This window comes from Zingiber officinale, chromosome 2A (genome assembly GCF_018446385.1).
Source record: "Zingiber officinale cultivar Zhangliang chromosome 2A, Zo_v1.1, whole genome shotgun sequence".
Taxonomy (NCBI): Eukaryota; Viridiplantae; Streptophyta; class Magnoliopsida; order Zingiberales; family Zingiberaceae; genus Zingiber; species Zingiber officinale.
In genome coordinates, this window is record NC_055988.1 from 128,611,514 (window position 1) to 128,683,602 (window position 72,089).

Sequence of the window (72,089 nt, forward strand, 5' to 3'; positions counted from 1 at the left end):
GGACTTTTCCAGTGCCAAGTCTCCATACTTGGACTTTTCACGAATCAGGTCAACCAGGTCAACCTTGACCTAAGGTTGCACCTACAATCTCCCAAACACCTATTCTTGTCAAACATCAAGAATACAACTCTCTTCTCGTCAAACATCGACATGCAACTCAACTAGGTCAACCTTGACCTAAGGTTGCACCGACAATCTTCCCAAGTCAAACATCAAAATACAACTCGAGTCAAGTCACCTCGAGTCGGGTCAACCAGGTCAACCTTGACCTAAGGTTGCACCAACAGGCTTGAGCTAACTCGGACGGGGTCTGGAGAGGTCGCCTCCTGCGCCATCCGTTCGGCTAACGCTTTTTGCTGATGCTCCACTATCTTTGCCGCTCGCGCCTGGATGAGCGCGTCGATTTCTTCGGGAGAGAGCGCCACGGTGTGTGAACGCCCAACTTCCTCCATCTTCTCGGCTTGTATTCAGGTGTGTTCTCACAGACGATGCCAAATTGATCTTGTCCGAGTGTCGAGTCGACGGTCGCTGGGGACGTGGCGCTCGCTGCTATCTTCAGATGACCTCCCAGATGACGTGGACCTCCGGTGAACCTGCAACAAAGCCAAGCCGGGAAGGGGTTCCCGGCGACGACCCTCCGATGCTCAAGTCAGGCACCGGCGGAATAAAGTGGAAGCAGAGTAACGAGACTGTAGCTACAGTGGAGAATCGTGCATACCTCCGTTGAAGTCTAAGGATCCTCATATAGGATCCGGGGGTCGTGTGCACGCTCCTCAAAGCATACCTCAAAATGGACATGTCAGAAAAGTGTGTCTGACATCATACCGCAACCATCCGAGCATATCTCTGACATGACAGTGGAAACTTTCACCGTACGATCTTTTGTCCGGTCTGGTCGCCGACCATGCTATCTGTCGGCGACGCATGTCTCGAGAAGGATATCGCCAGCTGTCCATTTTGTCCTCTTCTTTCTCGTCTGTTATTAGGCCTAGCGAGTGAGCTACTCGGTCGCATACTCGGACGGGCATGCAGCCTTAGTTGTTAGATAGCTCGGCCGAGCGGACATGCCGCTTAGTGAATCGACTCTTTCATACAAGAACCCCTGAGCATTGGAAACCCGCCCTGCAATCGAGCTGTCTTCGCGTCGGCCGGGGCGCTATCACGGCCGATCGACGAGGTGATTTCCCCCGCTCGGCAAGAACATTGGGCTGCCCCTCTTGACTCTGACTTCCACGTGTTATTGACCACTATACGGTCGGACCCTCTTCTTCATCACCGGATCAACCATTAATGGTCCTCTTACTACGTTACTCATTCAGATATGTTGTTTGGTAGGTCAACTACCTGAAATATGGGCTTATGATTCATGGAGTACCCCTGAAACTTTAGATTTTGGTATTCAGGAGCTTGAACATCCCATGATAACAGAAAATGAATGAAATTCCCTTACCACGCAGAAGTTCTGAAATAGGAACAGATTGGGCGGAATCTGGGTATCACAATTCAAAATTTTTAAATTTCATCTTTTGGTGGTCTCTTGTTACCGAGTAGGAAAATATAGAGATCCTTAGTCCTAATACGGAGTTAGCTAAAACTCAATCTTATTTGTCTTCCCTGCCAACATCATATTGATTTTTGTTGGTGAAAATATTGATTGAAACTCATTAACAAAAGGTTTGCTTTGAAAATTCTGATGGTTCTAAACAATAACAGAACCATGTTAAGAAAAGCATGATGTCGATACAATTTGGCCTTTCCCATCTATTTTCTCTTGTTTCTGTGTAGATGATATGTATATAAATGTTGAGGATGACATTTTTCATCTATCTATTTTCTTCTTGTTGTTTGATGTTATGCATTTTCTTATAGTAGTGCTGATTTGGGATATGTGTGGAACATATAGATTCTATTTTTTTTTGTCGCTTAGAGCAAATGCAATGTCACAATTTGTAAGATGATTTACACGTGGATGATGTCACGCTATCTGATTGAAGTGCAATAGTTTTGATAACTTAATTTAAGATAGATTCCTTTTGATGTTTTTTGGTGGAGAAGAATTGTTATTAAAGGTTGTATATGTTTTGGGGAATGAAGAAAGTTGTATGTTAATATTTTGGAATGAAATATGAATATTATGTATTGATTTGCTAATGTAATAAATTAGTTTTGTGAAGTGAAATGTGAATTGATTTGATATTACATTTGGTTTTGGAAATCCTGGTATATGATAGGATCATTTTTAAATTAGTTCAAATTCAATATTAGGAGCTTGTTTTTAATCGTTCATAAAACTAGTGCTAAATTTATAGGATTGGTTTCAATCGCTTTTAAAACCAAGCTTCTTAATCGGTTAACAACCGCTTTCATAGATAGACAATCATCAAAAGTGGTTCATCACCGCTTTAAAAGACCAACTTTCTGCAAAGGTTACTGATAATGAACGTCTGCAACTCACTCAAATCAATTTAATAATTTATATTCAACCGAACCCCTTAATCTACACTAAGGTAGTATCATAGAGAACGGAGTCATCTCTCACGTGGAACTTATGACAGGACGTTTATTTTCAGACAAAATCAAACCAAAGAGTTTTTGTTTTGGGGTTTATTTTCTAACCCTAATACAATAAATGAAAGTCCTATTTTACCATCAATAATGAACCCATAATGCAATGTCACTCTATACTACAGATAACATCATCAACAGAAATGATAAACAAGCATGAATTGAAACTAAAATCTTATGTAACTATCAAAGACAAATCTGCACTGCATTGTCACCCTATGACACAAGCACATCTATCCATAGACATAACATAAAAAACATAACAAATAGCACAAACATGCATAAGGGAAAAATAATAGTAAAACAAGTGCAATTGAACTAAACGAACTTAACAATGATTAAACAAAATCTAACTATACATAATTGATTAACCTACTCCACATTATCGCTCTATGATACAAGTTTAGCAATCATGCATAAATTAAACCAAACAAAGTTAACAAAACCTAACAAAGTGCAAGACTCAGTCTAACATGGATAAGAACATAACATTTAAATCAAACAAGAAAGTAAATTAAAATAACCAAACCCAATGTTCCACGATCAACTCCAATCAACTACTCTTGAAGGGCCCGGAGATGGAACCACCACTGACTACTCCGGGCCTACCTGCGAGCATCCGGTCATCCTGACCTACTCCGGGCCCACCCTCAACTTCGTTCAAGGTCACCCCACATGGTATCTGGTTCATACCATGGCTCTGATACCATTGTTATCATGGAGGTTACAAACCCCATTTCCATTTAATGTGGCTGACCACATTAATTGTAAAGGAGTTACAATTGTGACCGGGCACTCAAAATGAAAGGGAATGAATTTTTCATTCAATGGTATTCATTCTATCTTCTTCCTCCTAGAGCTCTTGCTTCTCTCCCTCTCATCCTACCTTGGCCGAACCTTACCAAGGTGCTAGCACACCTTTGTGTTAGGCTTCTCCACCTAGTTTGTTCGTGTGGATATTTCTAGAAGATTGTCTACTTTGACAATCTTGAGATCCGGCACCTTGGACGAGTGGGATTCGCGAAGGGCACACATCTAAGGGTAAAGGCTCTTCTCCTAATGTAGATCTAGGCTTTAGTAAACTTGTACTCGTATTTTTGTTTTATTTTACTTCGCACGGATCCGGTGACTTCAGGTTTCGGGGTTTCTGCGACGCGAAAAAACGATTTTCGCGGTCCGAAAAACCCAACAGCGGTGGACAGCACACAGATGTTGGTGGCGCTTGCTTCGACAACGACAGCGAACCACGGCAAGCTTGGCTAGATCGGATGTAGTCGGAGGCAGAGACAACACTGTGGAAACTTGTCTCCGACATATGAAGGTGGGCTGCTGGAGCTGATTCAGTTGCTTCCTGCCTTTGCAACCACTCTAGCAGGGGCACTTGAAGCTCGATGGTGGACTGTGAATGGTGGACTGCCGCCGGAGAAAAGGAGATGAAACTCACCGCCGCCGCCAGAAGAACCCTCTGCCCATCCGAACCACGGGAAGCTGAGAATCTCGGGAGGACGCCGGAAGGTGGAGGACACACCGGAGAACCACTCCGATGGGGTGAAGATGATCGGACCTTGTTGCCGCCGCCACTTCTTCAATCCCGAGCCCTTGCAACCACTCCGGCAGAATCAACAAGAAAGCCACGAGAGAAGGGGAAACGCCGGAAAACCTCTCCGGCGAGTTGAGCTTGATCGGAGATATCGTCTCCGTCGCTCGCAGCCGCACGAATCGCTACCGTCCGTCGTCGCTTGGAGAAGATCGGGAGAGAAGAGGGACGGGGGCGTCGGGAGAGAGCAAGTGATGCGAACAGCAATGAAGGAGAAAACCCGAGCACCCTTTTGCTTTAATCGGAAATCACCCCTTTAAACAACCAAGTCAACCGGTTCCAATTGAACCAAATGTTACACTATTAAGCACGCCCATTGAACCGGATATCTGAACCGAACTGGTCCGGTTCATTTGCAATAGAGTAAGGGTTCCTCTTTGGGCTTTTGAATTGGGCTTCTAAAATTTAGCTTAAAATTGATTCCTCTTATTTTGATATTCTTTAAACATCCAACAATTGAATCGGACCATAAATTGGACCGCTTTGAATTGAATCAGTGTTCTTCTCCTCGATTCATTATTGTCTCCCTCAATTTCTATCAAATACAATATAATCAAATAATATCCATAAAATATTTATGAATAGAAATGAAGATTAATAAAGATTCAAACTCATGAAACACATTAATAGAACATATTTGGATATATAAGAGGAGGAAAATATCAATAAATAATACTAAAATAACATGTCCAAAGGTTGGTTATCAGTTACCGACTACTTCTATAAAACACATTCATGAGCATTCCATCATCGTTTCTACAAGTCATCTTTCTAAATAGGTTCCAAACTACTTCTATAACTTGTCTTTCTAAATCAGTTATTAACTGCTACTAAAGGTATGCATCAGAAGTAGTTGATGGTTTAAACCACTGATTAATTTTATCGCTTTGATTGCCATTAGCACCGCCAACACTGCAATGGTTGGAAAACGGGCGCAATAAATTTAGCAAGGATTAATAAACATAGCTATAGGTCTTTTAAAACAGCCTCTAAAACCTTTTTTTTATAGTGTTAGTTTTGATTACTGTAATAGTACGATAGTGGAATTGGAGTAACTCTATTTGTAGGGTTTTACGTCAATTAGTCTATACATCCCATCAATTGACCAATACTCCTATTTTAATCTTATAAAAGTTGAATTATCATCTTATCCGATATCCAATTTATCTCAACATATCAAGACTTCCTTTGCCTACAGACATTCAATCAACCTTGACCTGTCGAGACTTTTCGTTCCTAGCATTTAGTCAACTTTGACCTACTGGGACTTCCTCGTTGTCTAGCATTTGGTCAACCTTGGTCTGCTAGGACTTCAAGTCTCATGTCAACTCCCTGTTAGACTTTCGACCACCAAGTGTCCATTCAACCGTGATCCACTTGAACTTCCTTGTTGCCTAGCATCTGGTCAACCTTGACCTGTTGGAACTTCACGTCTCATGTCAACTCCCTGTTGGACTTTCAACCGCTAAGTGTTCGTTCAACCGTGACCCAATTGGACTTTCTTCTTGTGTCAACTCTATATTGAACTTCCTACCGCCAAGCATTCGGTCACTCATAACTCATTTGGACTTCTCACTTGTCAACTCCCTATTGGACTTTCGATCACTAAATGTTCGATCAACCGTGATCTACTTGGACTTTTTGTCTCATGTCAACTCCATGTTGGACTTCCGATCATCAAGTGTTCGATCAACCGTGGCCCACTTGGCAACGATATATTCAGCCGAGCCATGCTTTCACGATGTCTTTGCTCGTGCAAGGACGCTCCCTATCCGAGATAGGTTGGACTATCTATCTTGATTTTGATGATAGATAATGCACTTTCTGCCGACAAGGGGAGAAGACACTAGATCATGTGATGTTTTAGATGTGAGCAAATCAATTAGCTCTACGAGGAGGGTTAGAGTATGGTTACAGATGCGATCCGAGATGCCCACTTACTGACGAATGCTGCGGATTTTCAAGCCCCTGTACCAAGGCACATCCATCTTGATGAGGGTCTGTCACCTTGCAATGTTAGCCATGGTTCCCCATGTTTGGATGGCAAGGAACTGCAACATATCTGAGGGAGTACGCCTTGATGCAGAGTTGGTCTTCAGAAGATACAAATCCATGTCTACCGGTCTCTAGACATCTACTAAGATCTAACATTCTAGGTATGAGTGACATTTTAGGGGGAAAAAACTTGGAAATATCCTTATACCTGATACCTCATTGGGCATGAGTTGATTCTTTTGCACATTGCGTAGGTTTCCTTTTGAAAGCATGTATTTTGATATGCATACATTTTGATAGTTGTATGGTTTGAGATTAGCAAGCATACATTTTGATACGGACAAGAGTTGTGAACACATCATACCAAATAGAGACCGAGAGCATTAATTTAGATATCGTCATAGGTTTGGCCTCAATAGCCTCATGTCAAATTTAAGAGCATGCATCTTGCATCGATATGGGGTTTGTATCTAACAGAGTTCCAGCAGAGATTTATAGCACCTCGGGCACCTACTTAGACATGATATCCCATCAGTAGACATGAGTAGTTGATTTAGGCCATAGTATCTAAGTCCACATCAGATACTATCATCCATTCAAACCATTGCCTTGGGGTTCTGTCGAGCTCTATCGTCTAAGTGGTTAGTGAAGAAAGCCTTCAGCCTTCTCAGGAGTTTACTGTTGAATTTTAAATGTTGAGAAAAATTAGCCAGATTTTTAGACCCTAAAAACTATTTTTTAAATTTTTATTTTTTAAAAAATAAACTTATATATTTATTATGTTTAAAATAATAATATTTTGTACATGAAGATTTTTACCCTATTGCGATTAATTATGTGCTCTTAAAAACGTTCAAGAATTTTCGAAACCTTAAAATAATTTTTAAATTATTTTTCCAAATCATTGGATTAATTAAATAAAAATTTCTTTCTTGAAAAATTAATTTCGTTAAAAAGGTAGATTACTGGTAATTCCGTTTCACATCGTTACAAAAAGTTTTAAGATTTTTCTATTTTTTTTTATTTTATCCCTATTTTTATGTGATAAAAAAGGAAGAGTAATTATTTAATTTATGGAAGTAATTACTAAACTATTAAAAATTAATATTACTTGCATTTCTTTCATAAGTAATATTTAATATTCATGTTATAACTATTTTTTTAATTTTCTTTATTTACCCTAATCTTAACTTGAGTTGATGCACATCAAAAAGAGAGAGATTGTAAATATCCCGGACTGATTTTGATGTGATCAATAAAGTTAAGTTGAGTTCTGTTTATTTTTGATACCTTGTGTTTAAGTGTGCAGGAATTTAGAAACACAAGAAGTCAAGCAGAAGGATGACACCAGAATTTAGTCGACGGGATTGGTGCATCCGAGGTATGAGAAGCAACGGAAGAGTAAACTGGTAGAGCGAGAATGACGTACACGACAATTTGAGGGACGAGAAGCTTTTCGAGGAGAAGATCGGAGTTGGATTCGAGTGAATTCAACTCCGGACGATCGGAAACATCACCCACAAATGCAAAAGTTCAGAAAAGGTCAACTCAGAGGTTGATCTTGGAATGAAGAGTTCTCCCTTGAAGACCCGAGACGCCTCGGTTGGTCTAGATTGCCTCGACCGCAGAAAGGTGCGGAGGTGCCTCCACCGACTAGAGGCGGCGCAGTTGAAAAGGCAAGGAGACGCCTCAAGGAATGGAGGTGCCTCCGCGCAAAACTCAACCACAACAACGACTAATTACAGAAGGTGCCTTAGTGGAACGGAGGCACCTCTATGCGTCCAGAGTCGTTAAACAGATCAACATTGATCGGATAGATTTTGCGAAGTTGGAGGCACCTTTGTCAACGCCTCGAATGCCATGTCAGCCAACAGTAAAAAAATGTTCTTAGCACTATAAAAATTGGGGATGTCCTTTAGCTTAAACACAACACTTGTCTATGATTTTCAAATCTATTTTTTCTACTTTATGAGCTATAAACCATTGTATGAGGCTTCTCCGCCTTTGACTTTATCGAAGAAGAAGATTCTTACTAGTGTTTACTTTTATCTTGGATTAGCAATCTCTCTGATTGTAAACCAAATAAATCGGTAGTCTTGTATTTCTCTTTTATGTATTTATTTTATCTTAATTTACAATTGTCTGTTAACTAAAAGCCAAAGTTCGAGAAAGGTACAACTTATTTTCAGGACAATTGACCCCCTCTTGTCGGCCTACACAAGACCAACACAAACTATCAGGTGTCGATTGTCGAGTCCGACTGTAGAGTCTTGAGTGTCGAATCTGTTGGACCCCGTGGTAGTTTTGATGTGATCAACCAAGTTGGTTAGGTCCTGCTGTGTTTGATCCCTGTGTCTGAGTGTGCAGGAGCTTAGGAACACAGGAAGTCGAGCGGAAGACGCAGCTAGCGAGAAGGACGGCACGGGAAGGGAGCCGACGGGCTCGGTGCGTCCGAAGGACGAGAGAGCTGCGGAAGAGTACTCCGGTGGGCGTGAAGAGCGTGCGCGGCGTTCGAGGGACGTTAAGCCGGGACGGAAGGCTGCTCGAGGAGAAGGCCGGGAATTGGGTTCGGGTGAGCCCTATTCCGGTTGGTCGCAATCACCCAAAAGAACGGAGCTTCGGAAGCTAAAGAGGAGAAGAAAAGAAGACAAAAGAGGCTGAAATTACTGTAGCAGAAATTATTGTAACAGTAACCTTGAAGGTGCCTTAAACACATTGAAGGCGCCTTGAACACATTGAAGGCGCCTTGAATGATTGTTTAAGGCGCCTTGAGCAGTCTAGTTTGACCGTTTGCGCTGCGGATAAAGTTTTATCCGCAGATCGAGTTGGAGGCGCCTTAAACCTTGTTGGAGGCGCCTTGGACCCTCGAGATAGACTTTCCAGGAGCTATAAAAAGGCCCCTGAAGCTAGGAATTCAACAACAACTCAAGCAATCATTGTGTAGTCATTCCTAGCAATAGTTCTAAGCTTCCAAAGTGTAAAAGGCTTCTCCGCCTTCAGCAAAGGAGATTTTTCTACTGAGCTTTTTCTTACTGCCCTAGATTAACAACCTCCTTGGTTGTAATCAGGTTAAATCCTGTTTTCTACTTAATTTCTATTTCCTTGCTTAGTTTAATTTTATTTCTGCCTTTACTTATTTACTATTGCATTAATTGAGTTGAAATCCGAGGAGGGTATTTTTATTTTGTGTTTTCAGCAATTCACCCCCCTCTTGCCGGCTTCCGCTGCACCAACAAGTGGTATCAGAGTCTGATCGCCTCAGAAGGACTAACCGCCAACTGAAGCACTACGATCAAGACGATGGCCGGAGCGAACATCCATCCCCCGAAGTTCGACGGAGACTTCGCCACATGGAAGCGCAAAATGGAGGTATTTTTTAAAACAGACTTTGATATTTTAATTACTATGAAATATGGTTTTGCAGCTCCTAAAGACAAAGAAGAAAACACGTGGAGCAAAAAGGAGCAAGCAGATTTCGTCGCCAACGGAAAGGCTGAGTTCCACCTACTCAGCGTTCTGCCGCCGCAGGAGGTAAACCGGATCGGAAGCTACAACTCCGCGAAAGATCTCTGGGAAAAATTCCCGGAACTTCACGAAGGTACCTCCGAAGCGAAGCTAGCAAAGCGCGACATCCTCCGGAACCAGTTGACGAACCTCCGGATGAACCAAGGTGAGAAGGTAGCGCAACTCCAAGCGAGAATCAAGGAGCTGATAATGCAACTAACGAACCTTGGAGAAGAGGTAACCAACCGGGACTCTATCCGGTACGCGCTCAATGCCTTCCCGAGAACTCCAGAGTGGGCCTCCTTAGTAGATGCATACTACATCTCTAAAGACCTCGAGGTAAGTACGTTAGAACAGTTATTTTTGACTTTTGAACTTCACGAATCTCGAGTTTCAGAGCCAAATGGAGTAGAGAAGACCGGTCAGAACATAGCTCTAAAGGCAAAAGTAATCGGTTCTGACTCCGAAGCCTCGGGCGATGAATCCGAAGCAGCACTACTGGTAAAACGGTTCAATAAGTTTTTTAATTCTAATAAATTTAGACCGCAGAAAAAGAGGCATCAACAAAGAAAAAGGACGGTTCGCTGCTACAACTGCAACGAAGAAGGGCACATCAAGGATGACTGCCCGAAATTAAAGAGAAAGGAGAAAGAAAGGGAAAAATCAAAAAGCAAGAAACCAGAATCCTCCAAGCACAAGAACCTGAAGGCTACTTGGTCAGATTCATCATCCTCCGAGTCAGACATCGAAGAATTCTCGAGACTAGCACTGATGGCCAACCATCAGCTAGAAGAAACGTCTAGCTCAGAAATGAGCATAGATGAAGGGGGAGGAACATCAGAAGGAGAAAGCAATGATGAAGGGGGAGCATCGCAAGATGAGGTAAGTAAGGTACGTGCCCTAAACTCTAAACAGTCTTTTGAGTTTATTAAAGCTTTGTCTAAAGAATTAGATCAATTAGAAAAAGAAAATAAAAATTTGAAATCTGAAAATAAAAATCTAAAATTAGAAATTGAGAAATTAAGAAATAGTACATGTTTAAATAGATTTCCAAATTCAAAAATTAAAGTTTATGGAAAATTGAATTGGTATATAAGAAAGCATCAAGGTCAACTTAGAAAAATACTAAGAAACTATGTACCCCCTAGATTGTTGAATAATCCTGTAGGAAGGAACCTCTATTGGGTTCCAAAATCCGTGCTTAATTAATTTTTCAAAAAATTAAAAGCTTAAAGTGAGAAAATTAAACATTGAAATTCTTTATGGAAGCTTTGTCTAAGGAAGTGGTTGTTGCTCCAATAACCAAGAAGGCCTAGTGCCTCGCCACGACCTGGAAGCTGAAATATTGAAATGAAAGGTTTAATTAACTTTCTGAAAAAGCATTTTAAAATTAGAATTAAATAATGCTTTGAAAGTTTAATCAAATATTTTTGAAAATGTTGTTTATAAATTCATTTTTAGAAATATTTTTTTCTTGAAAAATTCTAAAGACTTAATTTGCTTTTTGACTTGAATTTTTTTTAAAATCCTTAGAATTTTTTTTAGTTAGAAATTTTCTTCTGGAAAATTCTATACATTTCACTTAACTTAGGTTATTTTTTTAACCCCATTTTTGCTGTGATCAAAGGGGGAGAGAAAAATACAAGTTTAGGGGGAGTTAGAAAATTTTGAAATTTCTGTTATTATAAAAAGTATTGCAATTTTACTAAATGCAAAAAATTATGCTTAACTTGTTAGTTTAGTAATTTTTTCTTTAAAATTACTTTTTATGTCTATTTTAACCCTAACTCGAACTTGGGTTGATGCACATCAAAAAGGGGGAGATTGTTGGACCCCGTGGTAGTTTTGATGTGATCAACCAAGTTGGTTAGGTCCTGCTGTGTTTGATCCCTGTGTCTGAGTGTGCAGGAGCTTAGGAACACAGGAAGTCGAGCGGAAGACGCGAGAAGGACGGCACGGAAGGGAGCCGACGGGCTCGGTGCGTCCAAGGAACGAGGTGCTGAGGATCGGTGGGCGTGAAGAGCGCGCGGCGTTCGAGGGACGTTGTCGGGACGGAAGGCTGGAGAAGGCCGGGAATTGGGTTGGGTGAGCCCTATTCGGTTGGTCGTAATCACCCAAAAGAACAGAGCTTCTAAGCTAAAGAGGAGAAGAAAGAAGACAAAGAGGTGAAATTATCAGAAAGGGTAAATTATCAGAAGGCGCCTTAAACACATCAAGGCGCCTTGAACACATCAAGGCGCCTTGAATGATTGTTTAAGGCGCCTTGAGCAGTCCAGTTTGACCGTTTGCGCTGCGGATAAAGTTTTATCCGCAGATCGAGTTGGAGGCGCCTTAAACCTTGTTGGAGGCGCCTTGGACCCTCGAGATAGACTTTCCAGAAGCTATAAAAAGGCCCCTGGAGCTAGGAATTCAACAACAACTCAAGCAATCATTGTGTAGCCATTCCTAGCAATAATTCTAAGCTTCCAAAGTGTAAAAGGCTTCTCCGCCTTCAGCAAAGGAGATTTTTCTACTGAGCTTTTTCTTACTGCCCTGGATTAACAACCTCCTTGGTTGTAACCAGGTTAAATCCTGTTTTCTACTTAATTTCTATTTCCTTGCTTAGTTTAATTTTATTTCTGCCTTTACTTATTTACTATTGCATTAATTGAGTTGAAATCCGAGGAGGGTATTTTTATTTTGTGTTTTCAGCAATTCACCCCCCTCTTGCCAGCCTCCGCTGCACCAACAGAATCCAAGTGCCGAATGTAGACTGTCGAGTGTAGAGTCCGACTGCCGAGTCTGACTGTAGAGTGCAGAGTCTGAGTGTCAAGGCCTGCGATAGACGCAATTTCCTTGAAACAAATTTGCCCCACCTTCGGCTATGCTTTAAGATTTTTTTGGATCATCTGTTTCCCAGGATACAATGGTTAACTGTGATACACACAAAGTACTAATGGTTATGGTGAACTGAGAGGCACTCGACTGCTATCACAAGTACACCGCCGAGCAAGAGATGCATGATAGAGGAGAGCGAGGGAGAATGTGGGTAGAGAGCTTCAACTTTTCTTTTCATGTGTGTTCTATTCTTTTATCTGTAATCATAGTCTCCTTATATAGAGGCTCAAAACAATGATATTATTTAATGATCATTATTCATCGAGTTTTGAAATGTTAATGTTTCACTCTGACTGTTTACAGCTTTATGTGGCAAAACATTGGTCTATTCATTTGAAAAAAAAATTGTCTCGATCAGTCCGACATTAGCAATACATTGGTCCATTTGTTTGGGAAAATTTTTACCTCAACCAATTTGTCATTCGGCGCACATAAATTGTGTTCGCATACGAGTAAACTTGGTTTAGTGCAATCTGGATCCTGAATTTACACTCATCCATGCACACCCACGAGTGAAAGAGTGACTTTCCCTATTTATTTATTCACATCATCAATATAGATAAATCAATATAAATCAATCAATATATATTAAAACTTTCAATATAAAATCAAATCTCATTTACAATAACACTTCCTCATTATTTCCATTCACTTTCCAATATAAAATCAAAGTCTCATTCACAATAAATAATTCCTCGTTGGTTGCCATTCACTTTCTAACCGAACAAAGTCCCAATAAGTTTACATCAAATTTGGTTGCTTCGTATTATTGCTCGACTGGTTCTTTTTATACACTACCGACTACAGTGCAAACTAAAGCACAATAATTAATATTACAATTTGCCGCAATCGAAGCTCCCCGCAATGAACAGCCGTTCAACCATGAAACCAGCCAAAACTCTCTCTCTCACCAGACGCAGAAACCAGTTGCGGCTTTCTTGAACAAATCCCAACACAAATGAACCAACAACAAGTCAACGATGGCTCTCCATTTCCGAGCCTTCTCGTACTCCTTCAGCCCTGCCTCAACCTTGCGACTTTCCCCTTCCCCATCTCCTCCTCCGCAGAGAGCCTCCCCCGAACACCTGGCCAGCACGACTCCATCTTCCAACGCCGAACAGCCTCCTTGCCCGAGGTCGGGAGTCATGGGGTGGAACGCATCGCCTACCACGCAGGTGTTTCCCTTGCAGATGTTTCCGCTCAGCAAGTCTAATGGCGATCTGTATCTTAATGGGGCGGATGCCACACTGCTCAGCTCGCTCTTTTCTATGATTTCGACGACTTGTTCTGGTATTTCAGCGGCTTTCACCTTGCCGAGCACGAACTCTTTCACCATCAAGGCGTCTTGGATCGTCTCTTTCTTTCCGTCGGAAGACCAAGTGAAGAACCAGTAGAGGCTCTTCTCGTCGCAGGGTAGTACCCCTGCTCTGAATCCCTCTCCGTTACACTGCTTAAACTCCGGCTTCATGCCATGGCCGTCGGGGAGGACGGTGAATCCACGGGCGGCGTACCGGCCGGAGAAAGTCGGCTGCTTTAGGCCCAGCCTTTTGGAGACGACCGAGTTGATGCCGTCGCAGCCGATGACCACCTTTGCCTTGAGCGTGGATCCATCAGCCAAGTGGAGGAGCTTCGACTCGCCGGAATCTTCCATTGCGACGACCTTGGATGAGTACCTTATGGTGCCGTGGGGAAGCTCCCCGGCGAGAGCTTCGACGAGGAGGTTCCTCCTCACGCAGCGCACTTCGTGTTCCTTGGCTGGTAGTTTCGTGACGAGCGAAGCAGAGGAAGCAGAAGAAACGACCACTCTGCAAAGATTTATTTAACAGGTTAAGTAGGAGTTTTTATCGGAGATCATAGTTTGGTGGGCATAAGAGTTACGCTTGCAGGCGGAGGTGGTGGTGGCGGAGGGAGTCACCTACGCCGAGGGCATCGAGAGCTCGCCAGGCGTTGTTCCATACGGTGAGGGCGAAGCCGGCGGCACGCAGAGTGTCGGAGGACTCGAGGACGAGGCTGCTGAGCCCCTTCCGGTGAAGCCCAACGGCGACAGCGAGGCCAGCGAGGCCAGCGCCGACGATGACAATCTCCTCGGTATGGTCCATAGGCTCGCCGGAGATTGAGTAGGGTGGTTCGGGGGATGTTTCGAATTTTCCGTGTTCAGGAGATGTTTCGAGGGAGTTTTATAGAGAGTGGGAGTGAGACTGAGGAGGTCAGTGGTGACGGCGTGGCTCAAGGGAGCCGCCAAGCACGGCCAAATTGGAGACTCCGATTTGGAGCTTTGATCGACGGTGAGATTGCTTAACTCCGCGTTACCGGTCAAATTAGTGGCCCCACGGCGGCTCGAGGTTGAAGTATACCATTAGATTTTGGAACCAAATCCATGATATTGAACTAAATCTTATCTCATCTTTTCACGCAAATTAGCAACCACAAAATTGAAGAATCTTCTAAGCAACAAGGCTAGATCAAGCTAGATGAAATCAAAGATAGTTTAAATTTAAATTTTTTGATATATATAAGTAAATTGTATTTTAAATTTACTCTAATGTAATAAACGGTGGCTTTACTAAGGGGGTATTTGGTTGATCAATTTAGGAATGAGAGAATGGAATGATAGTAAAAGATAGTGTTTGGATTGTGAATTTAGGAATGACAATTTGGGAATAATTTTTAAATTTATGGGAATCAACTAAACTTATATAGCTAGTGAGTTTCATTTCTATTCTCATTCTTATTCCATTTTACTATCAAATCCATATACATAGTCATTCTCATCATTTAACCAAACACCCCTTAATATTTTGATAAAAAATTACAATAATACCGTTATATTTTAAAAATTTTAATGCATTATAATTAATAAAATATCTTTTAAAATTCCTCCATTAATCTTCCATCAAATATCCAAATTACAAGTAATTATTTTTTGCAGACATCTCTTTGTTTTATCAACGGGTCGGATAAAATGTGTTCTCACTCCCTGACCAAACCTCTTTCTGTTCTTCAACTCCCTAATCTGCTTCAATTTACCAAATTGCTCTATTTCTTCATTTTACACTCCTCTAACTCATTTTATACTCCTTTGACTTCCAGTGAATTTCCTCCCCGACTTCCACCCTAAATTGTAGGCGACCATCCAAAATAATTCCTTCGACGTTGAAGGCAAAAATCATAGAGGCGACAAAGCCCGACTTTCACATTCAAGTGCATAACTTAAAGCTTTGAGTGCATAACCCAACTTTCACCTTCAACCCAAGGATCATCGTCGGGTTTGAAGAAGTAAGAATGTGGTAATCGAAACAATCAGAGGATTGCTAACGTGAAGCAGTGGTTTGCGTTGTATTTCGAAGGCAGAAAGAGACATATTCAAGTAGAAGGTAAGTTATGTTTTTATGTCCTAAATTTTGATTGATTTATACTCTTATTTATAGAATAAAATTAAGATTATTATTTTGTGTATGTTTCTATAAAATGGTGTGAAAATCAAAGCTTTAGTTCATGGGTATTGTCAATTTTGTTAGGTTGAATAAAATTAAGTTTCAATGTTCAAATTATAATTTTATAAATGAGTTTGTATTGTATCTTCTTCAATTTAAGGAATGAATGAAATATATGAGTTTTTTATAGTGATTATCAATAAACTGAATAATGTACCTCATTTAAGAACTTTATTGCCCCAAAAAATTTTGTGTTTGTACTTTATGGTATGAATGGGTAAATTGTTCTAATTTTTTATGGTGTCAATTCTACTAGCTCGAATAAAATTAATTTTGATGTTTAAATTGTAATTTTATGAATATGCTATGTTTTATCTTCTTCAATTAAAGAATTGAAAGAGAATGATTATCAATACATGAGATCATTCATTAAGTCCCTATTGTTTTAATCATGTCCCAATTACATCCCTAAAGAATTTTAGGGGTTAAATGTGTCCCTTATATTATTAAATGTGTCTAAATATATCCTTCTCGGTAACTCCATTGTTTATAATTAATGGAATGAGCATGTGTTTTTTTCCCCCTATACAAGCAAACTGGAAAACACGTCGTGATCATCAAAATCGAGTAGAAGAAGAAGGAAGAGGAGTAAATAAGTTTAGATACGGTGAGCCATTTTATTTCAATTTCAATTTTTTATTATTTATTGTATTTTGAAAATAAGATGGGAAATTTTTGTTGTAATTATAGGGCAAGACATATGTCATGTTTGTTGGATGGAAGCCTGACATTTATAACACTCGGGAAGAAACACAAATACAAGTTAACAAATTTAGCGGAGTTGTATATAAGTCCTATAAAACTAGTGAGGAAGCAGTAATAGCATTTATTCCATACAAAGAGAAACAAGCTGCCACCTTTATCCGTGCTGAGAAGAAACCTTCAAGCTCAACATTTGCATCAAGCTTAATTGCCGCTTCGAGTTCTATTAAACCCGACTATTATAAGATGCTAGCTAAACTTATGGATGCACAGTTAGAGTTAGCAAATGAACATCATACCCATTGTTTAAAGGTTGCAGGGATGTTAGATGAGATACAACAACAATTGAAATCTCTCGATGTTAGAGATGATACTAAGTAGTTTTTTTTTTTTTTTGTAATGAAGGTTGATAGATGTATCGAGATAAACATATGTGCTTATGTTATGTATTCCAAGCTTCTACTACTTATGTTATGAATGATCTTCAAGCATTTACCAGATCTTCATTGGTTGTTTAGGGATATAATTGGGACATGATTGAAACATTAAGAATATTTTAATAAATTACCCCTCAATAAAATGAATAATAAACTCAATTTAAGCGCTTTGATATCTAATTTTTCATGGGTTGTATTTTATGACATGAATTATAAATAAAATAGTTTTGGCTAAATTGTTCCTGTTTTTTAGTGTTGTCAATAGTGTTAGGTTAATTAAAATTGGATTCTAGATTTCTAGTTGCAATTTTATAAATATGTTTGTGTTTTATCTTCTTCAATTGAATAATTAAAAGGTAGTGATTATCAATAAACTGAATAATGTACTCAATTTAAGTGATATGATACCCAAATTTGTATGTTTTGCACCTAATGGTATGACTGATAAATTAATTTATTTTTTTCTAAATTGTTAATTTGTTTTTATATAGAAATGGGAAAGAAACCTCTAAAAATAAAGAAGGTTATGGGGAGCAAGAGCAAGAGAAGCAAGCAATCTTATTCTCGTTGTTCACCGACATATTTCAGATAAGTATTGGATGAAGTGTTATAGAATTTGGGTAATAGACAAAAAGAGAGGATTAAAAGCACTCCACTTGTTCCATGGCTCAAGATGCCTAAAATACCCATTAGTAGGACCAGAATAGATTTAGTATTTAAGAGAATCTAGCAGTTGCCTTCTCGTTCTTTCTTATTTGGTGACAACATTGTAGTTCCACTACAAGAAAAATGTCATTCAACAACATTCAAACGACAACGGTTTTATACCAAACCGTTGTCTTTTTACCTTTTAACAACGGTTTTAACAAAAACTGTTGTCGTTTAGTAATTTTTTTGGCCTATGACAACGGTTTTTAAAAACCGTTGTCTATTTATGTTTTTTTGGGGATACAACAACGGTTTTTAAAGGGTACGACAACAGTTTTTGAAAATTATTGTCTATGTACACTATTTTTTGGGATTACAACAACAGTTTTTAAAAACCGTTGTCTATTAAGTGTTGTTGAATACCATTATTTTTTCCCTTCACCGTTTTTCCCTTTCACCATTTTTTGCCGCCGCGTTTTTTCTTTCCCTCTCCTCGAAATGTTTTTACCGCCGCATTCCCCCTCCTTTACGATCTCTTCATCTACTTCACATTTTTCTTTCTCCTTTCCTCTCCAAGCCCTAAACCCACCGCCCCTTCTCCTTTCCTCTCCAAGCCCTAAACCTGTCACCCCTTCTCCTTTCCTCTCCAAGCCCTAAACCCGTCGCCCCTTCTCCATTCCTTTCCAAGCTGCGCTGCCCAATAATCACTACTTCTACAAATCCTCCTCCCAGTCGTCACTGACCGCGAGGGCGACGCTTCCCTGCAGGGCAAAGCTGGATTACTCGCGCAGCCCAATAATCAGCTTGTCATCGCCCATAGATTTGATTCCTTCGTCGAAGACATTTCCGACTAGCGTTCCGCGGAGTCGATTCCCAGTTCTCTCGCATATCCATGTTTTTCGAGTACTGAGCCCTACGATGCATCCCAACCAAGGAAGCTGGTGCCCGAAGTAAGGAGAATTGATGGTATTTAGGAGAGCTTGAGTTTGATGCTAGGTTTCCTTGCTTTTTGGGTTTGATCCCGACCAACGGGCCATGCGCTGGTATTCTTTGCTGTACTAGGGGTGAACTTCTTTACGCCTTCATCTGATTCTTGTATTTATTATTATTTTTTCGTTTGTGCGGGATCGAAATGCAGTTCGATGGTGGGAATGCACTCCAGATTGGAAAAAGTTTTCCTTTTTTTTTTAATTTCTGATTCGAAGGAGGTGTTGTAAGGGAAAGGCGGAGAGGTTGTTTTTACAAAGTCGAAGCTGATTTACTGCATCAATCCATGGATGAAGGAGGCTCCTTAGATGGACTATGTTGGACCTTTTGAGGGATATGTGGTTGGCTTTGGGACAACCGATGAGCTACGTACTGAGGTGTGATAAGTCGACACCAATGGTTGCATTGATGATATTGCAACCCTGGTGCTACTTTATGTTATCTGATACTTCACTTATCCATCTTGCTTTTGTCTTGAGATTACTTAGTTTTCTCCTCTTGTGTTTTCTACTATTGTAGGATAATTACTTGCCTTTGGAAGTAAGAGATCCTTTCAGACAGGACAGTAATGTCTACTTAACCCGATCAAAAGTTTTCCATGCTAAACTTAAGGTTGATGTTACTTCGATTTGTTTGCAGAATACTTGCAACATTTCTTGGGTGTCACAAATAAATGATATCTGAATTTCTGAAATAGGAATCACTGTTCTTTCAGTTCCCCTATTTTTATGTTCTGAATGTCTTCAGCCTGATGCTTTAGTTTGGTATTTGATCTGATAGCCCAATAATCACTGTTCTTTAAGTTCCCCTATTTTTATGTTCTGAATGTCTTCAGCCTGATGCTTTATTGGATTACTCGCGCAGCCCAATAACTGCTTTATGCATCAGAATATGTTATTTTTGCCTTTTGCGCATGTAGCTATAACATATTTTTATCTTTAATTTGGTCATTTACTTTTCTCATTAAAGTTTGTTGTATGGATTAAAGCTTCAAGATATAGAGGTTTTGTCCAACTTAAACATAACGTCATACATTTTACTAACACATTAAAATGAGTCCAACTCAAGTACAACTACATCAACAACTTCCCCTTAAGTTTCTGAAAAACGATTGTACCATAACTAGAGATGATACTTTAGGAAGGTTCAAGCTATCTAAGTACTCACTAGAATCCATGACCTTGCTTGCCTTTCATGTAGTCATGTTGGCTTCTAGGAGATGATACCATAACTAGAGATCTCAGCATCCAAGTCGTTACAAAGAAAATAACCTACAATCCAATGGAATGTGTTGGGACCTTAGATGGCTAGAGGGGGGTGAATAGCCTCTTTGAAAAGCACTAAACACAAATTTCTTCAAGAACTTTGTTAGCACAGCGGAATTAGAAAACTAAAACAAGAAAGCACAGCACACTAACTCAGAGATTTACGAGGTTCGGGGATAACTTGCCCCTACTCCTCGGCGTGTCCGTAAGGTGGACGAATCCTCTTGATCTTTCGGTAGATCACACCCCGGAAGCTATCCGGCTAAAGGATTCTCCTTCTCGGTGGAGTAACCTCTCCACAAAGTCTTTAACAGCAGTAAGAAATTAAGCACAAGACTTACAGTAGTGGCTCAAGTGAAATGATCAAAGGAAGCTCACAGCCACAATCAGCGAAGAACAAACACACTGCTTCAATCTTCCAGAGAGTTTTTCTCCACAGTGTTTTTCACAGCAAGAGCACAAAAAGCATTATCACGAGAGCCTCTCCTCTCCACCTTCATATGCCTCTCTGCTCTGTAACGGATCTCTGCCAAACCTGCAGCAAATCCCTGCAAATCCCTGCAACCGTCCACGACGTCGCCAATCACGCTTCTTCCTTGTCTGATTGTCTCAGCTCCCACCAATGGCATCCTCGTTTCCACTGGTACCTCTGAGCTTGAACCTATCAGCACAAGTCAAGCTGATTTTGACCAAACGGCTGCCAGCAGATCGCAAACGAGACGTTGCTACCAAAACTGGTTTGTCCGCAGCGAGACACAGCAAAGGCTTTTTCGTCGCCTTCTACTAATGATCCTTAATTTGAATTCACCCAACATCAAGTAATCTGTAACCTGTAACTTCGAGAAAGCTTACAGCAGATGGTTAGACACGAAATAGGTAAAAGCAATTGCGAATCAGAAACAATAAGAGAAAGCGCATGCAAACAAGCATATTGTGGATCGGTCAGACCGATCCACGCTTATTTATCTGATCGATCCGGTGACCGATCAGGTGCTTGTCCGATCGGTCCCAAGACCGATCCACCCCTTCACGCGAATATCGGCTCCCGATCGGTCTGCGGACCGATCGAACTCAGCTGGATCGGTCCGTAGGACCGATCAATATCCACTCGGCGCATCAGGATCATCCGATCGGTCCCGGACCGATCAAATGATCCACAGTGAGAATCCCGATCGGTCCCCGGACCGATCAAGAGTACCCTGATCAGGCTTTTTCCCGATCGGTCCCCGGACCGATCAAGATACACTCGAGTTATCGAGTGTTGCCTCGATCGGTCGCAGATCGATCAGTAATCGGATCGATCACCGTACATCAGCACCGGATCGGTCTGCAGACCGATCCAAAGCTGTGAGTCTCGAGTCAAGCTTCCAAGCTTGCTGCCCTCACCCCTGACGGTCCAGAGAGCGTGCTACCGAACCCTCTCCGACCATACATGCCAAGCTTCCACACTTGGACTTCCCAATTGCCTGGTTTCACTCACCAGGACTTTCCAATTGCCTGGCTTCACTCACCAGGACTTTCCAACTGCCTAACATCCCAGTTAGGACTTTCCCACTGCCTGGCTTCACTCACCAGGACTTTCCCGTGCCAAGCTCCTTGCTTGGACTTTTCCCAATCAGGTCAATCAGGTTAACCAAGTCAACCTTGATTAGTAATTAATCTGAGTTAATTTAATATCTGATTCAAACTTAAATCAGTGTCAACATCAAAACAACATCCAGGTCAGACTGTATCAACAATCTCCCCCTTTTTGTTGTTTGACAACACAATTTAAGTTTAGATCAGAAAAACTCTCATATCCATAATTTCAGGGAAATCGGGATCCTCCCCCTAAGACGGATACACTACCAAGTCAATGACGGGAATCAAGATCCTTCCCTTTATCCTCTCCCCTAAAATCAAGCTTTCATACATTTCTAAACTTAGGTATCCTCTCCCCCTTTGTCAAACACCGAAAAGGTGCAAATGAGGTGACAAAAACTCAAAAGGCTCCCCCTTAAACCATACTGCCTTCTCTTAACCGACCCAGAGTTCCCTCTTAGGTCTCAATATGACAGTAAGAAAGACAAAAGATACAATCAAATCATGGCATAGGAACAGCATAAAAAATACAGAAAATGAAGCATAATAAGAAGCAAGCAAATATAAAACCGAGGAGCATAAATATATGAGTAGCATCAGAAGTACAAATATCCAGGTCAGACTAACACATAGCATCCAAAATACATACAGACTAGGTGACACACAGACTACATCAATCAACGTCCTCAACATGAGGAGCATCATCATCATCGGCAGGAAGGGTGAAATCCTGAGACGGCACGCTGGAGGATGGATAGCCTGGGTAAGACTGCGGAGGCGGGTATCGTGCCATCCATCCGAGTAGCAACTGCTGCGTCACCACCTGATGACTGCGCATATCATCGAAGCGCTGGTCAATATGCCCGCGCAGGTCATCGTAGCGCTGGTCAATCCGTAAACGTAGTCCATCAAACTCAGCAGTCACCATCTCCTCGTGTCGATCAAAGCGACTCTCCAGCTCAGCGATCTGCCAGCGCAGATCTGGATCCTCCTCGCCATATGCAGCAGCAGCAGGAGGACGAGCAACCTGTCGTGGAAGTGGTAGCTCACCCAGTGCCCTCCCATCCTTCCACCTAACCGTCCCATCCTGACTTAGGATTCCGGACTTGGAAAACGCACGTTTCCCAAGTCGACAATCCTGCCTGACCATCTTCACTATCCTCCCCCTAGAGACGTCAATACCCATGGACTCGAGCCAATCAGTAATTATATGCCCAAAAGGCATATAGATGTTGTCGCCACTCGGTTCGCTATGGGATATGATAGACATATAGACACTCGACATAATATCAAAATCTAGACGTCGACGTAACCCATAAAGCATCAGACAGTGATATGGTCGAATTTCTGCCAACGGTTTAGAGGTGATAGGTAGAAGACATTGTGTGACAACTTTGAAAAGGATGTAGTCAGGAGCAGAGAGTCTAAGGGCTGCAAATGTAGGAAAGTCGTCATCTAACTCATCTAAACCATCCAGTCTCGGATGACCAAAGAAGTACTCATAGATTGAGTCAGAAGAGACATTAAGAGGATGAGGTATGGGTTCAGGCAAAACAGGATAAATGGAGAACACCGTCCCCGAACACAAACGACAACCTAAATACTCAAAGAAGGCAATTATGTTGAGATCAACGTTTTGCTTAGCCACTCTTGTTCTATAACTACCATCAGGAGTCGGATGAAGGTTGTTATAGAATTCAGATACTAGATCAAAGTTGATGTCCCTTTCTAGAAAAACCAAAGAATCGAGCTTGTAGTAGGCAATGGTTTCTAAAATAGAGGGACAAGATTCCTGCATGAACTTCTTATCAACGGATCGACAAGGGAGTAATTTGAAAGTCCTCTCCTTAAATGATTTTTCAAATTGTTGGTTGGGGAATCTCCCCGAACTAGCCGGTTGAGGTCGGGAGGTAGCAGGAGCTTTGGACTTGGATTTGGATTTCTCGGTTGGTTCCTTAGAGGTACCCTCACCACTAGTGGGTTTCTTCCTAACCATTTGGACAATGGGAAACAAAGAGAGAGCACCGGCCATGGGCAAACCACCAAACACAAACCACAGTCACCGTAAGAGCCATGATAACGTGAACTGCCAAAGACAATAACAGTAGAGATTAGAGATCGAGAGATTACCTCGGTGCCATTTTGACCTTCGGCTTTTAGAAGACGATGGGTCGAGAATACGAGAGGAAGAAAGGGGTGTCGGGGCGTCGGTCGGCTAGGGTTGTGAGAAAGAAGAAGATCGGGAAGAGAGGAGATCAGGAGGATTTAATGAGGGGGTAGCGCACAGTGTAATCTGATCGGACGGCTGTCCGATCAGGATCGATTTTAACGCACACAAAAAGGGTCTGATCGGTCCCCGTGACCGATCAGGAAACCCTCTGATCGGTGCTCGGATCGATCAGGGGCCTTCCTGCGAACCATAGAGAGCTGATCGGTCCCTGGACCGATCATTTGTGATTGTCGCGTGCCAGAACCTCCTGATCGGTCCCTGGACCGATCAGTGAGCCAACAGAGAGCACGAAGATATCTGGAGGACCCCTGATCGGACGGTGGACCGATCAGAGAGTCTTCTGATCGGTCGTGAGACCGATCAGTGTCTGATAATTCAGATTTCTGATATCTGAATTCGAGCAACTGACTTCGCAGTCGTTTCTCTCGAGAATTCTGAAAATTCAGAACTTCTCAAATTCAGAACACAGAACTTAAACATCTACGAACAAGAACATTTCCTAATTGCAAGCTCTGAAAGTCCTAACATTCTAGGTTTTTTTTTTTATTAAGTTACAAGTTAGTTTCAGACATTTCAGAGTTTCAAAACCTGAAATATCCAACCCTGTCATGTTTAGTTTCAAATTTGTCAAAATATATCCTAAATTACTATTCTTACATTATCAACTCATCTTATCATTAAAGATACCAATCCAAAGTATCAATCAACACATCAATCATGATTAGATAATTTCTAGACAAAAGTCCAACCAAGATTCCTTGGTTGGAATATATGAGTAAGATCTAGGAGTCAAATACACATGAATTATGTAATGACCTTCCCCATACTCAATTTATGTCTCTTCAACCTACTTATTCAAGGGATGCATAGTATATTTTGAATAAATTGGTTGTTCCTAGCATCTCACCCCATTTCTAGCAAACAAAAACAATTTGTTAAACCTTATCGTTTGTGTGAGATGTCCCCAAATTGCCCAAATCAGTTTCCCAATTACTCTTGTCATTTTAATAGTCCTTATTGATCATGGTGAGGTTCTAATGACCTAAGGAGCCAAACACATCCCCAACTCCCTCCTTAAATGACTAAATTCATTTTCCGGAAGGGGTTTGGTGAAAATGTCGGCTAGGTTTGACTTTGACTCCACATATGTGAGCACAATGTCTCCCCTAGCTACGTGATCTCTTATGAAGTGATGACGCACTTCAATGTGTTTGGTCCTCGAATGATGGACTGGATTTTTAGTTAGGTTGATTGTGCTAATGTTGTCGCATAGCACTTGTACACCCTTATAAGAGAGTCCATAATCCTCTAGGGTGTGTATCATCCACAACAACTGTGATACACTCTCTTCCATGGAAATATATTCAGCCTCGGTCGTGGAGAGAGCAACACAATGTTGCTTCCGACTTGACCAACTAACTAAACATGAACCTAAAAATTGGCAACCCCCACTCGTACTTTTCCGATCCAATTTGCACCCAGCATAATCGGAGTCGGTATAACCTATCAAGTCAAATGATTCAGTACGAGGGTACCAAAGACCTACTCTAATTGTGCCTTTAAGGTATCTCAGAATTCTCTTAACTGCAATTAAGTGAGATTCCTTGGCACAGACTTGATACCTAGCGCATATCCGCAAAAAGTATGTCCGGTCGACTAGCTGTGAGATATAGAAGACTACCGATCATGCTTCTATATTGCGTTAGATCAACTGATTTTTCACTCTCATCATTGTCAAGACGAGTGCTCGTCGCCATAGGAGTGGATACTTCCTTAGAATCACTCATTTTGAATTTCTTAAGCATCTCTTGAGTGTATTTTGCTTGATGGACATAAATGTCATCTCTAGTTTGTTTGATTTCTAGTCCAAAGAAGAATGTCAATTCTCCCACAAGACTCATTTCAAACTCACTTTCCATGTGAGTGATAAATTCATTTAAATAGCCTTTGTTATTTGAGCCACAAATTATGTCATCGACATATACTTGGGCTACAAAAATATTTTCACCATCTCTACGAAGAAATAGTGTTGGGTCTATTTGACCCCTTACAAAACCCTTTTCTAATAGATAAGTCGACAACCTTTCGTACCAAGCTCGAGGTGCTTGTTTTAGCCCATAAAGAGCTTTCTTGAGCTTGAACACGTGGTTTGGAGCTTCGGTATTCACAAACCCCGGTGGTTGTTCAACGTAGACTTCTTCTTTAATGAAACCATTTAAGAAGGCCGATTTGACGTCCATTTGATAGAGCTTGAAACCTCTATGTGCAGCAAAAGCTAGCATTGAACGAATGGACTCCAATCGTGCCACAGGAGCATAGGTCTCATCATAATCGAGGCCTTCAACTTGACTATAGCCCTTGGCTACTAGTCTTGCCTTGTTTCTTACTACCTCTCCCTTTTGGTTTAACTTATTTTGAAGACCCATTTAGTTCCAATAATGGTGGTCTTCTTAGGTCTAGGAACCAAGTCCCACACTTGGCTTCTTTCAAATTGACCTAATTTGTCTTGCATAGCTATGATCCAATCAGGATCGTGCAATGCCTCATCAACTAATTTCGGTTCAATCTCTGAAATCAATGCGACTTCATTAGACTCATTTCTGAAGAATGACCTAGTCCTAACCCCTTGTTGAATGTCTCCCACAATTTGGTCTTGGGGATGACTCGAGGCTATCCTAGATTGTCTTGGTGTTGATGGTGCCTCATGAATGGTCTCACTAGGCACAGGCAAGGACTCAATATCTGGCAAAGGATCAGATTGAGTTCTTTGTTGCCTTTGTTCATCAACATCAGAGTCAACTTCGACTCGTTCTTCATTTTGATCATTCAAACTTAGATTTCTAAGTTCAAATTGAATTTCTCCTATAGCCCTTGATTGATCATTTGAGTTAGGGATTTCTTCAAAAGCTACATCAGAGGACTCTTCAATCAATTTAGTCCTATTGTTGTAGACTCGATAGGCTTTGCTGGTGAGCGAGTACCCAACCTGAAGCTATCGAACTAAGCATATCGAACCTGAAGCTTTCGAGCATCCAATGAGCATTGTTCGAATTAGATGAGAGCTAGGACGTTAAACATGATCTAGCAACTGCACAGGACGTTAGAATTCAACGTTACAGGACGTTACAGAAATCAATTAGTATTCAACGTTAAACATGATCTAGCAACTGCACAGGACTTAAACAATCCTCGCTCTCATTGTTTAACAAGACTTAAACATCTAGCAACTGCACAGGACGTTACAGATGAGAAACGTAGCAGAAGAGCAGATTAGATGGCGTTTAGGTGAAGATCATATTAATTTCTGGTTTGATACATGGTTAGATGCATGTCCTTTGTTAAATCCCTCAGTCTCATCGTTAAATCTTGGGCTTTTATGTTCTTTACTAGTTCTATCTATGTGATTTCCATGATCTAATTAGCGGTATCCTCTATGATGTTGTCGGAAGTTTGGATTGCTCTTTTCTACTCTCTATTCCGTATAAAAACTAAATAAACCATCTCTATGCTTTTGCATGATTGTCGGAGAATTTTATTCGAATATGAATTGGGGAAAATGCTAATATAGTTAGGAATTTTGATTCCTGCTAGAAGTTAGGTCGTTTACTGAGTCTATTTGAGTATCAAGAGAGTAGATCCTTATGATAATTGTGGGTTGATCAATTTGCTTGCTCTGTGAATTTAAATTAGTAAAGCTTGTTTGTTTAATTCTCTGTGTGCTGCTTTGTTGCTTCAGCCCTTGTTTGTATTTGTGATTTTGTATGCTCCGGAAATAAGTTGGAACTTGATTTTTCATGTCTAATTTAGCTAGATTCTATAATGCTTTTTTGATGCTCGATGATAGAACCAGAATCTGGTTGTTGCTCTAAGCCATTGCTTGCTCTGTGAATTTAGCTAGATTCTATATGCTTCAAATTGGATAGAATTTTTTTTGGTATATGTAAAGTTGATAGGTTTGGTTTACCATACTTAAGAGTTACTTGTAAAGTCATATAGCTGGTCTTTTAAGACATACTACTCTGAGTTTTTGTAAAACTGTAATAAGGTCAGGTGTGAAATTTCCAAGAGATCCATTTTTTATGCCATTTACTCCTGGGAAATGAATTAACTTGCAATCATATGCTGCAGTTTCTGTGAAAGGAGAAGAAAAGAGAAGCTAGGAGGGAGGAGAAACTAGAAAAGGCTGTAGTTTAGAAGACACTCAGGCTGTTTAGAAGATGCACAAGTAGAGAAGACGTGCTCCAACAAAACATGATATTTTGGACTATTATGTGTGATATATATAAACTTTTGGCTGTGCAAACTTTTGTGATGTTTGAATGTTGATGTTTGGTACTTTTGTGATGTTTGAATGTTGGAATATCTGCATTGTAAATATTGATTATGTAGGTTTTTTATCAATGAAATTTGCACTGGATGTTTTTTATAAACCATTGAGTAGGAAAAGATTAATAAGTTTTTTATTTATTGTCAAAATGTTGTATATTGTACCCAAAGATATCAGTTTAAATATGTCAAACTGTTGTCAATGGCGTTAAAAGACAATAGTGACAAACTGATGTTATTTAACATCGTTGCCTAAAAAGACAACGGTTTTTAACCGTTGTCAAACCAATGTCATTGGCTAAAAAGACAACGCTTTTTAGCCGTTGTCGTAGACAGTTCAAAACTGTTGTTGAAGAGCCTAGGCATACGCTCAAAGACAACGGTGAAAAACTGTTGTCTTTGTAGGAAAAGACAGCAGTTTTTCACCGTTGTTAAAATGTTGTCTTTGCCTTCGTAGACAACGGTTAAAAACTGTTGTCGTTTGCCACTCCTTTTAACAACACAGCCTTTAACAATAGTTAAAAATGACCTACGACAACGGTGAAAAACCGTTGTTGTATGTCTTTTTTCTTGTAGTGTTCCATTCACATCGACTGAGTATAACATCGTCCTTGATTTTTTTCGATGTCGGCCAACTGTTTGATTTGGATATGACCATGGAGTCCAAATTTGTTGCTTGGCTATTTAGAGGAAAAGTTGGCAATGTAAATATGACTATAATTCATGATACTATAGGTTTATTAGCTAGATCAAAGAAGGTTCTAAAGTAGATGATTTTGTTAGGATGTTTATTTGTCTTCTATTTAACTGTGTTATTTTTTCTGTTGGTAATTATTCTACTCCTCGTTTTATTATGTCCTACATTGATAACCTAACGAGGTTCTTTGATTACTCATGGGGTGATGCAGCATATAGTTTTTTGTGCCACCTAATTATCTTACATAGCGGTAATAGAGAAGGAAAGGTTGGGAGCAAAATGTATATAGATGGTTGTACTGTTGGCTTGATGGAGAGTTTTAAATTTTTGAAGTACGATTTTGATATATTTCATATTATTATATTAATCTCTTTATGTATTCAAGCATGACTATATGAAAGAATTCTTTCGTTTGGACATGTACATTTTTTATGTTGTTTCCCCTAGTTGTTTTGCTGGGAACGGAGTAAGATTTCAATCAAACATGATATTGCTGAGAGATTATTTATAGCCATTGATGTTACTAGGGTAAGTTACTATATCTTTAGTATAGTATTTTATAAATATGATTGTAGAAGTGACATTTTATTTATAATTATGAAAAGGTGTTAGATATAGTATCATTTCTGGAGGAGGAGATACTATTAAGTGGCAAGCAAAGAAGTTCTTCAGTAAATATAGAAATAATAAAATTATTATATTAAATAATGATGATAAGATATTTTTTTCCATATTACTTTGAGTTTTCATAAGTCACATTGTGTGAGATGTTCTGGACTTGATAATACGATGAAGATGATTGAACTAAGTGGTGCAGATAAGAGTAATGATAAGGAGGCAGAAAAAGTTAGTGAAGATTTAGATGGTAAGAAAGATTTTGAAGAGAATAAGAATGTTTAGGTTAAAGTCAGTGGTGAGAATGAAGATGCTGGGTTGCTTGGCTATGTGAATGTGGAAGTGAACACTTAGTCAACTGCTAACTTTGACGATGAGCTTGATTTGATAGTAAAAAATGTTCTTTCTTAATTGGATAGAGAAAATATATGATTGGTAGGATCTGATTCGAGGAATGCTTCAACTGATGAGAGGCACAATGGTGATGGATTGGAAGAGCACGTTTCTGGTAGTGACATTGTTGCTTCAAAAGCAAAGAAGATTAGCATTTTTTAATCTTCTATTCTGGATACTGTGAGGACTAGTGCTAATCATGTGCCAAAAAGAAAAGTGTCGATGTTTGTGACTCCGCTTAGCTCAACACCAAAACATAAGAGGAAGGGGAGAAAAGGTAGATAGAGCATAAATCACCGATTTGTTATTTTGAAGTCTAATAGTTTTATATTGTTGCTAACCATGTAGCCACATAGGTAAATTCTATGGTAGATGTTGAAGAGGACGGTAAGAGTCCTACCAAGACTAAAATGAATGTATATAAAGGGAGAGCCGATTTGTGGGCATGAAGAAGTATTTGAAGAAGAGAGAAAGTTGTTGGCAGACTTTATAATGAAAATTTATAACACTTCTTTCTCAAAATTTATAATGAAAATTATTTTTCTCTTTCTATAGTGTTGTCATTTTGCAAGATGTGTTCCTGAGCTTAACTAGACCTATATTCCATTCTTTTTGTTTGGTGAGCCTGTTCAAAGTCAAATCATAAATATTTTTATGAGAATTATAAAAAACACAATCTGACTTATGGATTTAAGGTTTATTGTATGGACACAACTATGCAAGTTCGTAGCCAATTTCAATTTCGATAGTTGATATTTGATTTTACTTCTTATTAGATTAAGATATATGATTATATTTTGTTTTGAATGTGTAGCAAGAAGTGTTTTAGTACTTGGAGCTATACGGTAAACAAGCAAATATACAACATGGATTACTGAGCTTTTCTTGTGAGGTTGACATCCATGACTAGGGGTAGATTGTAAGAACTAAATGAAGATATATTTAGAAGATGTAAATATATCATTTTCCAAATTAATGACAGATGACATTAGTATTTGTTGGTTTTTAAAACATCTGAAGGCAATTTCAGAGTGTGGAATTCAAATCATAGTTCATTTGCAATTGGGACAACTAAAGTTTACATGAGTTTAATGATATTCTACTCCAATAAGTTTAAGATTGCAGTATAAAACCATTCCCATTTTTGTAGGCACATTTTTTAGTTGATTGCATACTTCATCTTTCAGGATTAGACATAGGTAGTCATGAGGTATTGAGAGAACAGTGTTGACATCAAGGTGCAACTTTGGATTGTGGCATCTATGCATATATGTGGGTGGAGTGTCTATCTCGTGACATAGATGATATCTGGATGTTTGCAAATGATATGAAGATGATCACTTATCGGGCCCATGTTACATCAACTATATTATCAAATAATAATGGATTGTTGAAAAATACATTTGACTAATTTATCTCGTCTTTTGCTTCTTATGATAAAACATATATAGTATGATGTGAGTTTGAATTTTGCCTTTGTATGAAGTTTTATACTGTTGGTCTTTTATGGTAAAACAGATATAGTACTGATGTCAACAAATGTAGTATTGATGACAGATATATAATTTAGTGATCAAGACATTGCTGTAGAAATTTTTATTAATTTTTTATTCTGTTGGTATAATTAGGTACAAAATATCAAAAATCAAGTATATATGTAGTTTAATTCGATATAATTGTACAAAATTTAAATATGTGTATAGTTTAATTTGGGTATATATGTAGTTTAATAGGTCTCGATGCCTCAAAAAATAGAGTATAATTGTCTCCAATTAAGGTATACATGTACGTGATATCAATATGATTTGTAAATTATAGGGTACATTTGGACACAAGTTACTCTTTAATAGAGTGTTATGGTCCTACTTGCGCGGTAAAGCACCTTTTGAAAATTATAGGATAAATAGTATAATTTACCCATAATCATATGCGATATCAGTATGATTTGTAAATTATGGGGTACATAGTATTAATTAAGTCCTACTTGTGTGGTTAGACATGCTTTCAAAATCCAAGCTTTAGTTATTTTTTTATTTTTGAATTAGGGTTAGAAATGATTTAAAAGTAGAGTTAGACTTATATCCAAGTCTAAATTTATTGTGCACAGCTCTTTAGGATACAAGTATCATGTTTAGATACTTGGATTTTTGAGATAAACTTTTCCAACTATTCTTTTAACTCTTTAACTTGACTTTTCAAGAAAGAATTTTCTTCCTCAAGATTTGCAGCTTGAGTTGAATTTCTGACTTGAACTTGATCAATTAAGGAGGTCAAGCTCACTTATTCCTTATAGATGTTATTTTCCTTAAGGAGGAGTTTAGCGTGTTCCTCAGTTTTTGTTAATTTTTTATTTATGTTGGAAATTATTTTTAAAAAATTTACACTGTAATTAAATTTTATCCCAATTAGTTCATCTAAAGCGAATGTGGATCCATTGCTCGACTCGTATTCGGACTCATCTTCTTGATCTGATTCGCCTTCGGTTGGCATCAGCGCAAGGTAACTTGCTTGCTTTGGTTCTTCTACTTCCGATCCGTCTGAGGAAGACTCGTCTCAAGTCACCTTGAGTGCCTTCTTTTGCTTTGTCTTCCTCATCTTATACATTCGTGTTTGAAGTGCCCTTGCTTGAGCATGTGATGTTCCTTTGAATTGTTGGATGTGGACTTGGACATCTTCTTCATGTCTCGTTTGGAGAAGTTTCTCTTGTGTCTAGTGAACATTTTCTTTACCATATTCACTAGCTGCTCTTCTACACCTGATTCCGAGTCGGACTCAGTTCCTACCTCGGGTTTATCTCCCTTCGAAGTACCTGCAAAAAATACAATTCCTTTATCGACCTTTATAGAATTAGTTTGTTCGTAAAGCTCTAATTCGTAAAATAACTCATCTAATTTCAATTTTAAAGGTTCCTTGAAACCTTACCTGTAGGATCATTGCATTAGAGTGGGTGAATAACTCTTGTGGCTTTCACGTTCATTTTAAAACTTGAGAATAATAGCAGTGAAAATAAAGATAGAGAGAAAGAATGAGACAATGCTAACACACCAAGAGTTACTTGGTTCGAAGTCGATGACGACTCCTACTCCAAGGCCCATATGTAAGAGTACTTTCAATGGGCAATCACTAATCAAACGAAAGAGTACAACTTCAACTTAAATATATGCAATTTGAAATGAAAACAATAGCAATGACTTGAAGAATAATCTTTAGTGTTGTCATTGTCAGAGTAGCTTTCGGGCATCGTAAAGGCTTTATTGGAGCAGCGTGTAGAAGTGGAAGATGCTTAGAATGTTATTTTTGAGGTGCTGGTCGAATCCTCCTTTTATAGCCCACTCTGGGCACCTGGAACCTCCCCTGGGCGCCCCATAGGGCTGACATAGGGTGCTATCGTTGAAACTCGATCCAGCAAAAGTTATCCACCTCCAAGTGTTCGGACCACCTCTGGGTACTCGAACCACCTCCGAGGGCCCGGACCACCTCCGGGCACCCGAACTGTGACGTAGGCCCTCTAATCAGTATGCTCTAGCTCAATGAATCGATCAACTTTTGGTCGTCCGGGCACCTGGAGAAACTCCAGGTTCCCGGATTGCTAGTCTGCCTGGCCAGGCACCCTGCCTGGCTGAAGCCTTCCAGGGCACCTAAACTAGATTTTGCTAACACCCTCTTTTCTGCAAAACATGGTTAGTCCAGACAATAATATATAAAGAACGATAAGTTTTGACAGCCTCCAGACTGTCCGGTCCTGACTTTGAGTTTTACTGAAACTCTAGGTCAGACCGACGCCTACTGTTCCCTCTTCAAAGAATGTGTCCTCACCTACTCCTCTTAGGAGAAATTACCTTTTGCCAGACCGGTCCTCTAGACCGTTTGGACTTTTGCTCAGCATCCGAGATGTCAGGACTTCATGCTGGACATCCGCTCCATGACTCGTCCAGTCTTCCACCTGTGTCCGCGACCCCCAAGATTTTCACCTAGCATCCTTGACTCTAGGATTTCTCCCAACATCCTCGACCTGCCAAGACTTTACCTAGTCCCCAGGACCAGGATATCGTTGCCTAACCGCAGCTAATACTTTCCACCTACCTAGCCTCAACTAGTACTTTCCTTTGCCTGAGATCACTTAGGACTTTCCTGAATACTCAGTTCAACTTGCTGGACAAACAACACAGCTTAACATTGAACCTTTGCCAATATCAAAATACAAGTTTGATTAGCTGGTGCTTCCAGCATCAATAATCTCTCCTTTTTTATTTATGGTAATATAGTTCAAAGTTAAGTAAAAACATTCAAAATAGTAAAGGATGTAGAATAAGTAAACACAAATTTTTAAGTAACATTTTTTTAAGGAAAAAATCAAATGTTACTCACTCCCCCTGAAATGTTACTTTTTCTCAACATAAAGCTTTTTTACTTTACTTTTAACACATTTCTCCCCCTTTGACATATATCAAAAACGATTAAGTAGAGAGAAAAGTTGTAGAAAAAATTTTAAATTTGAAACGTTAACTTTTTATCTTTTTTCCTTTAAGCTCTCCCTGAAAGAAGTATTTAACTTTTCTTTTCGAAAAATGTGTTTAGCTTTAAAAAAGTTTCTTATAAAAAAATCTTAGCTAAATAGTTAGTGTTAAAAAATAATTTCTTATTTAGCTTTTTAAAAAGATTTTCCTTATAAAAATACTTAGGTAAATACTTAGTATTAAAAAGAATTTTTTTAAAAAAAGAAACTTAGCTAAATACTTAACTTTGAAAAGAATTCCTTTGAATTAAAAAATACATAACTTTGAAAAGATTTTTTTAAAAAAAAAACTTTGAAGAGGCAATTGATTTTTAAAGAGCTTAACTTATAAATTTTCTTTTGAAAAATAGCTTAACTTTTGAAAATACTTAATTTTTAAAAATATCTCATTTTTAACTCACTATTTCTCTCCCTCTTAAAAAGTTTATGTAATTTGTAGGGTATAGTGAGCTTAAATAATTTAATTAATACATTGATTAATGACTATAACCCTAGAGTCCAAATATGAAAAACTTAAGTTTAAAAGCATGAAAGTAATTATTTATTTTCTTGATTCTTCATCTAACTCAGTCTATATTATCAAATATGTTCAACTTATGAGTTTATGTGAGATGGAATTAAATTAATTTTGAAGTTGATTTTAAGTTTGAAAATATTATCTCTAATTTTGAAAAATATTTAAATTTAAATTTCAAAAGATATTTAAGTTTGGGTTTTGAAACATATTTAAGTTTGGATTTTGAAATATATTTAATTTTCAATTTTGAAAAAAATTAAGTTTGGAAATTGAAAATATTTAAGATTGAATTTTGATTATCTAAGTTAAAAAAAGTTTAAATTTTAAAAAAATATATTTAAGTTAAAATTTTAGAATATTTCAAAATATTTAAGTTTGAATAATTATATTTTGAATTTTAAAACTTTTAATTAAGATTTTAAAATAAGTAAGATTTGAAACTTAATTAACAATTGAAAATAATAAGATTTTGAAATTAATTAAAATTTAAAAATTAATTATGAATTGAAAATAAGTAAGATTTTGAAATTAATTAAAATTTGAAAGTTAATTAAAAATTAAAAATAAGTAAGATTAAAATTTAAAAATTAATTATGAATTAAAAATAAGTAAGATTTTAAAATTAATTAAAATTTAAAAATTAATTATGATTTAAATATTAATTAATATTTAAGATTAAGTTTTGAAGATTAAATTAAGTTTACTTTGTTTTGGTTTAAGTTTGGTTAATTTGAATTATATTTGTGTTGATTAAGTAAGGTTTAAGCTTTAATTAACAAATTTTAAACCTAAATCCATTTCACACTTTTTCTAAATTGTTAATTAGGGAACCTTTTCTGTTTTGTGAGATGGTTAATTTTATCTTCAATTTAGATAAATTTCTAAGGATTGATTTACATTTAAGTTAGACTAAAGTTTAACAGTTAATCAATTAAACATTCATTTCAATCATTGGCTTCCAGGCTGTGGCGAGGTACTAGGCCTTCTTGGTCATTGGAGTAACAACCACTTCTAGACAAAACCTTTTAAATAAATTGAATATTTAATTTTCTTTCTGAAAATCCTTGGTCTTGCTAATCATTTGTCAATCAGCCTAAGTCATAATCTATCCTAATCTAAGCATGAAAAAGAAAAAGCAGTAAATCAATCATCAATCAGGTTTATCTAATGAAAATGATATTTCTATTGGCTCCCCCTGGATCATAGCCTCAATGAGGTCTATCAAGGTAGTAAATTTGATCCTTGGGAATCCAATATTGATCAAGTCCAACTTGATTAACCAAGTTAGACGTAGGGACCCATACTTGAATTAGGTTCTTAGTTGATCAATTCACTAAAGACAAATAAGATTTGAATCGATATCTAGCCTTACACCCAAGTCTGATTCAGTTGTATACGACCCTTTGTTTTCCAACAATCAGATCAAGGTTCTTAGAACACAAGGTGAACCATTCCAACGTGTCCTTAAGTCCTTTGACTTGAGTTTTCAAATTGAAAATTTCTTCAAGTTGTTGAACTTGGGTTAAATTTCCACTTTGAACTGGCTCAATCAAAGGACTTTGGTTAGTCTCCTCCTTAAGGGATTCAATCTCCTTTTGGAGTGTCTTAACTCAGATATTAGACTTACCTAATTTTCTTGATAAGTAAGCAATTAAATAATATGATCTAATTAAGGAAATACTTACAGTGGATTAGGAATCTTCTAAACCGGATAGAGATTTGTAGTTTCACTCAGACTCATCTTCCGATTTTATCTCAGACTCGGATTCAGTCTCGGCAACATGAACTTGTACTGCTAGAGCAAGGAAGCTTGCTTGCTCGTGTTCTTCGTCAGAATCTTTTGTGGATTCGAATCACATTCCTTTCAAAGCCTTCATTCTTCTTTACTTCTGGTGTCGACAATTAGGCCTGATATGTGTTGGGATGTATACTATAAGCCTAGCTTTTGTATGAACATCTATTTTGAAATATTTTGAAATGAGAATCACTTTGATCAAATGTCTGTATTTTATATTTATATTTATATATATATCAATGTAGTTGTCCATTTAATTTATATTGTAAATAACATGGTGTGTGGTGCCACACAGAAGATCATGTTGTCGGTTCCTTATAAATTATAAATAGTAACTCACAACCAAGATGGATTGGGACAAACCATTGGAACAGTTGTAGTATAATTTGGTATTAGTTTGTCTTAACTACAAAATTACACTAGTACACTATGTGTGTATTGAGCATAATCATTTGAGGTTGTTCGATTTATATACTGACTAAATAAAAGAACAGAATGTATGTGTGTCCTCTTAATCCCTATATAATAACAAGCACGTATATTTAGTATTTATTTCTTTAACTTATCAATGGATGAGATTTATTCGTTAAATCAATAGGCCTGATGAGCTGGGAGATAGTATTATTTATATGATGTGTTGTTGATTATAGAAGTAACCTGTGTCCTAATTATTTAGGCTGATGATGTCCCCTTGAGGAGCTCATAAGGATTATCATATAAACCTTGCAGGTGGACTTAGTCCGGCATGATAATAAAGTTGAGTGGTACTACTCTTGGAATCAAATGTTAATTAATTGAGTTGTCAGTAACTTATTTAATTAACAGACATACGATATCTTAAACACAGGGAGATTAATGCACTCATGATAAGAAAGAGCTCATATTGTAATATGGGATTGGTGTGGTAGTTCAATAATAACTCTTTAGTGGTATGAGTTATTATTGATGGACTTGGGTTGGGTGTTTGGGCCGAACACAGGAAGCCTAAGCCCATCAGGAGGACTAAACCAATTCCTCCTCTAGGTCCCTGTTGTAGCCTCTATATAAAGTCTCGCATCCACCCATCCATAACTTGGTTTGGTTTAACTTGGTTTAGTTTAACTTAACATGGTTTGGTTTAACTTAACTTGGTTTAACTTGGTTTGGTTTAACTTGGTTTGATTTAACTTGGTTATAGAAAGAGAGATTTTTTCTAAACAGAATTTGGTTATAGAAAGAGAGATTTTTTCTAAACGGAATTATGTTATTTTTCTTTCTTTGTAACTAACGACATGCCTATAAAAAGGAGTAGGTGGTGGCTCCTAAAACCTAATTTTTCTAATTTTCTAATTCTCCACAATCCTCTTCTCTCCTTATGGTCGGCGCCCCTCTTCCCTTGCTAGGGTCGACCCCTTCCTCACCTTGCAAGGGTCGCCCCCTCCTCTCCTTGCTTAGGGTCGGCACCCCCTTTCTCTCCTAGCTAGGGCCGGCGCTCCTTCCTAGCAATCCATTGGTGGTCGGCGGCTTGAAGAAGAAGAGGAAGAAGATTAGAAGGTGTCCCATCCTAGAGGCTTCTTTTGTAGCCGGCGGTTTGGAAATCGAGAAGAGAAGGAGGGTGATGTTGTCTTGGTAGATCATCGCCCACACGACGTCCAAGAAGAGGAGAGGAATACGACAGAAGATCAAGAGGTCTTTAGCTACAAAGAAAAGATACAACTAGTTCTTTAATTCCGCTGCGTAATGAGTTCATTTTCTTTGTATCGATTTTGAATACCAGCACAAGAGGCCAGTGATCTTGTACTTCGATCAAGGTGTTCTTTGATCTGTTAAGAACTTGCTTGATTGATCAAACACATGTCTGATCAAACATGCAGGTTGTTAGGAAAAGTTCTGTTCTTGTACAATTTTTGTACAAGGAAATTTAAACAGAACGAAATTCCAGCGCCTTCAATATGTCCCTTCTTGTTGCAGCCGTAGCAAGTGACTTCGGGCTTAGTCTTTGTGTTTGACTAAGCTACCTTCTTGATCTTGCATTTTCTGAAGCCCTTCTTCTTCTTATATAGTTTTTGTGGCAGTTTCACGAGTTTGGCAGTAATTTCATCATCTTCTTTCGAGTCGGATTCGCCTTCAGACTCATGTTCGATTTGGTACTTCTTCCTAGACTCCTTAGTCTTGCTTATACCTACAATCAATGCAATACCTTTTTTAGCGAGAAGTGCATTAATATGTTCATGCAATTCAAATTTTAAAAATAGCTCATCTAGTCTAATTAAAGAAAGGTTCTTGGATACTTTGTAAACATCTACCATCGGTGCCTACATGTATTCCTCAGAAAAGCATTTAACATGTACCTTATTGTATCATGATTCTCTACCTTCTAGTCGATCACGTGTAGTCGATTAAGCAGGTCTTGGATCCAAGCATGGAGTTGATTTGCCGACTCACCATCCTACATTTTAATATTGTATAACTTATTTAAAATTAAGTCCCGTTTACTTACCTTAGTGTCGGAGGTGCCCTTGTGCAGCTCAATTAGCTTTTCCCATAATTCCTTGGCGCTATTGAAGGGGCCGATCCGGTTCAACTTTTCTTTAGTTAAGCCACATTGGAGAGTTTGAGTGGCTTTCACATCGGCCTCGACCTTCCTCTTTGTTGGTGTCTCCCACTTTTCGCAAGCGATGAGTACTCCGTCTTCAATGGGAAATGTGAATCCAATTTACATTATGATCCATATTTCCACTTGGGTCTTGAGATGATACTCCATCCGAGTTTTCCAGTATCTGAAGTCCTTGTTGGAGAAAGAGGCGGGCGAGCGGTACTGTAGCCTTCTTGGTAGGTCATTGTAGTGAAGATCTTTCAATGACAAAAACAATGAAACTTGTTCCAAGAATTAGTTTTGGATTAGTAGTGCAGTATACAAGAGAGAAGACGAAAAAAGTGGCTCAACTAGTGTTGCACTAATTTTGAGAAAAAATTTGACAAATCAACAAATTTGTCAGGAGAGATTATTTGACCAATTCTGACTCGCAGAAAAATTTTGAAAAATTTAAAAAATGCATGAGAATTTATTTTTACCAAAATGGACGAGAAAGCAACGATAAATAATGCTCGAGCGTTAGTTATATCGATTTAGAGCGACCCCGCTCTGATACCAATTGTAGGACCATAGTTATTATAATTGTAACAATTATGAACTCGTAAGTGTTATATTAGTGTTAAAAGTAAAGATAGTAGTATCGAGTTACCTCCTTGACACCCAATCTGACCGACCATGTCTTCCTGCTAGAATTGCACATTCGGACTTCACCTATGGGAATTGAACAACCCGACCTCTTGCTAAAATCGTACACCTGGACTTCCACCCGTCGAGAATTGAACATCCCGACCTCCTACCGAAATCGCACATCCGGACTTCCACCCGTAGAGAATCGAACATCCCAACCTCTTGTTAGAATCCCACATCTGGACTTCACCAATCGAGAATTACACATCCTGACTTGACTTCCTGTCTGATGTTAGGTCCTCTTGACTAGTCAAATTAGTCAGCCCTACACACTCGACAATAAGGTTAGCTCACAAACATATCTAACTTTAATTCACTTGTTATTCATTAAAACTCAAGTTTGATCATTGGTGTTAACTGCATCAACAGTTGTCCTCTCGACAAACCACAAGCCCTAGTGAAATACAAATGAAAAATCTCTATAAGACGTTGAAAGGTCACGAACCTTCTAATAAAGCCTATAAATGTGGGGATGAACTAATAAATGTGGGGGTATTTAAGTAAGGTATAAATATCCAAATTGAGGACCCAAAGAATTAATTGCGTAAAATATATCGATATGTGCCAATATATATGATACATTATAATATCTATGAAATTATGAGAATGACACTAGTGTAAAATGGTAAATTTTGAAATGACTTAATATCATTAAAGCAATAGATCTCTAGTGGTGAAATTTCCATTGAATATGGAGAATCATACGGATCCGCTAGTTTAAAAAGGTCAACCGAGAGATCAACTATACTACATGTCTAGGAGAATGAGTTTAAAACTTAATATTTAAATTGAGCAATGGTAACCCAACCATGTTAATTAGAGATCCCAAGATCATGGTTTAAAAGGGACAACTAAGCTACAAGATTTGAGGCACCTAGGAGTATTTCTTGAACTCATTCCTAGAGACAAGAGGTGCAATCTATAAAATGAGTACAGGATGAACAAAAATTCTTAATGATTCTTATATTATACCGCAAAGGGTATAATAGGTTATTACATTATACTTTTACTAGGAGACCACCTATACAAATGTAAAGACGGGTCACTTCAATGAAACACTTACGAATCCCAATCTTTGTCCATGGCTAAAATGGATACTATAGAGAACTAGTAAAAGCTTAGGGGCTATTATGTGGATATAATTATTTTGGTTTACACCAACGACTGAATAATTCAAGATATAGTTTATTGGGTAACCAAGTAAATCCGATCGTATTCTACTACGGAAGGTTCGAAGCCACAAGCTACCTCTCCTGATGCAATAGTCTTCCAATGAAACTCTTGTTTAAGATTTGAAACTTATCCATAATTTTCATTTATATGAGGATTGTTGGGAAATTAATTTTAGTGACCAATAAATTAAATATGAATAAGATGATTATTTCATGAGTAGAAGAAACATCAATTTTCCACTCAAATCATTCATTTTTACTCAAAATTCAAGTTATGAATTATCTTCTTGAGTTCTCTTTTCTCTCTCCTCTTTTAAGAGTTTCAAGACTTCGAAAGTTTGAGGCTCAAAATTTAGAGTGCTCCTATTTTAAGATACAAGTCGTTGTATCTTGGGAGATGATTGCTGATAAACCGTAAGCACCTGGGCCAAGCAATATTATCTTAAGGAAAAGAAGGTCTAGCCTTCACTTCGACATTAATACTCTTATCCTTATGGATAAGTTTATCCAAAGGGATGTGTCGATATCCAAAGGGATAATTTGATGACTGACGAGATTAGGTTGGTAACGATGATACCAAAGAGAGTATGTTTCTTATCCAAAGGGGTATCTCAATAACTGAAAGGAGATGTCGAGAGTATAAATGGGATAAGGTCTAAGTCACTATACTGAACTCCATTGATTCAAGTCATTAACTCATTGCCGAGATAATTAATCATGTCCAATCGTTGGATTAACCCTAAAGATCCATATGCATATAAAAATATCCAACAAAAACAATATATATTACCAAGCACATTAACATTACAATTTGTCGCAATCAAAGTTTGCAGCAATGAGCAGCCTCTTAGCCATGAAACCAGCTAGAACTCTGTCACTCACCAAACGCAGAAACCAGTTGCTGCTTTCCTGAGCAAATCCCAACACAAATTATCCAACAACAAGTATGAAGGCTCTCCATCTCCGTGCCTTCTCGAACTCCTTGAGCTATGCCTCAACCCTGCGATATTTCCCCTCACCGTTGATTCCTCCGCAGAGAGCTTTCTCCAAATACCTAGCCAGCATGACTCCATCTTCCAAGGCCGAGCAACCTCCTTGGCTGAGGTTGGGTGTCATGGGGTGGAATGCATCGCCTGTCACGCAGGTGTTTCCCTTGCACATGTTTACGATCAGCAAGTTTAATGGTGATCTGAATCTTAATGGGGTGGATGCCACGCTGCTTAGCTCGCTCTTTTCTATGATTCCGACGACTTGTTCTGGAATTTCATAGGCTTTCATCTTGCCGAGCACAATCTCTTTCACCATCATGGTGTCGTGGATCGTCTCTTTCTCTCCGTTGGAAGACCAAGTGAGTAGACGTTCTTGTCGTCACAGGGCAACAACCCTACTTTGAATCCCTCTTCGTTGTACTGCGTGAACTCCGGTTTCATGCCATGGCCGTCGGGGAGGACGACGAAGCCACGGGCGGCGTGCCGGTCGAAGAAAATTGGCGGCTTTAGGCCCAGCCATTTGGATATGACCTAGTTGATGTCATCGCAGCCGATGACCACCTTGGCCTTGAGTGTGGATCCGTCTGCCAGGTTGGACTCGTCGGAATCTTCCATGGCGATGACCTTGGATGAGTACCTTATGGAACCGTGGGGAAGCTCCCCGACGAGAGCTTCCATGAGGAGGCTCCTCCTCACGCTGCACACTTCATGTTCCTAGGCTGGTAGTTTCGTGACGAGCAAAGCAGAGTGATCCTGTCCGAAAGTCGATGAGATGGATGTTGGGGATGTGGCGCTCCCGCTGACCTCCTGTGGACTTTGCTCTAATCTGTAACACAAGTGGTGTTAGTGCTAAGTCAGGGAAGGGGTCCCTGGTGATGGCCCTCCGATGCTCAAGTCAGTCTCCCGCGAAGAAGAAGAAGAAGCAAAGAGCGGAGCAACAAGAAGACTGTAGTGCAACAGTAAAATATCACATACCTCCACCGATACTTGGACCCTCCCTTTTATATAGAGATCCTGTAGTGCATGTGCACGCTTCCCAAGGTGGGCATGTGCCCCCAAGTTTTTCTTAAAAAAACTCGTCAGCAAAGAGTCCCTGACATAGTACCTTAACAAGCCGAGTCTCTGAAGTGACAGTGGAAACTTTCGCCGTACGATCCTCTGTCTGACCATGCAACCTGTCAGCGGCACTAACTCCCAAAAGGATGTCAAAAAATTGTCTTCTGTGTCTGTTGCTTGGCTGAGCGGAATAGTCGCTCGGCCTTAATTCCGTCGTTCGCGTGTTGTCTGTTGATGGGCCGTGTGGGATAGCCGCTCGACCGAAAGTACATTGTCCGCGTGCTCTGTTGCTAGGCCGAGCAGGATAGCCGCTCGACCGGAAGTCTACTATCCGCGTGCTCAACTGATGTCGAGTCTGCTGCTAGGCCGAGTAGAAGAGCCGCTCGGCCCGGTTTCTGCATATCGCTCCCTTTCTCGTCTTTTTATTTGAGCATCGGGTGCTCATCTCATGGCCGAGTCAAAGGTGATATTGGATCAGGCTTTTTCTCTTTCCGATTGGGACATGCTCGTCCGATTAGCAAATGACTTTTGAGCGTTGACCGCATTGACTTTGACCTCCTTTGACTTTCATCGTGGTAGCAGGGTAGAGACCCTCATCATCACCGTATCACAAGTCTCCCCCTCAAGTCTAGTCGAAGGAGGCTGTAAGTCCGACTGACTAGACAATTGTCTGAGCAGATTTTCTCCTGATCGGACTTTGACACTGCGTGGTTTCTGCTCGAGAGGCGACTTCACCATGTCGATCGGCCTGTTGAAGTTTCTCGTTCGGTTGTAGGTAAGCTCCCCCATCCGACAAGCACAACAAAGGTTTTCACTTGTGAAAAATCTCTCCTTGGGCTGTCTCAGGCGAGCGCAAGCCATGCTGACATCACCCAGATTTTTAGGAAATCATGCAAATCTTTGTGCATTAATGCTGAGCGCACTTCCATGCCATCATTAAATGTCGACTTGTGGCGAGGCACCATGTGTCACGCCCGATGTCGTCGTACACCTGACGTGATGTGACATTTGGTGATTTGAATTCAACGGCCCGATCTTTGCCTAGGTTTCCGTGACCTAGATCGAACGGCTCCAGTCGGCCGATCCCAAGGCTTTATAAGCCTGCATCGTCGCCTTCCTCCTGCACACTTCATCTTCAAACATTTTTGTCGACGTTCTCCTTTGCTCCTGTGTGACCCATATTCTCTGGTGATCCTACGCGCTTCTCTCCAATGACCTCTTTCTAGTAAGCTTTCTTCCAATCGTACCCGTCTTGAAGCTTTTCATCCTTTTTTCTTGTATTCCGGTGATACTCCAGTAGCTTTTTCCCTCTTTGTTCGCATTTCTTCCCCTCAACCTTCTTTTCATTTTTGTTTTTGTGATAGCAAGTTCCTCGCAGTCGTCTGCCTCTGTCCCTGGGTTCTGGCACACATCCATGGAGTTTAGGTTCGATGGAGGCGACGTTGAGAGATTGAGAGATGTTTTTGAAATCCCTTCCGATCATCAGATCGTTCTGCCTTCTCCCTCTGATCGGCCCAATTCTCCGTCAATCGACTGTATCTGTTTCTTCTAAGATCAGTTTATCGTCTGTCTATGATTTCTGATCCACCCCTTTATTCTAGCTGTTTGTAAGTATTTCCGCATTTCCCTTCCTCAATTAGTGTCAAACTTCTTTCGGCTACTGTGCGGAGTGATTATCCTATTTCATCTGCACGACATTCCTCTTACACCTTGGATCTTTCATTATTTTTATTACCCTAAATTGCTCAATCCACTGGCAACAAGTACTAAAAAGAATATTTTTTCTTCATGTGCTTTCCAAACAGCCAGACTTCTCGACCCACTGGCAGCTTGAAATGGCGCCTCAACCTCCCTTGAAAAGCTACAAGAGTCACTCGGACTACCTGAACACAGCCTCGATGTTGACCAATCAGAACTACGACATCCACAAGTTGCTGCTGGAAGGCGTCCTTTGTATCTTCGGCTTATGTCCGATCTGCACTCAACTGTCAACCAACCTAGGTATGAAGCTTCTTTAACTCTTCCTTTAATGCTAACTGATTTCTCTTTCTCTTTTGCAGCCGAAGTCATGTTGTGCACGCGTCTATCTGGCAAAGCAAAGCTCAAGCACGTCGTGATCAACACGACTGCTGTTGAAGAATTGGTGATCCGCGGGTTGCAATCGGTCGGCTCACACGAAGAGCCCCAAGATGAGAGCGATATGACGCCCATCTTGGCGAGCGAAGGCGAGGCTAGCCATGCGCCGAGCGGAGGAGCCGCCACAGGATCACAACCTCCATCCGAGCGGCATCCGATCATCCCGATTGAGGAGCCATCGGGCTCGGCCTCCTCCGATGTACCACTGAACAGGCGCAAGAGGCGCCGAGAAAAGCCTTTATCGTGCTCCACTACTTCAGGTGCACGGTCTACCGAGCGAGTCGAAACTTCAACCCCGACTCCGCTTCAAACGGTGGCCTCCGTGTCGTCTGATCAGACACCCTCCTTGGCTGATCTGTCGCAAGGGACTCTTGCTGCACCACCAGTGGCCTTCATGCCACCGCCTTCGAAGCCCTCGAAGGTAAAAAAAGACCGGCATCCGTCTGGCATCCTCCTTCCGACCGTCTGGTCGAGCAACCTCAGCTCAATCGGGCCCGAGCAGCCAGTGCCACATAACGGCGATCCTACATCTACCCACCGAAGACTACAACGAGCCGAGTGTCGGGTCTCGAGCCCCCGAGCACCAGATCATCATTCAGGGGCCACTCGCTAAGATCTAGGAGGACACATGAGCTCGTGCGACGAGATGCCTCCGAGCGCATTCGCGAACAGCCACACCCAGATGTCCACTGGGATAAGCGTTCCCTTTATTGTACCTTCTTACATTACCTCCAATCGCACACTGACCTTTTCTTGCTTGTCCGCATTATTGGGTGGAGAGTCTGGTCATGTGCCACAGGCTTGCGTTTTTGGAGGAGCAAGTAAAGTAACTGAAGGCGTCGGGCAGCCAATCCTCCGCCGCTCAGGAAAAAATAGATGCCGAGGTGGCCAAGTTGTGAGCTGCTCTAGAGAAGAGTGACAAACTGCATGAGGCCGAACGAGTCAAGAGCGTCGGGCAGGCCATGATGCTGGAGCGGCTCAATAAATAGGTCGCCACTTTTGACAATAAAATCGAGTCGGCGAACGTGCGGAAGAACCGAGCCATCGCAGACCTCGACGAAAAGAATAAGGAGGCCCGAGCACTCACCCAAAAGCACAAGGAAGTTGAGTACTTCCTAGTCGATGAGCGGAATAGCCGGTCGACCGAAGAAACGACCCTGCGCGGTCAAATCGCCTACAGGGATACGACGCTGGCTACTGCCAAGGATGAGCTGGAAGGCTTCCGAGCGGCTATGAAGATTTACCAAGACATCGAGCGGAGTCGATTCAAAGCAATGAAAAAAGAATTAAATCCGCTCAGACGCTTTCAATTACAAGGTCGTCGACAGGGCTCTCTGACTGTTTGATCTAGCGATTGATGGGATGATTGACCAACTCCGAGAGGGAGGTCATCTACCAGCTGCTGTGACTAACAACATTATTAGCCGGGACAAGCTCGCTATCGTGTTGCCTGATGATGTCCTGGACTACATTGAGTGAGGTCGAGCGTTCCTGAGTGAGGTCGAGCGTCCATGTAAGATGTAAAATTTTTGAAGTTTAAATGCTTGCTCGTCCGTTCGGACGAAATTTACCTCCTTGTATGTTTTTCAACTCCTTTTGATTATTTCCAAGTGCTCGTGGCCTCGTTCGTGATTATTCTATCAGTCGATCGACCCCTCTGGTATTCAGAGTCCATGATTCCGCGATCTCCCGCTCGGCCCTGGGAGTATTTTAAAAAATAGCGTCAAACGGTCGCTATATTCTGAAGACTTTGAGCTTTTGAGTAGCTCGGGTTCACGGTCGGCTATTCATCGACACTTGCCCGCTCCGCTTACTGAGCTTTTGAAGACTGCTCGACCCCGAACGGGGGAGACAACGTATATTATATGCTGGTCCGAGACCAGTAAAGACCACTCAACCCTGAACGGGGGAGATTTGAAATCTGATATGTTGGTCCAAGACCAGGAAAGCTCATTTGACTTCTAGAGCCCATGGCTCTAACATAACTTAAAACCCGACTGATCGGCACGGGAGTCTCTGACTCAAGGGTTTATAGTCGCCACTCGACTGTTGATGAAGATCCGGGTTTTAGGTCGCCGCTCGACCGTTGTTGAAGACAAGGATTTAAGGTCGTTGCTCGACCGCTGATGGAGACAAGGGTTTAAGGTCGCCGCTCGACTGCCGATGGAGACAAGGGTTTAATGTCGTCGCTCGACGGTTTGATGTAGACTCGGGTTTAAGGTCGCTGCTCGACCGCCGATGGAGACAAGGGTTTTAGGTCATTGCTCGACCAGCGATGGAGACAAGGGTTTAACATCACCACTCGAAGATTTGATGCAGACTCGGGTTTAAGGTCGTCACTCATCTGTCGGTGGAGACAAGGGTTTAACATCGCCGCTCGACGGTTTGATACAGACTCGGGTTTAAGGTCGCTGCTTGACCGTCCGTGGAGACAAAGGTTTAACATCGCCGCTCGACGGTTTGATGCAGACTCAGGTTTAAGGTCGCTACTCGACCGTCGGTGGAGACAAGGGTTTAAGGTCGTCGCTCGACGATTTGATGCAAACTCAGGTTTAAGGTTGCCACTTGAACGTCGGTGGAGACAAGGATTTAACATCGCCGCTCGACGGTTTGATGCATACTCGAGTTTAAGGTCACCGCTCGACCGTCAATGGAGACAAGGGTTTAACGTCGCCGCTCGAAGGTTTGATGCAGACTCGGGTTTAAGGTCTCCGCTCGACCGTCAGTGGAGATAAGGGTTTAAGGTCACCGCTCGACCGTTGATGGAGACACACTTAAGGATTTTGCTTTTTTATTCGAATTTTTCCCTGCGTTCGAGAGACATACAAAAGAAATACAAAAGTATAGTATTCAATTGTGCACCTCTCATCCAGCCCTGTAGAGTTGAAGATGATTTGTGCTCTACAGCCGCTCTACCTCTTTCTTGGGTTCCCGATTGACCGTAATTAATATGGTGGCCTCCATTCGGCTTGGATGGTTCTAGATTTGAGGTTCTTCATAGATCATCCCCCGAAGCTTTCTGACGACGACGTTCACCTCCAATTGCGGAATGGTGCTGGAACACGGCTCGGAAGTCTTTGAAGCTTCGTATCGAGCCGTCCGATAGTCTTCTGAACCAGCACTGCACCGATCTGAAGAGAGTTGTTAGGAAGACTCGACACTTCGCTCCGTCTGTATATTGATACGGTGTGACTTCGTTATCGAACCGATCCAGATGATCATCTGGGTCGGTCGACCCGTTGTACTTCCTGATCGCCAATGGAGTATAATGCCTCGGTAGGGGGTCTTGCAAGATTTCCTCGAAGAACTGTCGGTTGATCCATTCGGGCGACACGATGCCTCGGGGCGCCTTGCCTTTTTGTGCGTCCCAAACGGGAGCGTCATTCCCTCTCTTGGTTCGCCTAGACTATCTCTGAAGAGGTTTGGAATAGGGTGCGATGGAAGGGAATTGACGCGAGCGGCGCTTCCCCTGGCGTGTCGATCAGCCTTCTATTTTGCCCCCATACAGAGAGTTGTTCCGCTCAGTCTTCATGCCCCGCTCGTCCTGCTGCCGATGTCGTGGGCTACGGCGCTAGCCGATTGGCTAACGCTTGTTGTTGTTGTTGTTGCTCAATCATTTTTGTCGCTCGGGCCTGATCGAGCATCTCAAGCTCATCTTGAGTGAGCATCACAGTGGTAAGTCGTCTAGCGTCCTCCATCTTTTCGGCTCAGATGCAGGTGACATTCCCACAAACGATGTCAAATATGATCCTGTCCGAAAGTCGATGAGATGGATGTTGGGATGTGGTGCTCCCGCTGACCTCCTGTGAACTTTGCTCTGATCTGCAACACAAGTGGCGTTAGTGCCGAGCCAGGGAAGGAGTCCCCGACGATGACCCTCTGACGCTCAAGTCAGTCTCCAACGAAGAAGAAGAAGTAAAGAGTGGAGCAACAAGAAGACTATAGCGCAACAGTAAAATATCGCATACCTCCGTTGATGCTTTGCCCCCCCCCCCCCCCCCCCTTATATAGAGCACCTGTAGCGTATGTGCATGCTTCCCAAGGTGGGCACACGTCCCCATGTTTTCTCTAGAAAGACTCGTTGGTAAAGTGTCTCTGACACAATACCTTAACAGGTCAAGCATATATCTGAAATGATAGTGGAAGCTTCCGTCGTACGATTCTCTATCTGATTATGCCGTCTGTTAGCGATACTAGCTCCCAAAAGGATGTCAAAAAACAGTCTACTGTGTCTATTGCTTAGTCGAGCGGAATAGCCGTTCAATCGTAATTCCGCCATCCGTGTGTTGTCTGTTACTAGGTCGTGCGGGATAGCCGCTCAACAGAAAGTACACTGTTTGCGTGCTCTGTTGCTGGGCCGAGCGGGATAGCTGCTCGGCCAGAAGTCTACTATCCGCGTGCTCGGCTGATGTCGTGTCTGCTGCTTGACCGAGCGGAAGAGCTGCTCAGTCCGGTTTCTGCATACTGCTCCCTTTGTCGTCCTCTTATTTGAGCATCGGGTGCTCGACTCATAGCCAAGTCAAAGGTGATATTGGATCGGGCTTTTTCTCTTCCCGATTGGGACATGCTCGTCCGATCAGCAAATGACTTCTGAGCATTAACCACATTGATTTTGACCACCTTTGACTTCTATCGTGGAAGCAGGATAGGAACCCTCATCATCACTGCATCACAGAGGAGGCAGAAGAAACAACCACTCTGCAAAGATTAATTTAACAAGTTAAGTCGGAATCGGAGATCAAAGTTTGGACGGGATAAGTGTTACGTTTGCAGGTGGAGGTGTCAGCGGCGGAGGGAGTCACCGACGCCGAGGGCATCAAGAGCTATCCAACCGTTAGTCCATAAAGTGAGGGTGAAGCCGGCGGACCGCAGAGTGTCGGAGGACTCGAGGACGAGGCTGCGGAGCCCATTGCGGTGAAGCCCGATGGTGACAACGAGACCGACAATGCCAGCACCGACGATGATGATCCCCTCGGTATGGTTCATCGGTTCGTCGGAGATTGACTTGGATGTGATATAGGGGGATGTTTTGACGGAGTTTTATAGAGAGTGGGAGTAACGTTAATGAGGTCAGCGATGATGGCTAGTCGCTAGAGGTTCACGGGGGCAGAATAGCCGCCAGACACGGTGGCAAGAGCCTCGGATTTGGAGCAACGATTGACGGTCAGATTGCTGCTCCAATTGGTGGGCCCAAGGCGGCCAGAGATTATATTGAACTAAATCTACGGAACTGGATGAATCTTCGGAGCAAGAAGGCCAAATCATATTTTAAAATCAATCAACATCCGTAAGTTTAAAAATGGAATAACTCTGTGAAAGGTTTATCTAGAAAATGTTACTATTTCACATATCGAAATTTTATTTGTTGAGTCTATTGTGAGTGTATATTTTTTATTATTTATTTATTAAAAAAAATTATAGATCCACTATATTAATTTTTTTTTGGAAGGTAAATGTATTATACTATTAAAATTAGAATCATACAAAGTACAAAATACATCACTTGATGTCTACAAAGCACCAAACATGGATCTAGACTTTGTAAAACATCCTCTCAACACAAGGTACAATGCCCTTAAAACGTGATCGGTTGCGTGCCTCCCATATAAGATAAATCATCGAAGATACAGCAAGATATCGGGCCTTGACTTGCCGGCCTTTACCTTCATAATGCCGTTGAAACACATCAAGTAATTTGGTCATGCTAGTGATATCAAATTTGATGTCCATCCATCTCACAACCCTATCAAGAAGAGACTTTGCAACTGCACATTCAAAGAAAATGTGACCATTGGACTCTTCATGGTGTTGACATAATGCACACATCTTGTTTGGCATGTATGACAAAGTGTCTGCTGTCCTTAACTTTCCATGGGCAAGCAACCAAGCTGTGAATCGATGTTTGGGCATTGAACTTGGCTTCCAAATCACTGAAAACCAGGGAACTTTGGGCATTTTCGGCCTGAAGAAGTCGTAGGCTAAAGCTGTCCCGTTTTCCCCTTCCATAAACCATTCTATGAGCTTCATCTTTGTTGCTCCAATTGAGGTGGTGCACTGTAGAAGAACATCTCTAATCTGAAGTAAACATTTGATGAGGGGAGAATCTGAAGGCTTACCCCTCCAATGCCAAAAATCCACATAACGGAGATAGTGATGATGAATCCATTTGACCCAAAGAGAGTCCCTCTCGCTTTGTATGTTCCATAAAGTTCTACATAAGAGAGTCATATTCCATGCTTGCAAGTCACGAAGTCCATAACCTCCCTCCTCTTTTGGTAGACATATAGTTGACCAAGAAATAGGAGGGTGCTTTGTAGACCATACAAAAGATCGAGAAATCCCATAGATCTTATTTATCACTCCACTATGAATAGGAAGAATGGATAACCAAAAACATTCAACACCTTGGAACACCGATCTTATACTAATTCTATCCAGCCGACATGTGATAGGGTGTGCTTCGGCCAAGAGATTACCTTCTTCGTGAGTGCCTCAAGAAGAGACCATACAAAAGATCGAGAAATCTCATAGATCTTATCTATCACTCCACTAGGAATAGGAAGAATGGATAACCAAAAACATTCAACACCTTAGATCCACTACATTAATGATCCTCCTAGTATCGGCTCCGAGAATCAATCTCTGATCATTACATCAAAGATCAAAGATGTCATGTGTCCACCGTCTGTGCTACATCCTACCGACGCTATTTATCTATTAAAGTTATCATGATCCATTTGTTTTAAGGAAAAATTTGCATATACTCTCTAGTATAACTTTAATTTTACATGTATTTTTCTATCCTAAAAATTTTATTTTCACTTCTTAATCAAATATAATAGACATTAATTTATCTAATTATCCTTTGTATTTTTTAGGTATAAAAAGTCTAAAAATAGATATAATTCCTCTTAAATTTGTTGATCATGACTTTTTTCTCAGATAGAAAATATACTAGATTCTTTTTAAATAATACTCAATTGGATGAAAAATATACTAGATTCTCTTTAAATAATATTGAATTTAAGAAGAATTATATTAAGAAAGAAAAAAGTCATATTCAATTTGATAAAAAATATATTCGATTCTAATTTAAAAACACTGATTTTAAGAGGAATTGTATTCATATTTAAATTTTTTTAATTTTTTTATGAAAAACATATGATGAACAATTTAATAATGATGTTTATCTTAAGGAAGTAAAATTTTACATGTAAAGAAAGATTTCTTCAAATATAACATGGATCTAGTGGCTAGCGTGTGAAGTGTTGCTATAATGAGGTCTGAGATTTGAATCTCGGTAAAATCGAGGTAAATACCTTCCTTATGTGCTAGTCCCTATTCCAAAGACTAGTAGGCGTCCATAATTTATCTCCGTATTAATCCTGAGATGAGTTAATAGAAATATTACGATGAATATATTCATCTTTTATCATAATATTCACAATAAATAGTGAACAATTAACTTCTTTATTACCGATGGACTATTTTTACATTCCCTATAATATAAAACAAAGGACCGTACTTAGATGGTCTGATCCGTTAAAATGGATTTTTTTTTTTAATTTATCAATTTACCCACAATGGGTTCTGCATGCAACTTAATTAACACGCAGAATCAACCAGCTCTGATCACGTCCGCTTACCAACTCGACCCTCGACCCTCGACCCAGATCTGTCGAGCCTACCAAGCCATGGGCCGTCGACCTCCTTCGAGACTGCGCCCACGCTTTCACAGACCAGGACTCCGCCAACCAACACCGCCTCCTCTAGATGCTCAATGAGCTCGCCTTAGCCCCACGGGATTAGCACTTAGAGTGGTTAATACGTAGAAGCTTGCTACTCAATGAGCTCGCCTCCCCCTACGGCAACTGCGAGCAGTGCCTCGACTATGTCTTCCTACAGGCCCTCTTTTGTCGAGCAGCCTCCGACAACCACTGCTACAAGTCCTCGCTCGCCGTCTCCGAACGGATCGTCTCCTTCGCCTCAACTCGCCGCCTCGCCCTCAAGTTCCAGGAGGTTGCCCCGTGGTCCAGAGCCGTACCTGTGTTCAACGAGGTCTGAAGCGCATACTAAAAAATATATTAAAAAGTGACCCTTTTGATGCGATAAATAATGATAAAATTTAATTTACAAATAATATATATAATAAATACATAAATAAACTAAAAATAAATATATTATATCAATAAAAAGTTAATAAATATTTAAAATAATTATATAAACACTACTCGTCAAGCTGTTTTAGAGATATTTAATCAAATTTGCATAATCCAATTGCCAGACTATTTCATTTTCAATCGATAACATTGATAGTCCATTTAGTGTATCTCGTAAACTGAGACAAATGCGGTGACTGTAGTCAGTAGCAAGGCGACAAGCAGTAACCACCATGCAATTAGGTCATAGTTCGCACAAGCGACCGGGGTAGCGTGCGACAGCCACCGCGTACGGAATTAGGTCACACGAGCAAAAGCCAATTGGCAGCCCACGTCGCATGAGATAGGTGAGAATCGACTCGATTAGGTCACACAAACATCCGTTGTTGCACGATTAGGATACAATTGGTGTCGCGTGTTGCAAGACGAAGAAGATGGTCGAAGAAAAAGATTATGATTACCTCTTGTTCAATGAATTCGTGCCTTGGTAGAAAGAACGTCAAGAAGAAATCGTGTGCAAAGAAGTGCAACACTAGATAAGAAATTGCATGTAAAGAAAAGTCATGCGTTAGTGTGTGCCTCAGAGCCGTGAGAATAGGTCGGTCATTTAGGGTCCATGTCTTTTTTTTATATATAATAAAAAAAATGGGTCCTTCATGGGCTGGGCCATGAGGCGGTTGCCTCTCTGGCCTCATGGAAGTTACGGCTTTGTCGTGGTCCACTTTCGGTCGTTGATGCCAACAGCGCCCTCCTCCAGGCCCTCGATCGACGGTGAGCCTGCTTTCCACATCGTCGACGTCAGCAACACCTTCTGCACCAGTGGCCCACGCTCCTCGAGGCCCTCGTCTCGCTCGCCGACGTGGACGCCCAGCGCGTCCGTCTCACCATTGTGCGGTTTATGGGCGTGCTGCTCTAGTTCTGTGCTATCGCCGCCCCTTCGCTGCTCTGCCTCGCCGACGCTCTACGCCCCGAGAAGTTCGAGCTCTGCCAAGGGGAGGCCGTCGCGATGAACTGAGTCTGCGCTCTTCGGCGAGCCGACTGCAGGGATTCACAGGACTCGTTCCTATGGGCGGCGCGGCGCTTTAATTAAGGGATTCTAGCGCCGCCGCTGCCAGCCTGCCCTTAGGGATTTAGCCATTTTTAATAGTTTAATTAAGGACTAATTAGTAATTTGCTATGAATAAATATTATTAATAATATCTGATTAATTTTCTAACTGGCCAGATTAATTTTCTGGCTCTGGCCAGTTAGATTTATCGTAAAATAAAAGTGTTTGGTGTTCAATAATGTATAGTATTAAATCCGATGATAAGTACATTTATTAATATTTTTTATTTTTTATTACTTAAGAGCTATCATGAGTTTAATTAAAAAATATTTATTTGTGTAAAAAGAGAAATTCATCACTTGGTGGCCCTCCACGGTCTAGTATCATTAGGATGAAATAAATCATTATATAAAAGGATATTTTTATCATTTTTATCAGATATCAACTCTTAATTATATAAACTTATTATATGATAACCAACTCAGTTATAGCTAGGACAATTAAAAAAACATTCATGCTACTTCATCAAATCTCATTAACAAATCATTAGGTGGTGTCATGTATCACAAATATCATTGATATATAAGGTAATGATAGACTACAGATTGTTCCGTGCAAAATAGTCTGTGACATATCCATCGGGGCCCTTGGAATTAATCCAAGTGTCTCGATTTATTTTTTATTTTTTTAATTTTGATCGGAGCACCTAGATTAAATTTTTAAAAATAAAAAATTATTTAAAAATCCTAAATACATATATTATACATCTTGAGCATCTAAAATTATTTATCTTGAACACTATAATCCAAGAGTGAAGCCTGAGCCCTAGAGGAAAATCTTATTAGCTTAAACTCATTATAACTCAACCCCTAAATTTTAAAATCTTAAACCCTAAATATATATAATATACCCCGTGAGTATTTAGAATATTTAATCTGGAATATTATAAACCAAGAGGGAAGCATAAACTCTAGAGGGAAAATCTTATTGACTAAATCCTAAATACATATAACATACTCCAAAATAAAATAAAATAAATACTAAATGAGTCCAGGCACCTGGATTCATTCCAAGGGCTTCGACCATGTCACCCATTATATATATATATATATATATATATATATATATATATATATATATATACACACACACACATTGCACAACGGTGGACGGCATCCAACATGGATGATATGCCACAGTTAAGAATGATTTTTGTATTTTTCCTTCTCATCTACCTACAATTCTCTTTTATCTCATGTATGCAAGTCTTTCTCCTGCATATAAGATGGTGATGATTTTTATAAAGCAGCACCAGCGTTGGTTTGAAACGAGTATCAACTAGCATCACGTTAGCGTTGGTCTTAAAGACTAGCATTGTACTAATCTTAAAGACCAGCACAAATACTGGTGATGATCTTTAAAGATCAGCACCAACGTGGTGTTGATTTGTGCAAACTAGCACCACCATTGGTACTTATTTGCGTAAATCAACACCAATGTAATGTTGGCTAGTGCTGATTTCAAACTAACATTGGTGCTAGTCTTTAAATATTAACACCAATGCTGATGTTGATCTTTAAAAACTAACATCAATGCTAGTGTTGGTTTGAAGAAATCAGCATTGATCCGGTGGTGAAGGAGGGGGCCCGACCGTACAGTTGTCAATGACACGTGGAAGTCAAAGTCAAGACGGACAGGCCAATGTTTTGGCCGAGCGGGAAGGTCACCTCGCCGATCGACCGTGATAGCGCCCAGGCCGGCGCGAAGACAGCTCGATCGTAGGTCAGGTTTCCGATGCTCAGGGGTTCTCGTATAAAAGAGTCGATGCGCCGATCAACATGTCCGCTCGGCCGAGCTACCGAATAACTAAGGCTGCATGCCCGTCTGAGTACACGACTGAGCGGCTCTCCCGCTCAGCCTAGTAACGGACAAGAGACAGAAGAAGACAAAATGGACAGCTGGCGATATCCTTCTCGAGACATGCGCCGCCAACAGGCAGCATGGTCGGCGACCAGACCAAATAGAAGATCGTACGGTGGAAGTTTCCACTGTCATGTCAGAGATATGCTCGGACGATTGCGGTATGGCATCAGACGCACTTTTCTGACACGCCCATTTTGAGGTATGCTTGAGGAAGCGTGCATGCTTCGACGAACGTGCACTCACCTCCTCGGGATCCTATATAAGGACCCCTAGACTTCGAGAGAGGTATGCGATATCCTTCACTGTAGCTACAGTCTCGTTACTCTGTTTCTGATTCATCTCGCCGTTGCCTGACTTGAGCGTCGGAGGGTCGTCGCCGGGAACCCCTTCCCGGCCCGGCTTTGTTACAGGTTCGTCGGAGATCCACGTCATCTGAGAGGTCATCTGATCCACGTCATCTGGGAGGTCATCTGATCCACGTCATCTGGGACGTCATCTGAGGACGACATAGAGTGTCACGTCCCCAGCGTCCGTCGACTCGATTCTCGGACAGGATCAAATTGGCGCCGTCTATGGGAACACACCTGAATCCGAATCGAGAAGATGGAGGAAGCTGGACGTTAACACACCGTGATGCTCTCTCCAGAAGAACTCGACGCGCTCATCCAGGCGCGAGCGGCAAAGATAGTGGAGCAGCAGTAGAAGGCGCAAGCCACATCGGTATCCGGCGGCCGAGCGGTGTTGGAAGACCGACCGGAGCAGTTTTCTACCTGGGCGCAGAATAAAGGGCAGACCGGCACGTTGGGAGAGGTGCCGCCCGCTCCAATTCCATTTCATCGAGCCCTATTCTGGACGCCCTCCGATCTCGCCCAAGCCAACCAGGGGTCATCCGATGAGGCTCCCGCACGGGACATCAAAAAGGGTAAAGCGCCTCAAACTGAGTCATCTCCCGAACGGATCAATCGCCAGTTCTCCGAGGCGATTATGCAGGATCCACTCCCGAGGCACTACGCCCCCCTGGCGATTGGGGAGTATAGCGGCACGACTGACCCAGACGACCATCTCGGTAAGTTTGATAACACCGCTACTCTCCATCAATATACTGACGGAGTTAAGTGTCAGGTCTTCCTCACTACGCTGTCCGGCTCGGCGCAACGATGGTTCCGGAGGTTACTGGACGGATCGATTCGGAGTTTTAAGGACTTCCGGACGACGTTCCTCCACCACTTCGCAAGTAGCAGGCGATATCAGAAGACGAGTGTCAGCTTATTTTCCATGAAGCAAGGACCGAGAGAGAGCCTCCGAGCCTACATCCAGCGTTTCAACCAAGCGGCCATGGATATCCCCACGGTCTCATCCGAGACAATGATGCATACCTTCACTTAAGGCTTAGTCGACGGGGATTTATTTCGCTTGATCATCCGAAAGTCGTCCCGCGACTACGACCACATGCTGAAGAAGGCAAATGAATATATCAACGTGGAAGAAGCTCAGGCGGCCAGGAGGAAAGAATCCCCGTCCGAGCCTTCAGCTCTGGCCGAGCGGAGGCCGCTAGCCAACCATCAGCCACCAAGAGGGCCCCGCGCTGAGGGAACGCGCCCTCATCAGGAAACGAGGCCGCACGCTGTCCAGCATGTGACAGCCGATCGGCCCAAGAAAAAACAAAAGGTATGGACTCCTATATTTTGTTCGCTTCACCAGTCAGCAACCCACAACACCCGGGATTATCGGAGTCTTGGCCCGATTGCTCACCCGACGCCAAGAAGCTATCGACGCCGATCACCTTCGCCCGATCGACGCCATCGACACCAGAGTACCGAAGATGGGTGGCTAGGGAGTCCCCTGAATGACAACATCATCATCAGCCAAGGGTCAATCCTCGAGTCTCGCAGGAGCGAATGAGACCATCCGCTCGGGAAGAAGAAAACAAGAGCAACACTGCTTGGGGCGAAATCAACATCATTGCTGGTGGACCAACGTGCGGTGACTCAAACTGGGCTAGAAAGTCGCACGCTCGACAGCTAAGGATCCATGCAGTAGGTTGCAGTCGGGAGCGGGCACAGGGCCCCGAGATCAGCTTCGGGCCCAGAGACCTGGAAGGAGTTGAAGTGTCGCACGACGACGCACTCATCGTCCGAGTGGTAATAGCAAATTATACTATTCACCGCATATTCATTGATACAGGTAGCTCGGTCAACATTATTTTCAAGAAGGCATTCGATCAACTGCAAATCGACCGGGCCGAGCTGCTGCCCATGACAACCACACTGTATGGATTTACTGACAATGAGGTTCTCCCAGTCGGGCAAAACAGGCTGGCCATCTCGCTAGGAGAGGAGCCGCTCCGAAGGACGCGGACCACTAACTTTATCATGGTCGATGCCCCCTCCGCCTACAACGTAATACTAGGACGACAGCTCTCAATGAGTTCCGGCCGGTCGTCTCAACTTTCTGTCAGAAGGTCAAATTCCCCGTAGAGGACAAGGTGGGAGAAGTCCACGGAGAACAGCTGGCCGCTCGGCGATGTTATGTAGAGATGATTTGAGCTGAATCGAAGTCCGCGCAGAAAGCGCCACGCCTTGAGGTAAACACCATAACCGAAAAGCCTCCCACCTTAGTTTATGAAGAAAAGGAGGAGGTGCAGATCCAGGATGGCCGACCGGAGGCTACCACATTCATTGCATTAGACCTGGAAGCGGGTAGGAAGGAGGAGCTGCTCAGGTACCCACAGCGCAACCACGACGTCTTCGCGTGGTCGACTCACAAGCTACCAGGCATCTCGCCGACCGTCGCGCAGCACGAGCTCCATGTCCGGCCGGATGCTCGACCCGTCAAGCAGAGAAAACGGGACTTTAGTGCAGACCAGAACGTCATCATCCGAGCGGAAGTCGAGAAACTCCTGGAGGCCGACCACATAAGGGAGGTGCAGTTCCCGAGCTGGCTCACAAATGTAGTGTTGGTCTCCAAGCCGGGCAATAAGTGGAGGGTCTGCATCAACTTCCGGGATCTGAATAAGGCGTGCCCAAAAGACTTTTACCCTCTGCCCCGAATTGACCAGATAGTAGACTCGACCGCTGGATGCGAGTTGATATGCATGCTGGATGCCTATCAGGGTTACCACCAAGTGTCGCTCGCCCGGGAAGACCAGGAGAAAGTGAGCTTCATTACAGCAGATGGCACCTAGTGCTACAACATGATGCCGTTCAGACTAAAGAACGTCGGTGCCACATACCAGCGGCTCATGAACAAGGTGTTCCGGAAATAGATCGGACGAAACCTAGAGGTATATGTGGATGACATACTTATTAAATCAATCCGAGTGGTCAACCTTTGTACAGATATAGAGGAAACCTTCCAGACGCTGAGAACGTACGAATTCAAGCTAAATCCTCAGAAGTGTCTGTTCGGAGCAAAGAGCGGTAGTTTTCTGGGGTATATCGTTACCGAGCGGGGCATAGAGGCGAATCCCAGCAAAGTGAAAGCGCTGCAGGACATGCCGCCTCCCAGAAACTTGAGGGAAGTGCAACGCCTCACCAGTCGGATAACGACCTTGTCGCGGTTCATCTCCACGGCCGATCGGAGCTTGCCTTTCTTTAAGATTCTGCTCCGAGCCACCAAATTCCAGTGGGGAAGAGAATGCGACCAGGCGTTTGAGGAATTAAAGGTTTAACTAAACTCTTTGCCTATATTAGCTAAGCCCAACACCGGTGAGCCGCTGCGCATCTACTTATCCTCGACCGAGCATGCTGTAGGCTCGGCGTTAGTACGGCAGGATGGCGAAGAACAGTCCGTGTATTTTCTGAGTCACATTCTAAAGGATGCTGAGTTCCGCTACACTGGTCTCGAAAAGCTTGCCTTCGCACTAGTCCTCGTCGCTCGGAGGCTTCGACCTTATTTCCTCGCACACATGATAATCGTCATGACGAACAACCCTCTAGGGAGAGTTCTCCTCAACTCGGAGGCATCCAGGCGGCTGATTAAGTGGACAACCGAGCTTAGTGAATTCGATATCCAGTACCTACCCCGCACGACCATTAAGGCACAATCACTGGCGGATTTCATCACCGAAGTGCAGAATCCCGAGCCCGAAGCTTTATGGAGAGTATATGTAGACGGGTCATCCATTCGGCTCGGGAGCGGTATTGGTATTCTATTGGTCTCTTCTCAAGAAGAGCGGATGCATCTGTCCGTCCGACTGGACTGTCGGGCAACCAATAACAAAGCAGAATATGAAGCCCTCATAGTTGGATTGCAGGACGCTCAGCATGTGGGAGCGAGACGGGTAATGATCTACTCAGACTCTCAGCTTGCCGCTCAGCAGCTTCTAGGATCCTTCGAGATAAACAACCCCAGACTCAGGCTCTACGCGGAGGCCTTCGAAAGGCTCAAAACAAACTTCTACGAGGTTGTCATACAGAAGATCCCTCAAGCGGAGAACCAAGCGACAAATGAATTGGCCAAACTCGCGAGTTCAATAACGCTGATCGTCATCCAACAAACGATTGAGCATGTAGCCTTAGTGGCTCACATTGAAAGGATGGAGGGCCTCACGTTCCCTAGCGACTGGAGGACGACCTTAATGTAATTTTTGCGATCGGGGGCTACGCCATTCGATCGGGAAGAGGCCCAGTTGCTGAAAAGGAAAGCTGGTCGGTTCACCCTCATCAGGGATCAGCTCTACAAGAAGACTTTTCCCCGACCATTGCTAAAATGTGTCCGCACGGAGGATGCGGAATATATACTAGAAGAAGTACATCAAGGGTCTTGTGGAGGACACCCGGGCGGCCGCTCGTTGGCGAGGAAGATTCTGCTAGCCGGGTACTTTTGGCTGACCCTCCAGGAAGATCCCGCTTGGACCGTCGCTACCTGCCTTTCCTGTCAGAAATATCACAACTTCACCCCACCGGCCCACTGAGGAGATGAATGCGTCTACAGTGTCCTGCCCGTTCGACCAGTGGGGCATGGATATTGTGGGACCTTTCCCGATGGCGATCGGGCAGCGGAAGTTTTTACTTGTGGCGGTGGACTATTTCTCCAAATGGATCGAGGCCGAGCCACTGGCAAAAATAACCGAGTAGATGGTCAAGAAGTTTATCTGGCAGCATATAATATGTAGGTTCGGCATTCCGCGTCGACTCTGTTAGAATGTATACTAAAAGCCTAGCTTTTGTATAAACATTTATTTAGAAATAAAAGAATCACATTGGTCAAATGCCTACATTTATGATAAATGTAGTTGTTCAATTAATTTATATTGTAGATAACATGGTGTGTGGTGTCACACACAGAGGATCATGTTATCAACACCTTATAAATTATAAACAGTAGCTCACGACCAAGATGGAAAGGAACAAACCATTGGAAGGTCGTAGTGTAATTAGATATTAGTTTATCTTAACTATATAATTACACTAGTACACTTAGAGTGTATTGAGTAGGACCATTAGAGGGTGTTTCCTTTTATACTGACTTTATAAAGGAACAAAGACCTCAGTTATTATGGAAGTGTGTGCTCTTAATCCTAATATAATAATAAGCACATATATTTGATATTTATTTCTTTAACTTATCAAAGGGTGAGATTTAGCTCGATAAATCAAAATGTCCGATAAGTTGGGAAATGATGTTACTTATAATGTGTCTTGTTGATTATAGAAGGAAACTGTGTCCTAGAAATCTAGGTTAATAATGTCCCCAAGAGGAGCTCATAAAGATTGTCATGTTAAACCCTGCAGGTGGACTTAGTCCGATATGACGATAAGGTTGAGTGGTACTACTCTTAGACTGAGATATTAATTAAAATGATCAGTTGTCAGTAACTCAATTAATTAGTGGGCATCCGACATCTTAAACACAGGGAGACTAACACACTCATAATAAGAAGGAGCCCAAAATGTAAATTGGGATTGGTGCGGTAGTTCAATAATAATTCTTTAGTGGTATGAATTATTATTGATGAAGTTAAGTTGTGTTTCGGGGCGAACACGGGAAGCTTAATTTCATCGGGAGACCAAAACCAATTCCTCCTCTCGGTCCCTATCATAGCCTCTTGTATATAGATATTTATACCCACCTATACCCACCTTTCTACCCACCTTAAGGTGGTCGGCCAAGCTAGCTTGGAGCCCAAGCTAGGGCCAGCCAAAGCTAATGGTGAAGATAAATTTAAGTGGCCGACCAAAGCTTGGATCCCAAGCTTAGGTGGCCGGCCACTAGAAAATAAAAAAGGGTTTTTATTAAAATTATTTCTTATGTGGATATCATGGTTTTTAAAAGAGAGTTTGAAATTTAAATCTTTCCTTTTATAGCTTTCTACAAAAGATTAAGAAAAGATTTAAAAACTTTCCTTATTTGTAGATTGAAAGGTGGATTTTAATTTTAAGAAAACTTTCCTTTTTTAACCATGTTCATGATTTAAAAGAGAGTTTAAAAATTAAATATTTCTTTTATAAGTTTCTACAAAAGATTAAGAAAAGATTTGATATCTTTCCTTATTTGTAGATTGAAAGGAGATTTTAATTTTTAGAGATAACTTTCCTTTTTGAAAATTATCCACATGTTTAAAAGAAAGATTTATTTTATAAAAATTCCTTTTTATAATCCACCATGAAAGGAAAAATTATTGGAGAAATTTTTTATAAATTTCCGAAAATAAATTAGGAAGTTTTAATTCTTGTGTTAATTAAAACTCTCCTTGTTTTGGGGATTAAAGTGGTCGGCCATTACAATTGTGAAAAGGATTTTTAATTTTAATTAATTAAATTTTCCTTTTCATGGTAAAGTAATAAGGAAGTTTTTATTTAAATTTTCCTTATTTGCCAAGACCAAGGATTATAAAAGAGGGGGTAGAGGTGTCTTCATGAGAGCTAACTCTATTCTTTTCTTCCTCTCTTTTTCTCCTTGGTGTGGCCGGCCCTAGAAGTTTTCCCTCTCCTCTTCTCTTCTTCTTTAGTGGCCGGTTTTATCCTCTCTTGGAACTCTTGATGGTGGCCGGTTCTAGCTAGGAGAAGAAGGAGAGAAAGGAGGTTTTGTTTCTTACATCCCTTGGAGCTTGGTGGTAGTGGTCTGACCTCTACTTCTCTTGGAGAATTATGGTGGCCGAATTTTGCTTGGAGAAGAAGGTGGCTTAGGTGGATTCTCATCTCGGTAGATCGTTACCCACACAACGTCCGGGACAAGAAGAGGAATACGGTAGAAGATCAAGAGGTTATTTGCTTACAAAGAAAGGTATAACTAGTAATTGTTTTCCGCATCATACTAGTTCTCTTTGTATAGTTATTTTTGGAAATACCAAACACAAGAGGCATATGATTCTAGAGTTTTCGGATTTGTTTCGAAGTTGTGTTTCTTTTCTTTTATTTTTCGAATTTGTGATTCGATTGTTCTTTTTGGTTAACCTAGAGTTATTTAAGGAAATTAAATATTAGCTTTCCTTAAAAGGCTTTATCTAGGCGGTAGTGGTTGCTCCCATATCCAAGAAGACTATGTGCCTCGTCATGCAGTCCTGGAAGCCAATTTTGGAAATTAATATTTAATGAAATTAATAACATAGGTGAATTTGAATCAATAGTGTTAAGTTCCGCTTGCGATTCAAATCTAAACCATTAAGAACAAATAAGTTAAATTTGGAATCAATGATGTTAAGTTCCGTCTGCGATTCATAATTTAACTTCTAAAGAACACAATAGGTTATTTAAGGAAAGGTTCGACACTTGTACAAAAAAATTTTGTACAGTGGAACCGGTACGATTTTCCTAGGACTAACCAACAATTGGTATCAGAGCTAGGGTTTGCCTCTGTGTGTTTGGTTTTCAAATTAGGTTATGCACATGTCATATATAATTTAGGCAGGATAATAGTCGGATGTGCTAACTTTGTGGTTGCAGGCTCCAACTATTATGGCTTATAGATGTTGTGTGTGATTGGACCCTTGGACATGTCAAGGGCATTATTTTGTGTGTGCATGATTGTATGTAACTAATACAGCAGGAGTTGTATTAGCCCTAGGATTTTAGAATTTTATTTTCGATCTAGATTACATGTACATTTCCTCGTGGAATATAGGATCGATATATGTAAAATTCTATTTTTGTCGCTAATCAGATTCTTGCGAGGCGTGGTACTTTTGGAGCACCAGAGACACAGCGGAATAAGAAGCAAGATGGATGCGACAACTCGACCTAATGGCGGTGGCTAAAGATGACAACAGCTAGGGTTGGAGCACATGGAGGACAGTAACAGGAAAATGCCATAATAGTTGGAAAATAATTTCTATATTTATTGCTTTTATTTATTGTGATGTGTGTGTATGCATGTGATGTATGCTAGGATAACTTAAAATTCCTCACTTTAAATAACTAAGTGGGAGAGGGATTTATTTTAATAAATTCCACGGTCTCCATTACTAGTTTGTAAGTGATGCAAACAAACTTGCGCATTGGCTCTAAGTGTCTTCCTCCATATCGGATGAGTTTGTTTGCGGATCACTAGATCAAACTTCCATTTAGGATGACTATAGGAAATTAATTAAGAGCGTATGATCTTCTCCATCGGAAGGGGCATAATCTTATTAATGGACTTAGTGTCAAGTAATGGTATACACTTAGGCACGTCTAATAGTATCCTCCCTATCGAATTCACTGCTATTATTTGTGTGACCAAAGGAAAACCAACTATTAATTTGTCAAAAAGATAAGTTGAAAAGATAATAAAATTAAAACCCCCTCTTACAAATGTCGAGTTTTTGTATACGTCCACACTATCGTGGCATACAAAATTCACGGTGTATAAGGTAATTTTATTTGTCAGGATGACAAGAAAATAAAATTAATGGGAAAACTCCTCTTACAAATGTTTGGTTTTGTATACGTCCACACTATCGTGGCATACAAAATTCATGGTGTTTGAGGTAATTTTATTTGTCATAAAGATTTATTGACAAGATAATTAATGGGTAAAACTCTCCTCTTACAAATGTTCAATTTTGTATACGTCCACACTATCGCGGTATGTAAAATTCACGATGTTTGAGTTGTTGGTGAATTTAAATAATATTGTTTTGAGAAATCAATATTATTTAAAAATTTAAAGTTTTGACCAAATATTTGATCAAAGACAGATCAACTATTAATTTTATTCGTCATAAAGTAAAGTTGACGAGATAATAAAATTAATGGATAAAATCTCCTCTTTGATTTTGTATACGTCCACACTATCGTGGTATATAAAATTCATGGGGATTTTCAGGAGTTGGTCTTGACCAAATATTTTTGTGATTCTTAGGATTTAAAATGTTTGTCAATCCCCTAGTTGTTATACTATAGAATAGACTTAGTAGTCCCAATTGTAATGATTGGAAATAGGACTTGGACATTTAGGTAGATTGTCCTCTTAGAACTAAGAACAAAATAGGTGTATTTCATTCATTAGTTAACACATGATTAGTGGTGTTATCTACCGGTACCTGGTGTGTAGATACGGGAGCCACTGATCATGTTTGTAATTCATTGCAGAGGTTCCAGGAAACCCGATAACTATATGAAGGGGAAGTCACCGTCTACATGGGCACTGCTACAAAAGTGGTAACTGTTGCAGTGGGAGATGCTTATCCTATGATAGGAATAAAATATGAATTTTTTGAAATTGTCTTTACATACTAAGTTTAGAAAGGACCTGATTGTAGTTTCTAAACTATTAAAGAATAGATATTGTGTCTATTTTGATAACAAAGTTGTTATTAAGAAAATAGGAAAGATATCTGTTCTGGTACATTGGTTAACAATTTATAAATCCAATAACTCCTACAATGCAATAAATGGAAATTAGTAACACATCTTCTAACTTTAATAAGAGAAAGCAACCTTCAAAAATGAACCAATCACATCCTTGGCAGTCTAAGGCTAGGTTATATTAACTTGAGTAGGATTCAAAGGATAAAAACCAATGAACTCTTGGGTTCATTGGTAGTGGAAATCTTTCCAATCCCGCGGGTCTTACTTGGAAGGAAAAATAACCAAGAAGCTTTTAAGTCTAAGGGGTATAGAGCCAAGGATGTGTTGGAATTGGTTCATTCTGATTTGTGTGGTCTTATGACTATCCAGACAAGAGGTAGGTTCGAATATTTCGTCTATTTTAGACAACTATATATACATTTACTTGATGCACCGCAAGACTAAGTGCTTTGATTAGTTCAAAGAGTACAAGACTAATGCGGAGAAACGTCAAAGTAAAAGTATCAAGTCACTATGGTAAGATCATAGTGGCGAGTACCTCTTGGGAGAATTTAGGAGTCACTTATCAGAAGTAGGGATTCAAACCCAACTAACTGCACCTGGTACACCCCAACAAAATGGTGTAGTAGAAAGAAGGTATAGGACTCTTATGGAAAAGATTAGATCGATGATGAGTTATTCAAAATTACTAAATTCATTTTAAGGATATACTCTGGAAACGGAAGTGAACCTAGTACCTTCTAAGTCAGAACTCTCTACTCCCATAGAATTGCAGAATAGGGGTAAGCCTAATCTGAAGCATATTCGGATTTGGGGTAGGCCAGCAAATGTGCTGAAGGGAGACACTGAGAAGTTGGACAGGAGTTTACTTGTTTGTGCGTTATCCTAAGAAAAACGAAAGGAGGTTTATAGTCCTTAAAATCAGAAGGTCATTGTTGGCATCAATGCCCGATTTTTAAGAGGACTATGAAATGAACCAAAGCCCATAAGTAAAATTGTTCTTAAAAGAAAAAGGACACGTCTAATCTAGTACCAACTGTATAAGATGTAATACCATAAGAAACTGCAACATGTGTCACAAATGATACACAACAACAGACAATGCCTTGTCGTAGTGGGAGGGTTGTGAGGCAACCTGAGAGATTCATGTTTTTGGAAAGTCTTCGAACTTGATCCCGGGTAAACATGAACCTAATCCCCAGACACATGACGAAGCACTCCAAGATAAAGATGCAGCATCTTTGCAAAATGCAATGAATACAGAATTAGAATATGCGTATTCTAATAAAGTCTGGGAGCTTGTAGAATCACCAAATGGTGTAAAAGCCATTAAGTGAAAACAGGACTACAATAGGAAAAGAGGATAGACAGGAAGGTAGAAACTTTCAAAGCAAGGCTTGTTGAAAAAGGAAACTTTTTTACCGGTAATCATGCTTAAGTCTATCCGGATTCTTTTATCTATTATGAGATTTGGCAAGTGGATGTCAAGACAGCTTTCCTTAATGGAAGTCTTGAAGAAAGCATCCATATTAAGCAACCAGTAGGGGTTTATTGCGAAGGGCAAAGAGCATCTTGTGAGGAAGCTCAATTAATCTATGGACTGAAGCAAAGCTTCAAGGTCTTCGATATCTGGTCTAATGAAGTAATCCAGACCTATGGAATTATTCAATGACCAAATAAGTCTTGTGTATACAAGAAGTGTGATGGAAACGTGGTGGTATTTCTTGTACTATACGTAGATGACATTTTTTGGTAGTTGGAAATAATATCAAAATGTTGTCGGAAGTAAGAGTATAGTTCAAACAAATTCGATATAAAGAACTTGGGAGAATGCACATATTCTTGAGATCAAAGTAATAAGGGATCGCAAGAAAAGAATATTGTGCTTATTCCAAACTTCATATATCGAAACAATCCTTGCTCGTTTTAGCATGCAAGACTCCAAGAAAGGTTTTTACCTTTTAGGCATGAAGTAACTTTATCTAAAGAGATGTCTCCGAAGACATCAAAGGAGATAGAGGATATGAAGGCAGTTCCTTATGCTTCGGCTGTGGGAAGCCTAATGTATGCAATGCTGTGAACGAGACCGGATATCTGCTTTGTCGTGGGCATGATTAGCAGATATCAAAGTAACCCTGGACAAGGACATTGGACTGCGGTAAAGCATATATAGAAGTACCTTAGAGGCACTAGAGATTATATGCTAGCATACAAGGCAGATAATTTGCTCACTGTGGGTTGCACGGACCTTGACTTCCAATCAGATAGGGACAATAGTAAGTCAACCTCAGGGTTTTGTGTTTACTTTAGGAGGTGAAGTCATAACTATGGAAGAGTGATAAGCATAGGTGCTTTTTCGGACTCCACCATAGAAGCTGAGTATATGGCAGCCTCTGAGGTAGCCATAAAAGTGGTATGGCTCAGATACTTCAAGATAGACTTAGATATGATTTCTGGTTTGCCCAAAATAATTTGGTGCAGTAGCAAACTCGAAGAAATCATAAGTCCATAAGACAAGTAAACACAATAGAGCGCAAGTACTACCCAATACGAGAAATCGTATAACGAGGAGAAGTTGTTGCCGCATAAATTGCATCAAGTGATAACCTGGAAGATCCTTTCACTAAGGCACTTAAGGCAAGAGCTTTTGATGGGCATGTTGAAGGGTTGGGAATCAGATATATGGCAGCAGATATGGCAGCTTAGTCTTTTAGTATAAGTGGGAGATTGTTAGAATGTATACTAAAAGCCTAGCTTTTGTATAAACATTTATTTAGAAATAAAAAAATCACATTGGTCAAATGTCTACATTTATGATAAATGTAGTTGTTCAATTAATTTATATTGTAGATAACATGGTGTGTGGTGTCACACACAGAGGATCATGTTATCAGCACCTTATAAATTATAAACAGTAGCTTACGACCAAGATGGAAAGGAACAAACCATTGGAAGGTCGTAGTGTAATTAGGTATTAGTTTATCTTAACTATATAATTACACTAGTACACTTAGAGTGTATTGAGTAGGACCATTAGAGGGTGTTTCCTTTTATACTGACTTTATAAAGGAACAAAGACCTCAGTTATTATGGAAGTGTGTGCTCTTAATCTTAATATAATAACAAGCACATATATTTGATATTTATTTCTTTAACTTATCAAAGGGTGAGATTTAGCTCGATAAATCAAAATGCCCGATAAGTTGGGAAATGATGTTACTTATAGTGTGTCTTGTTGATTATAGAAGGAAACTGTGTCCTAGAAATCTAGGTTGATAATGTCCCCAAGAGGAGCTCATAAAGATTGTCATGTTAAACCCTGCAGGTAGACTTAGTCCCATATGATGATAAGGTTGAGTGGTACTACTCTTGGACTGAGATATTAATTAAAATGAGTTGTAAGTAACTCAATTAATTAGTGGACATCCGACATCTTAAACACAGGGAGACTAACACACTCATAATAAGAAGGAGCCCAAAATGTAAATTGGGATTGGTGCGGTAGTTCAATAATAATTCTTTAGTGGTATGAATTATTATTGATGAAGTTAAGTTGTGTTTCGGGGCGAACACGGGAAGCTTAATTTCATCGAGAGACCAAAACCAATTCCTCCTCTCGATCCCTATCATAGCCTCTTATATATAGAGATTTATACCCACCTATACCCACCTTTCTACCCACCTTAAGGTGGCCGGCCAAGCTAGCTTGGAGCCCAAGCTAGGACCGGCCAAAGCTAATGGTGAAACTAAATTTAAGTGGCCGGCCAAAGCTTGGGTCCCAAGCTTAGGTGGTCGACCACTAGAAAATAAAAAGGATTTTTATTAAAATTATTTCTTATGTGGATATCATGGTTTTAAAAGAGAGTTTGAAATTTAAATCTTTTCTTTTATAGCTTTCTACAAAAGATTAAGAAAAGATTTGAAAACTTTCCTTATTTGTAGATTGAAAGGTGGATTTTAATTTTAAGAAAACTTTCCTTTTTAACCATGTTCATGATTTAAAAGAGAGTTTAAAAATTAAATATTTCTTTTATAAATTTCTACAAAAGATTAAGAAAAGATTTGATATCTTTCCTTATTCGTAGATTGAAAGGAGATTTTAATTTTTAGAGATAACTTTCCTTTTTGAAAATTATCCACATGTTTAAAAGAAAGATTTATTTTATAAAAATTCCATTTTATAATCCACCATGAAGGGAAAAATTATTGGAGAAATTTTTTATAAATTTCCGAAAATAAATTAGGAAGTTTTAATTCTTGTGTTAATTAAAACTCTCCTTGTTTTGGGGATTAAAGTGGCCGGCCATTACAATTGTGAAAAGGATTTTAATTTTAATTAATTAAATTTTCCTTTTCATGGCAAAGTAATAAGGAAGTTTTTATTTAAATTTTCCTTATTTGCCAAGACCAAGGATTATAAAAGAGGGGGTAGAGGTGTCTTCATGAGAGCTAACTCTATTCTTTTCTTCCTCTCTTTTTCTCCTTAGTGTGGCCGGCCCTAGAGGTTTTCCCTCTCCTCTTCTCTTCTTCTTTAGTGGTTGGTTTTATCCTCTCTTGGAGCTCTTGATGGTGGCCGGTTCTAGCTAGGAGAAGAAAGAGAGAAAGGAGGTTTTGTTTCTTACATTCCTTGGAGCTTGGTGGTGGTGGCCGGACCTCTACTTCTCTTGGAGAATTGTGGTGACCGAATTTTGCTTGGAGAAGAATGTGGCTTAGGTGGATTCTCATCTCGGTAGATCGTTGCCCACACAATGTCCGGGATAAGAAGAGGAATACGGTAGAAGATCAAGAGGTTATTTGCTTACAAAGAAAGGTATAACTATTAATTATTTTCCGCGTCATACTAGTTCTCTTTGTATAGTTATTTTTGGAAATACCAAATACAAGAGGCATATGATTCTAGAGTTTTCAGATTTTTTTCGAAGTTGTGTTTCTTTTCTTTTATTTTTCGAATTTGTGATTCGATTGTTCTTTTTGGTTAACCTAGAGTTATTTAAGGAAATTAAATATTAGCTTTCCTTAAAAGGCTTTGTCTAGGCGGTGGTGGTTGCTCCCATATCCAAGAAGGTCATGTGCCTCGCCATGCTGTCCTGGAAGTCAATTTTGGAAATTAATATTCAATGGAATTAATAACATAGGTGGATTTGAATCAATAGTGCTAAGTTCCGCTTGTGATTCAAATCTAAATCATTAAGAACAGATAAGTTAAATTTGGAATCAATGATGTTAAGTTCCGTCTGCGATTCGTAATTTAACATCTAAAGAACACAATAGGTTATTTAAGGAAAGGTTCAACACTTGTACAAAAAAATTTTGTACAGTGGAACCGGTACGATTTTCCTAGGACTAACCAACAGGCTCGTGTCCGATAATGGGCGGCAGTTCGTTGGACAGCAGCTCCGAGAATGGTGCGAGGGGTACGACATTCAGCAGCACTTCACCTCTGTGGCCTATCCGCAAAGCAACGGGCAGGCCGAAGTCGCCAATTAGGAGATCCTCCGGATTCTTCGTGTTCGGCTCGACCATGTCGGGGGCAGTTGGGTAGATGAGCTCCCACGCGTGTTATGGGCGATCCGCATTACCCCGAAGGAGGGAACGGGGGTCACGCCCTTCCACTTAGTATACGGAGGGGAGGTTGTCGTTCTCGTGGAGGTCGGAGTAGAATCTGATCGGGTGCAACAGTACGATGCGAGTAACGTCGAACAGAGGCAGTTGGAGCTGGACCTTATAGACGAGGTGCGAGCGAAAGCAGTCGTCCTGCTAATGGCGTACCAGCAAAGAATGAAGCAGAATTACAACAGGCGAGTAATTCCAAGGGCATTCCAGGTCGGCGACTTTGTATGGAAAAAGGTGAAGCCAGTCGGCGATGTGAGCA

At 40.7% G+C, this 72,089-nt stretch overlaps 1 protein-coding gene and 2 pseudogenes across 1 annotated transcript; all 3 read right to left on the bottom strand.

Moving 5' to 3' along the window:
• Positions 1–13,212: 13,212 nt before the first annotated feature.
• On the bottom strand, positions 13,213–14,700 carry LOC122042303 (annotated as a pseudogene).
• A 24,029-nt stretch (positions 14,701–38,729) lies between these two features.
• On the bottom strand, positions 38,730–42,136 carry LOC122043985. Its single transcript, XM_042604538.1, has 4 exons — positions 42,058–42,136; positions 39,221–39,411; positions 39,166–39,169; positions 38,730–38,902 (listed from the first exon to the last, which is right to left on the bottom strand). The coding sequence occupies exons 1-4, from the start codon at positions 42,134–42,136 to the stop codon at positions 38,730–38,732; spliced, it is 447 nt and encodes a 148-aa protein (XP_042460472.1).
• LOC122043986 lies at positions 42,115–50,353 on the bottom strand (annotated as a pseudogene).
• Between the last annotated feature and the right edge of the window lie 21,736 nt (positions 50,354–72,089).

Bases quoted from the DNA above. Each gene is read 5' to 3' on its own strand.
- LOC122043985 (XM_042604538.1), bottom strand. From the start codon at position 42,136: ATGGAGAGCCTTCATACTTGTTGTTGGATAATTTGTGTTGGGATTTGC. The intron at 39,412-42,057 runs GTGAGTGACAGA...TTCCCATTGAAG, and splicing joins GCAACTGGTTTCTGCGTTTG to ACGGAGTACTCATCGCTTGC.